Here is a 72,089-nt window from a genome sequence, read left to right on the forward strand (position 1 = left end):
TTGACAATCTTGACAGGATTATAAGTGCGAAAGTGAAGCTTTCCGCACCATGGTATAACGACTTCGTCTAATAATAATTCTTTTGTTGGTTTATAGATGGTTCGAAATTCATGTTTGAAATGATCTGTGATGGGTTTAATCTTGTCCAATCGATCTTGACATTTTTCGTTATCGTTGAAATTCCAGTATTTCCAAATTTGGCGAAATCTATTTCTTAGTATGACTCTTCCGAAAATTGGTGTGCAAATTAATGGACTTGTTGAGCAGTATTCATCTTTTTCTGACTTTTTTACTAATCCCATCAGAATTATTAAAGTGAGAAATTTTTTCATCTCCTCAGCGTCTGTATCCGTCCACTTCCTATCTTTACTTTATTCGATATGAATTTGTTGCCGTTCGTGATATAGATTCGTTTCAGTTACGAATAATTTCATTAAATCTTCACCAAAGAAAAGATCTACAACTGATTGTATGCTCCATTCATCAAGCGATATTTGCACTCCTGCTTGTTCCTTACAGTTTTGCATATTACCGGTGCCGTTTGTTCGGGTCCATTCCATTTCCTCTTCGTCGGAAGTACTACTATCCTCCTCATTGGAATCTATTACTGGCTTCATCAAATTTTTCAGTTTTCTGAAAAGAAGCCATTCTTGTACACCACTTGTAGAAAGGATAAGCAACTTGGAATCTTGTTTCTAATATTATATCTACTATTTTCTATTTTTTCTATTTTTTCTATTTTTTCTAATATTATATCTATTGGATTTTTTCCCAATCTATTTATCTATCAGATCTTCTGCTATTTTATTCCATCTTCCTATATCTCCTGGTTCAGTTGTTCGTCTTCGAATTCACATTTTATGTCAATCCTCGGTATAGGCTTCATGGCTTGATGTATAACTGAATATCTTGAATTATAACAGAACCAACAATTATTTGGTTTTTCTCTTTACGAAGATCCAAATTACAGCGGCTTGTTTGTCCAAATACACAGTATACAAATCAATACCTGATGACTTAATAGAGATCTTTCTCAAATTTTCAGATATTATTCATCCAGTGGCATTATTCGCCAGTGGTAATAGTCACGTATCAATTATTCAGAGGGATTCTTATTTCGAACGCGTAATCATAGTTCTTTTTGTTTGAGCCTCTATCTCATTATGTACACGGGTGCTCTTTTCGCTCGTCTATAGAATACTTATATGGCTGCTCATTATATTTTAAAAGAACTCATGTATTGAAAAAATGTTGGTTAAAAAACTCTCGCTCTTTATAAGTGAAGTGTTTATGAATCGGATATCTATAATATTTTGAAAGATCATGTCAGCCATGTGATGAATTTCTTGCGATAACACAAGCCTGATAACACATGTTTGCCTTGAATATAAACGTTGTGATACACATTGATTTTCTTTGACTGACTTAATTTTATTTGTTTGTCTATTTGTTCTGGTATTTTAAAACATTGTTACGTACGATGAACAATTATGTTTATAACTTATAAAAATATTTTATAATAAATGAATAATATTTTGTAAAACTGTAGAATATAAAATATATGTTAAGAATAATATATATGTATAATAATTAATGAATAAAGAATATATGTTATCATTACTTTTTGTTGAAAGATTTCGTTAAAATATTTCTGTCTAAACAAAGGAATAACAATGCGATTTTGTTTTCTTTAGTTTCTCATGAAAAGTTTGACGTTATATTTTCAGATACAATCTATCGACATTTTATATAATCAATTTGTAGATATATATGTAAAGAAAGTATACTTTCTCCAGGTAGATTTGTCACGCGTCTCATGGCCCGCCCTTCCTTTGTTTTTGTTATCTACAAATTCTTTTGTTACCTACAAATCGAGCCGTTAAGATTTGGGGAGAGAAACTGGCAGTAAGAAATAGAACGTAGACGAGAGAAGTAGTACGAGAGTAAAATATAAAATTTAACAGAGTGAACAATAAACGTGAATTGTCGTTTCTTTGTTCACAGAGAAACATATTTTCGTTTGTCACTTCACCCTAATTAAAACGAGTTAAAATAAAAAAATTAAGTTATTATATATATATTTATAGATATATATCAATTTTTATATATTTATAAACAAACATCAAAAAGAGAGAAAATCGCTGCTAAAAGAGATAAAAAGATGGATAACCATCATCTTGTCTATTACATCATCTATATTGTGAATATTAACTCACGTTTATCGATTGGTTCCAACTAACACAGTTTAACGATACAGAAACGCTTATCTATAGAAATAAACATCTGTTCCGGAATGCATTTTAACCACTTGCGCTGGAAAGACATGCCACGTACATCGAGATGTTTTTGTCTTCAAATTGTCAATGACGTGTCGATAGCAATTGTCACAGAAATAAAAAAGATGTGCGTGGCACGTCGAATGAAATCTTTGTTGCAGTATAATTTCAGAGGGGCGTGGAGTTATCGATATTATTTCTTATACAGATATAGTAGTTCAAAATTCTTTCAATTTTCAATACATTTTCTTCTGTTCGTATGGAAGCATACAAATAGCATATGAAATAAGTGCTTATTTTGCTTTATGCATTTTGATATTATAAATAAAAAAATCAAATGTTCAATCGTGTTCAAAAAGAAGCATAATCGAGACTTCTTTCCTTTCGAAAAACAATATCATCTTGGAGATTTTCTCAACTGTCTCACTTTTTACACTTTACTAATAATGAAGTTGTAAACAAAGATGATGATCGTTTATGTAAATTATGAAGTATAATCGACTATCTAAATAAAAAATTTAATAGTATTTACATTATGAATATGTATCATTGGATGAATTTCTAATGAAGTTCACAGGTCGCATGTTATATAAGCAGGACAATCTATCAAAAAGAGCGCGCTTTGGTGTGAACTTTTATAAACTACGTGAATCTAAATCGGGATATTAGATCAAATTTAAAATATACACGGATCAAAATACAGAACAAAATTCAAATACTAGTGCATCAAAAAATATTACAATATTTATGTGCAAACTAATAGCTAATTACAGACAACCATGTTTATATAAAAATTAATGCTATAGGAACAGTGAAATTCAGTAGAAAAAATATGTCGAAAGAACTCGCAGCAGCAATACTGAAACTATCTAAAGTTATTCCAAGATCATGTAATGGTATTTTAGCTGCAAAATGAAAAGACAAAAAAGACATATATTTACTGTCACAAAATACAAGAAAATAGAAATGATAGAAGTGGAAAAGAAGAGGTGGAAAAATAATAATAGCTACACTATAAAGCCCAATATCATTTGGCAGTATAATGATGACATGGATGGGGTAGACTTACAAGATAATTACTTATTTTCCGTTTCATTGATGAGAAAGTCAATAAAAAAATATTTTTTTATTTAATAGACATTGCACTTTTTAATGCTTACGTTTCATTTTTCAAGAAAATAGATATAGCGAAAAATAAAAAATAATCGTTTTAAAAATTTCGTGTAGATGTGGCAGAACAAATTTTACAAAGTATATATTGCTGATTATCAAAAACGTGGAAGAATGTCTGCTAGTGAAACACCACATCGTTTATAAGCAAAACAATGGGGATATTTTTCAAGAAATATTCTACCCACAAAAGCTAAAAAAAGTCCACAAAGAATGTGTAGAGTATGTGTAAAACATGAAAAAACGCAGTAACATTACATGGGAATGCAAAGAATGCCTTATAGCACTACATATATCAGACTATTTTGAAATACACTATATTGTATAAGATTATTAATAAAGAAAAATTAGTATTCATCTATGTAAAATTCTTTGAGTAAGACTTTATAGAGTCTTCTCGTTTTAAATAACGCCTTACGGAAAGTTACAGTGTATCGTTCTGGTACGCGTATCTATGAAATAATTACCAGCACAAGTGGCCACTCCTATATTCATACTGTATTCATAGCTCACATAGACTGAATCAAGAAAGAATAATTTATTGAAATCTATTGGTATGCAACTAATTGGTATGCAATTTGTGGCCGAGACTATTTTATAATATGACCTGATACGATATAAGACTTGATATTAAGTAATTATGAGATTATAAGTTTTTCGTAAATTTTTTGTAAGTAAAAGGATTCTTTTTTTGTCTTGGAATCTCTGCGTAGAAGAAAGACTCATGTCTCACTTAAAGATAATAATTACCTTCTAAAAAACATCCTTGTAGGCGAATACTTATTTATCGTTATTTTAAGGATAAATTAGGAACAGAGTTTCAAAAAATCAATTCTGGAAAGAAAGGACTTAATAATGATGCGTGGCCGAACACACTGTCTGTCATATAAAAGATGTTAGAGTATAGAAATTTTTGCGATGCAGACACAAGATAAGAAGTAAAACAATTAAGATAAGAACATTAAGAACAGATTAAATAAAAGAATATAAAATCTGAAAATAATTAAAAATAAGAAATTCTAGAATACATTATCACCAATGAATGTCGATTAAAAAAGAAACTGAAAGATAGCAACGAAATTTTTGCACAAATGAATTAATTACAACTAACATTTTATTCATATCAATCAGTAAGTTGAGCTTCTTTTATATACAGTTCCTGTTCCTGTGCCAGTATTTAGGAAGCTCTAAGACATAGTGTGAAGGAAACCAGAATCTGGCCGAAAATTAGTAATAATAGTAGAATATAATCTCCGGGATAGGATAGATGGAAGAATAGGAGGGGAAACTCATGTCAATCTTGAATTGGCATATTTTTGTCTTTTAATGTAATGGCTCCAGAATTTATATTATTATCGTGTGTGCGAATCAAGTTATTTCAGTAATGCCGGGCATTGTGAGTCGTAGGCTATATCTAATACCGCAATTAATATATTTAGGAAATTACTCTAAAAATTCCTTAGGAGGATTATTGGATTTTGAACCCATTAAAAAGGAAAATATGACCTTAAGCCAAGTTCACAACGCAATGAAGAAAAGAGGAAATTGGCATGATAACGCGTTTAATGCCTTTTCACTAATAATACTGTCTTTTTAAGCTATAAATATCACAAATGATGATTACACTAAACAGTCTCGATTCTATTCCTGATTATAAGTTGCACAATACCTATTGCAAGCAGATTCATATTACGAGGTAATAATTATATTTCAAAGGCTGCTGAAAGTGAAAGGAAAAAGGAAAGAAACCTGTTTCTCATGCTATCAAAATTGTCGATAGCAAAGCCGATTGCTGGAATGAATGATCCGTCACAGTTACTCCTCTTCAGTGACATTCGATGGAGAAAAATGGGACAAAAAAGGAACTTTTTTCGGACTCTTTCTTATGACAAACATAAAGGCGACAATCCTGATCAAATCGCTCGAATACATGAGAACAGTCTTTTAAACTATTATGATTTTAGTATGTAGGATTATAATAGCAACAATGTACAAAAAGGAAAATGTACATGGTGCATTGTTCAGGCAAAGACAACACGTTTAGGCAACACGTGCGAATAATGCTTTTCCTTAATTTCTTTTTTTTGATCAAAACATCTAAAGCTACTTTATGCCAAGAAGAACAGATTTCTGTAGATCTCCTAAACATAAAGATAAACCAAATGAGTTATCGAGCTTAGAAATAATAGAACAGCGATGTTGAATCAAAGATACGCGAGTTATTCGATGATCTGCAAGAAAAATTTAAATAATCTATGAATTTTCAAAAAGTTAAACTAGAATTTTGTAAATTATTAAATAAAATTGAGATTTCAACTTTTTACAAAATTCAAAAAGGAAATTTAAAATTATTTACTAAATTAGTACAATATTGTTTACTTATGAAACATTATTTAACCAAACATAATATATTAAATATTAAGGTATATTAAATATTAATGATCTTGAAGCATTTCTAACGAATAGCACTTTTAGAAGTTTGATTTAGAATTGAAGAGGCTACATGTGCCGCTGAGTAAGTCATACGTATATATAAAGCCGTTGATCGACTTTATATGAATATATATATATGAATATAATGATTCAAAACATCTTGTAAAGAATTCTTTGTGAAAAAAGGCAATCTTCAATTAGTAATGAAGTGGTTCGGTTTAAAGGAAAAATTCGGTTAAAAGCAATAATTTAGCTTTTATTTTTGAAATATTAATAAATCTACATATGTTACTTTGACTCTGGCTAAAATCACCACAATTCGTTCTTGAATCTTATCCTCATGGCAGTAATAGTGTTCCTGAAATTGAGCTAGCATCGTAAGGCTGGCAAGCCTATTTTTTATTGCGTCAAAAGATTTTCTTGTGATATCCATCAACGAACTGATGAAGTTCCTTTCTGTTTAAGTCCTCGAAGCAAATTGTTAAGCGAGGTCTGGAACACTGCAGTCCTGGATATGAATTGTCAATAATAATTCATCACACTTAAAAATCTTCACAATTTTTTATTGTTGTTGGCAGTGAAAACTTTGGCACGATCTCGACACGTTCCACTAATGGCTATGTGTCGTGCTCGTTAACTGGAATAGTCAAGGAACTCTACTGCTTTCTTCTCAAAAATATATTTGGAAGGATTTATAACGATTTCTTAGTTATTAAAATGATCGAAAAGAGTTCGTAGGTGTTTACTGTTAATTGAAACCACGAGAATATCACCTAAATACGCGTAGCAAAAACCTGTAATGCATTATCAGTAAACCTTTGAAATGTTCGCGCTGCATTGCGCAGTCTGAAAAGTATTCTCGTAAATTCGTACAGTCGAAAGGACATTGTGATCGCGATTTTGTAAATGTCTTTTGATCAAGATTTACAAAAAATTTCGGCAAAAACTTCATATAAAAGTTAATATAAATAACAAATATAATGTTAACAATGTAGCAGTCTATTTTGGTTATTTCGTATGTATTTTTCCATGCTGTAAATAATTGAAACATTTAAAAACAAATTAGGTGTATAGTAATATGTGATATTTGTAAAATAAAATGTCTTCATTTTAAATGTTTTTGGGTAAATATGCAAAGAAAATCAAGGTAACATAACAATCTTTAACATAATATATTTGTCTTTCTGAAAGAAAAGAAAATTATCTAAAATTTAGCAAAACAGCCATTTCCGATAAAAACTTCAAAATATTTATTTAGAAACAAGTGAGCAATTAGTTACAATTACAGAGAATTCTGTATGTAATTATTATCACAAAAGCATTGTCTTGCTATTATTTTTTACTTATGGAAATAAAATCAATGGCGATAACTACTATGATAATAGGTGTTGATGCACACGTGCGTCTCTTCATTGCTCACGGTACTTTCTCTTAAGGATTATATAACATCATTGGAAACAGTTATTCTTGGGAACTATTAACTAAACAAAACGCATAGATAAAAAACACATAACCACCTTTATCTGGACTTAGATATTCTTAGTAAAGTATCTGGGTTTTGATAATATGTCAACTTGGCCAATAAATAAAGTAGAAGTAAAACCTAGCTAAGTAAAAGTAGAAGCCTAGGCTCAATAAGCTAAGGGCTATCTGCGTCTAGCCTTGAAATATCCATTGGCACCCTATAATCTTCAAGAGCACTAGAACAAAGGGGCATACATGGAATGTTTAAACATTCCAACGAACTATTCCCGACTAATGGGTATTTATTCTTTCTCTTTCTATAGGTCAAACTCCGCCCTTTATCAATCTCATTTGAGTTTACGTGAATAGTTCAAAATAGATCAAAAGACAGTTAAATTAGATCTTTCAGACTCACGACATCTGAACAGTCAAATTACATCGTTCAGACTCACAACATCTAAGCTCTCAAGCAATCAGTTCAGCTAACTACACATCATACACGAGACACACAAACAATTGTAACTCATCCAATCAAATATAATGTGAAATTTACATATCGCAATTACTTCTCCATTTCTTACGGGATCCTTTAAAGAACGCGCGTTCTCCCATTAATTTACGGAAACGCGGCGAGCGGTATTTTGCTGACGGCCAACAACGGTATCCTAGTCTAGTACCGCCGCCCTTATTCATTGCGATCAGTGGGTCTATAGTTCGGACATCAAGGACGAGAAGGGGGCACATTTCTTCCGTGCGAATTGACTGTCATCGCTGATCCGGTGCGAAAAGCGTATTTTCAAAAACGCTCTCGTCAATAATCAACAATAGATATTTAAATAAGTTATCTGGGAAAAACTGTTAATTATATCAACCAACCTTGAACAAAAAAAGATTAATTATAAAATATAATAAAGAGATATATTATATGTTAGAGTTTGCTTGTCCTTAGTGCATTAATTTAACTTAAAAAATTTTTTAGACTAACTCTGTGAATCTTATAAAATGCTTTATTATATTAATTATACAACTGAATTTTCTTGAATGTGTTTGATTAAATCAAGCCTTTTAGTTATATTTCTAAATATTTGGAAATAGTTGACATAGCTTTAGGCTGCAAACGATATTTTTAAAAATGAGATTAAAATAAATGTTATAATTTTAAATAAAAACGAGCATCATTTCTAAATAATACTCATACTTTACAACGCTAAATTGATAAACTGCTTGTTACACAAGTACAAAATAAGTTGAATAACACGTGCAGCCTAGTATTGATATTATATAAATCGATATTATTTCATATATTAACAAACTATAACATAGCATTCCTGAGTTACAAACATTAGTAAAAGTAAGCGATAATATCAACTGATTTTCAATATTCTGAAGACATAAAAAAGAATATTTAAAATACATAGAGATATTAGTAAAATATCATATAGAATGTACAAAGGTGCAGCAATGCAAGAAAAGTTATAATGTTAAAAAATTTTCGATTTATGGAGACATGGTTTCGCAAAGAAGCGTAATAGTCAGAGAACAAAGGATAAAAGAGCGACGGAGTTACAGCTTCTCGTCCTATTGTGAATGCATTAAATATAACGCAAAAGCAGGATCTGTGAACATGGACCTGCCACTCTTGTGCTCCGGAATGAGAAGTTAGACTTCGTACTAAAAGGTACAACGTGGGAGCGGACCCAAACGTGATTTTGCGTAATCGGCAATAGTACTTATATCAAGCTTGCAAGTTTATACAGCAAAAGAAGTACCTGTCGAATCGGAACCTGTCACTGAATCTTCCGAAGGAATGGAGAGGAGTTTAAAGATGGTAGTTAATGTTACTAAAAAAGAAATTTTATTTCCAATTAGCTCTGTTTATTTAAAAAAATTTATTCAGGTGCTTTGATACTTGATTCAGTTTATCTTGTTTGAAATAAATGAAATTTAATAATTGACGATTATATAAAAAGTATTAACAATTGCATATTTGCATGATGGCTTCTAATTATTTTAACAAACAAGTAACTTTGTAACTTTATTTTGTTCTTATTTAATAAAATTTTTTTATCAACATGTTAATTAAATTTAAAAAATCAAGATCTATTTATTTAATGGTGAATAAAATGAAAAAGTAATTATAAAATTTTCTACAAGTGTATATTTTATTTTACTTTAAATTGTTATCCTTTAAAGGAATCTGAATTTTATATTGCGTACATAATTTGAACTTAATAAACTTACATAACAGACCGATAGTACCATAGGCATGATATTTAACAGCAAAGACAATAATATTATGAATCTTTTACTTTAAAACTACTTTTCTTCTAAAGTGGAGATATAGTATCTGAAAAAAGGGAATAAATATTAAATTTTTTTCCAAATATCTACTAGCAATATCATATAAAATATACCAATTAAAATTATATTATTCAATGAATAGTTATATATTTTTATAGAATATAATTCTAAAATAATAAAAAAGATTTAATAAAACATTGTAAAAGAAAAAGCAGGATATCAACATTTCATAAAGATTTTCTAAAGTAACAATTTATAAAATATATATCCTACATTTTGAAGTAAATTCTTATAGGCCAACGATTAGTTTTTCTATTAACAGTGAAAACATTACATAACTAATCAAAAGAGTCAACTCCTCCTTTATTTTCATTATTATAGTACTGTATAATAGTTTGTTTTCTATTCTCATTGATTATATTAAATTTTCAATCTGTATAAGATGTAAGGTCAAAAAATAATTTCTACCACCCTTATATATAGGATCACATTATTTAGAGCATGAATGGATTAAAATATTTTCAGTAATAGAGAACAAAAATTAATCCAAAAACTATTTACTGTGCACACGGGCTGTGGTATACAGTAAGATTTTACAAACTTCAACGTTACTCGATCACAACTCAGCAATTGATACAACGCAGACTGTCTGATAGTTGGCATATAAAGATACTATATTTCATAATAGATCAATACAGATAAATAGCGGCACAAGCCCTATTTACTAAAATTTATTTGTTTTAAATTTAATTTAAAGTTGTTCTGAGGTATCATACACACCAGGTGCATAACTAGGATTAATAATATAAATACTATTATTTTATATTATTTAAATGTTGATAATAAAACTAAAAATAATATCAATTTTATTTTACTTCAAACAAAATATTTATAATAATTGCACATGATCTTTTATTTAACATAGAACGATCCGTAAGTATTGTTTAATATTTTTTTGTATTTATAGTAGAAAAAATGTCAAAGCTTTTCTTTAATACATAAATTTTTATTAGTCCCGAAATTAAATAAAAGAAGAAATCATTCAAAAGAAAATAAAAAAAGAAGCTATAAAAAAGTCACTTTTTCATTTTGGTATGTATAATGTATATACATAGTTCTGAATTTTTTGATTATCTTAGTTGTGTATAGCAAGAATAAGAACAATATATAATTACAAAATTTATATGTATATAACCATATTTTTATTCTATAATAAGTTTTCTATGATCACATCTATAAAATATTCTTTTATTTACACAGAGCATTTACAAATTACATTTTAAGCAATCACTGAATTGGTCACTGATCATACTTAATCACAATTAAGTGATAAAATTTATAATTTAAATATATTGAAATGAGTATATTGAAACTTGTTAGCTTGCTGCTAACAAGTAACAAGAGCAAGCAACGTATGCTTGTATAACTAATAATTGCACATGATCTTTTATTTAACATAGAACGATCCGTAAGTATTGTTTAATATTTTTTTGTATTTATAGTAGAAAAAATGTCAAAGCTTTTCTTTAATACATAAATTTTTATTAGTCCCGAAATTAAATAAAAGAAGAAATCATTCAAAAGAAAATAAAAAAAGGTTTATTGTGAAAATTGGTTTATTGTAAAAATAAACCAATTTTCGTAATAAATTTATGTTATGAAATAATGTAGAAACTATTAAACTACGTTTATTATAAATCGGAAAAGACGAGAAAAACTTTAAAAAATACTATCAATTTATCGATCAATCGAGTAAATAAATAACAATTGATAATATTGCCATAAAAATGAACATCACATTAAAATTGGTGAAACCAATAATATTAAAATTAAAAAAAGAAATTAATTAAAATCTTTTTAAATTTAAGAATTATGGCACGTTCAAAGAATGCACCTGAAGAACAAGGCAGCGGATCCAATACAACAAAACACTAAAGAACCAAGGAACAGTCGGAATATCTCAATAACTTTCTTCTCAGTAACTGATATTTCCACAAATACATTATTTTAATTTCAATTCGCGAAGTATTCATCATTGCGTATCTATCTCACGAGGTCCACAGAATTCTTCAAAGAATTTGCGTTCTCCCATTTATTTACGGGAACGCAGCGAGAGGTATTTTGCCAAGGGCCTTCAATGGTTTCCAAACCTTGAACTGCCGCTTTTATTCATCGCGATCAGAGTGGGTCTACGACTCTGACAATTAGGAAAAAACGGAGGAAAGATTCTCTCTGCCAATCAACTAACATCGCTGGCTTGGTACGAGAAGCGCATCTGACCGCGCTCTTGTAGTTGCACCCTTACGATACAACAATTACTTTTATTATAGTTATTATCATTATCATTATTATTTACGCATCTATCTATTGGGTTGGCAACTAAGTGATTGCGGAAAGTGTAAAGTCCATCTATCGACAAAATCCGCAATCACTTAGTTGGCAACCCAATACTACGCATCATATCTATTACGCATCATTGTAAGATTGTAAATTTTGTTTAAAGACTTGACGAAAATAAAAACATTGATGAATCTCACGTCGAATGTGATGTAGAAATGATAATGGACAAAAAATCGGACCGATTAATTCTTGCGATACTGTGCTCACATGTATTACAAGCAAGAGATGATAGAGGTTAATCAGCTTTGTTTTTTATCACAATTACCACGTTTTTATCTTTTTGTTCCCTATTTCGTCGTACCACATTTATTTTATTCTTTTAGAGATGAAATATGATCAGTTAATTTTTTTTTATATTTTTATTGCGATCACATTCTTATTATCTTTTGTCCGTCTCCTACTGCTATCGTAAAATAATTTTTACTAAATAAGAAAGGAAAAACGTTGCTATTGATTAATTTCGTTTTACTTTTTTTTTTATTTCAACAGCAAAAGAATTCTTAACTCTCCTTAGCACGTTTTGGGTTCATTGTCGATCACAAATTTCTTTTAAGGAGCTCGTCTTAACCGCTGTAGAAGATGCATATTTTTGAAAATTCGCCAAATTGTTCAGCAACGCTAAAAGATCGTCAAGTTACATCTTTCATAACATGTACGGAATACCATTCGTGGATTATGGATGAGAGGAATACGAAGAAAGAGGAATCAAAGAGATGGTGGTTCTCGGATTTTTAAGAAACTATGCTCGTCACGTACAAGGGAAGCGAAGTAAAAAGAGACTTCTTGAGAGCAATCATTATCGGAGCATCAATTTAGAATACCCCAATTATCGAACGAAATTCGAGGACCTTATATCATGGTGGGGGAAGGGGTATGAAAGATGCGCAAAATAATTGTCTCCTGGAAGAAATAACATACAGTAACCAAAAGAAGAAAAGACTGCATTGCGTGTTCTATGAAAGTTGTCATATTCAGGCAATGGTGCTGCGAATGAAAACATAAAAAAATAAAATAAATGCGAACGAAAATAGACAGAAAGAAACCATTTTTTCGCAGCACCTTTCCCTTCATCCATGATCAGCAGCCGACTGCCGACAGGAAGAATGCGGAACCCCTTACAACAGGGATTTCACAAAAATGTAGAGAGTGCAGCTCTCGATCAATAATGACGAAAAATAGAAGCTGTATAAATCCAAAAGCGGTCCAGTTCTAGCTATTTATATATATATACATACATATATTTATATCTCGGCTACATATCTCTTTCATACATACATTGTTTATAAAACAGTGCATGTGCATCTGTACCATTGATACTTTGTACCGAGCAGTGCATTTAATAATATCGAATTGTATATGTAATATATTTATAAGGATCTATATCTGCGAAACACATGATTTCCAGAAGTGAAAATTTTTTATATTTCAGATTTACTATCTCATACCATAACATCAGTCAAATTTCGTCTCGATCAGTTACAAGTGCTTTTATGAAGTACAACCGAAATTTGTTAAAATATTTTCTTTGCGAAACCGTTACAGTTAACTACTATTGTATACTAATTTTAATTATTATTTATAATTTATTATTAAATTATTAATAAAAACTAGAGATTTAAATTATTAAACTTTAATTATAACTAATAAAAAAAACTAGTACATTAAATATTATTTTATAAATTTATTTTTATTAAAATTTTTTAATCTGTAGATCTGAAACAGCAATTAATACTAATTAGTTTAGTAATAGTGTACCATATTATTTCTATATATTTTTATTAACATAAAATTACAAGAGATAACAGTAAAATTTATAGCTTTGGTTAATAAGAGAAGAGCATATTCTGTTTTTTCGGATTCCTAAAAATTATTAATCGCTGTTTTGTACGACTATTCGCACGACCTTTTTTTTTATTTTTCTTTACACAAGTATCGATTGGATCCCATTTAAAATCATTCGCATTCTAATTGAGAAAGATAATTGTCAATCTTCTTATTAAAAAGATGAATATACTTGGTATTAATAAAGGATTGAATAAAATAATGCGTTTAAATAGTTTCAAACGACTTAAAAAGGAAAAAAAAAGACTAAAACTTTTCCCTCATTTGACCTAGAATCATAGGAAAGTGAATTACTGAAACGAGATTGATTGAATGAAATCACACGCTGATTGGCAAATAATGTCATGATGTCATAAAATACAACTGTAGCGACTCCTAATAAGCGCGCGTCTTTTTTAAACTAGTGTATAATACTAAGATAAAATAATATAATAATCAAAACGAAAAAATTTAATATTAACAGATTTGTTGACAGTAACGTAGTCTTACATCATTTTAATATCTATATTCATTTAAATAATCATTAATATTCATAAATAGTTTATCAATAAGCGAGATAAAATTTAATAAATATTCCATCAAATAAATAATCTTGTATTATTCTTTTTGTAAATTACAAGTTGCTTTCTTTTTTTCTCGTAAGAAGGTTTTACGTGTATTTATGTAAGTACACATAAGAAGTGGAAATGATGTTGAACAAAATATTTATATCAAAAAATATATTTTTTCTAATTTGTTAATTCTCAGAATCTGTTGCACACACATCTGTTGCAAACACAAGAAAAGAAGTCGATTTAAAAGTGTATTATTACGTAACGCTGTTACGTTCATCTCATTTATCTTTATGAGGTGATATATTTTCCATTTAGGTTTACAAGATAGGTTATATTTTAAGAAGAAAATAAAAGTAATATGTGCTTGGATTTATAAAGAAATGCTCAAATTGTGTACCTCAGAGATGAATCATTAGTCGGATAAATAAGAAATATTAATTTTTTTCTTCTAATTTAATTAATGAGTAATAAAATATGTTAAATATTTGTTAAAGACAGTATGAACAACAGAAACAATAACAAACACCTGTTCTTTTTAAACGAATCTAAAATTGTCTTTACAATAAGCAGAAACGATAAGTTAAATTGTTGAAAACTGTTACACTTATCTCTGATCTCTCCTTTTTATATAAATAACATATATTTTATAATTTATTATTCATAAATAAAATAATAATTTATGAATTATAAAGAATGCTATATCATCATCATGAAATATACGTTCATATATGTATACATATATTGACTTTTCCAGATGTTTAATATCAAATGTTTAATAACACTAATGGATTAATAATACATTGGTTACCAACACACATGGTTAATAACACTAATGGATTAGATTACATAAGAGACAATATTCATTATATGATTGATTCAATTCATACATTTAACATTATCTGTTTTTCTTACTGGTAAGTGGAATCAGTTATAATTGCAAGTCTAATCGTCTTTTTTTACTCTTCAAGGAAAGTAAATTTCTCGTTTAGAGAACTGGAAAATAATCATACTCAGGAGAATGATCGTCGTTTCAGTATATATTAGAAAGAAAGTGACAAAGCTAATGATGTTATCAATGCAATGACATGTGAAAGATTGCATGATAAATGAATTAATTGGTCTTGTGAAGATTATAAAAATGTAAATCTAGAAAATATCTTTTTCGAGAATTGTCGAGAAAATAGGAAGTAAATAATACATCGATGATTAGAACCATTTAGAAAACCTATAAAGTGATGTACTTTATATTATAAACAATATTGTACATATATATATATATATATATATATATATATATATATATATATATATATACACATATATATATATATATTACCGTAACTATGGCAATAAAGTAGTGTTGTTAATTTATCGATTAAATCTGCTAGCTTAAACGCCATCGTGGAAAAGATATATTTTGGAAAAAGGGTGTTTTATTACAAATTATACTGCAGGAAAATTTTCAAAGATGAAAAATTATTTGAAATTCAATGATAAAGTATTTAATTAACTATTAGTTAACTGCCATGGATTTTTACTTCAATTAGACAGAACATACTTTTTGGTTATTGTATGGATAAATCACATTACGAACCAAAATTTTAGGTCTGCCAATTAAGGATGAAAATAGGAGGACAATGCTTTGTCTATTTATGTTAATAGAAAGATTATTGTTGAAAGAAGAATAAATTTGAATGGTGGTCAACGTGCCCATATCTATCTTACTACGACAATCTATGCTGTTGTAGAGGCTGAATCACTTTCGGCGATATACACTCGAGAAGGTAAATGTATTATCGAGCAGTCCATATATAAATGAAAAATAAGACAATAATCTTAATGACCCATCTGTTGCAATTTCTAAAATGTGTCAAACTGATTCAAACCAAAGCTGATTTAATAATCTCAATGCTTTTGACGTTGATTTCACCTAGTTTATAATGGAAAAGAACGAAGAATCTTTTTACAAAAGGAAGATCGAAGAGTCAAGAGATTAATAACTATAATAACAATGGTAGGAAGCGTAAACCAAAGTATTGGATTCTTTGAGATTTTTATGTGGTGTTCGATTAAACGATTGGAAGGAATAAGTAAATAGATTTATTATAATACTGAAATATAAGTTTTCTAATTGACTAATTATTTATCTTGTTATTTCCGAAAGTTCGATTCTGGGTAACCGGTCACGTAAAACAACGTTTCAAGATTTACCGACGATTAAAGCATTAAACGCTGAGAAAATTCTCGTTAACGAATTCAACAATCAAGAATTCAACAAACAAAGAAAAGATCTTCATTCATCTACCTGCTTGATCTTTATTTGGACTTCACAAGTTTTCAACATTTACGTCGTATTAATCTGTTTAGTTTTAAACGCGATCATAATTACTTCATTCCTCATTTGAAAGGATATCATAGTTAATGATATTAGATTAATGACCGAGTAAATGACTATATTCGTGGACCTGATACGAAAGGATGTGAGCAGACGGTCAAGGTAGAAAATCTAATTTCGACCTCGGTTAAAAGAATTATTGAATAAATCTATTTAGAAGAAGATTCAATATTAACTACCACTATACTGAAAAATTGATAAAATTATAGTCTTATCGAAAAGATCTAAAGATGTGAAAGTAAAGATGGATACATAGATTTGAAAGAATATAACGTTCACGATCATTTCAACAGAGAAGATTGTTATCGTTGTAGATATTGATTGAGAGAAAAGTATGAAATAACAAGAAGAGGAAGGAGGGACTTGTAGATAAGATTAGCATATCGATATCATAATAATAATGTAACGTAATCATCAACGATTGCCATAGATCATATTGAATAATTTTCCTTAGAGACCAGTTGTCTCTATTAAGTGGACTAGACGTTCCACGCATTGTGTTGAAACATTGAAATAATTCATCATACTTGAAATTAACATAACATCTAAATTAACAATTTTCAGACATAACATTATTAACATGCTTTATAGAGGGTCAAAAATTGGATATTAATATTTTGTTGGATAATTATTGGATTGAATATTAAAGTTTTATTAAAAAAAATAAGTGCAATTGCACCTTCCAACTGCACTGATGCACAAAAAAGCATGGAAGTTTCACAGAATTATGTAGCGTTTAATATTAGTTAATTTTGTCGATCTCCAATACTTTTAAAGATATAGCTCGGCCCAGTTCCATGGGACACCCTATTTATTACTAAAACAATTTTCTAGTCTGATTCGATCATTTGTCTAGCTTGGATCGATACCTCGTCTCATCTACTAAAAATTTTCGTGGCTAACCGAATCGCTGAAGATAAGAGACATAGAGGTGCCGTATCGGTGGTGATTCTTAAGATCATTGACAACCCAGCAGATCTAATATCTCGCGGATTGTCTCCCATAGAGATTATTCCCCTGCATGACAGGCCTACAAGATCCCGAGAATTAGTGAACGAATTTATTGAAACGATTTATTGCGCGTAGAGGAAAGTCAATACATATGTATTTTGACAATTCGATGACCTTCGTTGGGGCTAATCGCAAGCTAAAGAGATTCTGAAAATCTATGAAAGCTTCTAAAAGAGAGAGTACAGTAAATCGTTATCTTAGCGAAGAAGGCATATATTGGCACTTCTTTACGCCGAGATCTCCACACGTACACGTATTTTTAGTCAAGGACATAAGAATAATGAGTCAAACTGGGCAATAAATAAGCAGTGAAAGTAGATTCCTAGAGGAGACGAATCACATACATCGACTCACAGCGCTATCTATTACAGTATCGTTACATTCGTGTCAGTTCGATCTTTTTCATCTTCTGTCTTCCTTAACACGTTGCCGCAAATGACGGCCATAACCGTCTTGTACATGACAACTACGCTCAATTTCACATGGCAATCATAAACAATTGAACAATAATGTGTTTCTGATCACGATCGTCAAATTGAAAGTGTGCAGCAACGTATTAATTGTCTATCGTCATTCGTTTCTCACTTTCTTTTCTCGGAGTTAGTTACACTTTTATCCGTTTGGGCTACTATATATATACATATATATATATATATATATATATATATATATATATATAATATCTTAATTTTTTTATTTTAACTCGTTTTAATTAGGATGAAGTGACAAACGGAAATATGTTTCTCTGTGAACAAAGAAACGACAATTCACATTTATTGTTCACTCTGTTAAATTTTATATTTTACTCTCGTACTGCTTCTCTCGTCTACGTTCTATTTCTTACCGCCAGTTTCTCTCCCCAAATCTTAACGGCTCGATTTGTAGGTAACAAAAGAATTTGTAGATAACAAAAACAAAGGAAGGGCGGGCCATGAGACGCTTGACAAATCTACCTGGAGAAAGTATACTTTCTTTACATATATATAGTATTTCGAAGCAGTTTCCTTGAATGTATAACTTACTATAATTTTATTTTGATACAATATCGTTTCTAACAATAAGTAGTTGATAAAATATCATATTGCAAGCTTTCCTTCATAGAAATTTTGATATGATGTACAAAGTTTTTTGATTATTTCAACTATGAATTCAATTATTAGGTTGGTACGAATGAAATGTCGGATTCTTAAGTGAATATATTAAAGAAAATCCTACATTTCATATGCACCAACCTAATAAATTATTTCGATTATATTATAAGTGATAGATTCGTGGACTATTGATCTAATAATATAATGATTATAAGTAATAGGGTAAAAGGCACTAATATTAGCCTTTGTTTGTATTTAAATCTGGTATGAAAATAGAAAATGATAATTTGGAATTTAAGGGATATCTTAAATACATTATAAGTTATATTTGTTATAGATGATGGTTCCACACTTACAAATGACAATATATATGTACATTTAAAATTATTTTTAATAAAATCGAAAAATTTCGATATATAAATACGGGATCTTGATAATGGTAAATATGTTAATATCAGTTAAGCTCAATAGCTGCGAAGTTATAGACAATTGTATTTTATTGTATATTTTATTTAAAATTAAAAGATTAAATCCTAAAAATCTTTTCTGCACTTATCTTTTCTATTTCATTCTATATATATGTTCTTCCTATATGTTTATTTTTATCGAATAGACATGCTGTTTCTATTAACAAAATTGCCGAATCTGTGATTTTACCTTATATAGTTGACGCCAATGTCAGATATACATATAAAACATATGCGCCACTGTAAAAGACGATAAAATAACCAATTAGGAAAAAATAAACAGTATCGATACCGTTAACCTCTCAGTAGATTATGAATTCAAATTTTTGTCTCTCATATTTATATCCTTCTTTGATGCATCTCGCAGTGATTTATGCTAAATACGACGCAGTATGATATATATGTATATAAATATATGTATAAAGAATAATAAATATAGTTGATACATATAATAACTAGTATATAAATATACAACAAAATAAAACAAGATTTTGTCGAATATTTCGTAAAAAATAATTAGTGTATATATACTTATATATTAAATATTTTTAATACAAATCAAACCATGTTTTTTGAGAAAGTTTTATTTTCCTCCTCTCTCTCTCTTTTTCTCTCTGTTTCTCTTTTTCTTTCTGATAACAACACGCGCGTACATGTATATCTATATATATATATATGCAATGCGCATTATTGAATATAGATATGGAAATTCGATAAATCGAGTCCAAATTTTTTCAACAAAATTTTATATCCTTCAAATTTTCTTGATAAAAGTTCATCTTAAATATCACGCAAACATACATGAAATATTTTTTAAGTAAGATTACTTTTGTTGAGGTAAATTGTTTTGGAATATGAGGAACAAGATTTTATTATTTTCAAAACATATACTGCATTAAAAATGCCAAGCAATAGTTAATATATTGTAGGTGGAAGCTTTCGAAGAGATGAGGTAAGTGAAAAACACGCGACATAAACTTGGTCGACATTTTCGATTGACTGTTTGAAAAAACCGAAAATAAATACAATCGATCGATCGATCGATCGATCCTGTTGTATAGAAGTAACATGTATGTAGTTTATGCATATAGTGCGTGATTAAAAAAGTAAGCGCTGTGACAATCGGACGAATCAACAGGAGATTTAGGCATTGGCAGTTAGTAATGAATACGAGTTATGAGCTGAAGGAGACTGTATAAATATCTATTATTAAAATGCAATAAAGATGCTCTACATTACAACTTCCATTAAAATTATAATAATAGATAACGCCAAATATTGTATAACCTAACGACGCGAATGACATGTAATGCACTAAATGTATCGGGGACGTCCATATACAATAAATGATATATAAATATTCGATATATAAATATACGATATATAAATATACAATATATAAATATAATAATCGTATATATAAATAAACGAAAACCATACTTTGGTAATATATAATATAATATAAAATTTGGTATAATATAATATAAAAACGGCATCGAGTCAAAAATAGTAGACAATATAAGAAGATAACTGTGTTTAATGTAATATAAAAGAAGTAATGCGTTAAGGAAAAGCAATGTAATAAAAAAATTAATTATTAATAGATAGATGCATGATAATAAACATTACGCTATTTTGGATGATAATTATTGCTAATGGATTATAAACAATAATATATGATTAATTAAATTTATTAATTATAGAAATATCATCAATCCATCTTAGAAAATGAGAAAATAATGGCGTATGATGAATAGCGTATGATCTAATCATTATCAAAGTAACTTCTTTTCTACAAGCTGCAATGTTGCTGATAAAACTCTTATATCTCTTCCTTGATTAGCACAGATCGACTGTAAACTGTTCTATTTCTACTTTTGTTATTTCAATGAGCAATAACCTTAGTACATTTTTTTGCCTTTTCTTTTCGTCGTCTTTTGATTTAAATAGATTTTATTTATTTTCTCTTTAAGATTGAATAATAAAGCCGAACGTTTTATGTAAAAAGACAAACGACTTTTGTCTGAAACATTTTTTCTAACTATCTTTTTTATCTTTTTTTATCTTCTCATTTTCTAAGATATTTCTTTCTTATAGATTTTATTAACGTTTAGATAAGCGATTATAAGTATATGTGTCATAGTAAATCCTTTCTTGAACATGTGATGGAAAAGTACGATTGATATTTCTACCGCAATTATGATTCATTAAATATTACTAAAGAATTGCAATACTCTTTTTTTCTTCTTCAATACCGCGGAAGAAACGTCATTCTCATCCATTTTCTTAAAATTTTCTAAATATTTCAGAGTTTATTTGTACGTGAAAACATTTCCTTCCCCCTATTATTTAAAGTAAAAGTAACAAAAATCTGTAATTTTATGATATTAATAGTGGAACAATATATGGATTAAAACCAGTTCTCTTTTTTTTCGTAAGTTAAAGATTTGCAATGCATGAGATTAAATTGATGACAGCTTGCATGTTATACAACAACTTTCACTTGGAACCAGTAAATGAATTTTCCAAAATTAAAATAATAGAAGATATTATTCTTCACTCGTCTAAATCAATTGAAACCAAGCTTATCTTTGTAAAATGACAGTAAATAAATATCTTTTCACATTTTATTTTGACAAAAAAAGAAACATTAACAGACGTCTAGATGATCAATTAAAATAATTTTCTGTTCAGTAAAAGAAACAAGACATATATTTTAATATATTTTATTTTGATACATTTAAAAACACGATTACTATGCCAGAATTACTGAATATAATAATACTAATTTTAATATTACTAATATACTTTTTCTACTAATTCTCGAAAATGATCGACCAATGGGCAGATTATGTTTATCTTTTTGTCTTTTCGTTTCGGCTTTTTGTATATAACTCTCTCTAATGTACGAGGCAATTATTATTTATAGATAGCCCAGTCGAATATTTCAGATTGTTATGACGCCGAAATATCTTGGTAGTTTTGAAGCTGAACGTCCTTGATTGTTCCCGATGTCGAACATTCTAAACATAGAAATTCTTAAAGTAGGGATCGCGAGCCACTAATGATTTGTGTTAAAAATTAAAATGTTGAAAGTTATTTACAGAGAAAAATTCATTAGAAGTGGATCGTGACCGTTTTTGAATCTGAATCTTGGCACATAAATATTTCGGAAGTCCTTTCGCGGACTGTTCGTTAGGTGGTCATTACTGTGACTCGCTAAAGTTGTGGAATGTATATGGGTTGTCTAGAGACAATATAAAAATCGTAAATAAAACAGATTAGAAATTTTGATGCTTTAAAATTATGCATTTTGCTACTGTGTATAAGTGAGTTATTTTCCATATTTCAATATCCTCCGATCAATACATGCTTAAGGAAAAAAAAGAAATAAAAATCAGAACTTGCAAATAGGTATGCAAAAGGATATATCATGTCCCTCTTCGTGTTAACCGAAGCTGTAGATTCTTTTCGTTATCTTTTGTATTTATGTAATAAATGAAAACCTATCGCAAAAAATTGTTATATGTATCTTATAATATTTATTGTGTGTGTGTGTGTGTGTGTGTGTATCCATCAATCATTTATAATGTTGTGGTGGTGAAAGAGTCCATAAAAATACGGCAGTAGCAGGCAGTGCAACGAAGAATGGAGACCGCTAGATTATGCGGAGTGTAAACACAGCCGACCGGTTGTCAGATTTTGATAAGAGAATGACATCGAACGTATTGTATTATAGCAATGTGTGCGATGGGTTGCATCCTGGGAAGATAAGATCGCGATCCGCATGACATTAATCTATCGACGATACGAATTTAGACGAGTACGAATACCCTTGTATTTTGATTGCCGATAAATATATTTCTGTAGTTTAAATGTCGAAAAGTAACTCATAAATGGCAAAAAAATATTTTTATTTTGATTACTCTGTCATCTATTTCATTCTTTTTCCAGTTTATTTATCTATCAGATCTCCCTCTCTTTCTATCCAGAATCTCCTATCGATTTGTTTCCCCATCCTGTCGTTCATCATTGAATTCACGTTCCTTAAGATCAATTCCTGGTAAAGGCTTCACGGTCTAACCAAAAACTATTTTAAATAACGCCACGAGGTATAACAATATTAGTGGAATTATAATCTATCTATAATGTTAGATTTCGTTAATGAAGCAATCGTCGCTTGTCTGAACACTTTGTTAGTTGCAGCGTGAGATCGTAGTGTATTCTAACATTTACTTAACAATTAGGACGCCGTTTATTTCATATTTTTATAATTGTATTCTCAGTTGTTGATAATGTCGTCTATTACCGATAACAAACTCCTAGAATGTTACCGGAATGCTATATATATGATAAAACTTACGAACAGATCTTGAATAGTAAGTTGATTTAAAATAATAAGTTGAATTCTCCAATTTCATAACGGAAGTATTAGATAAATGATTAACGCGAAAAAGTATAGATCTTTCTATAATGAACTTCAATGAGATAGCCACGCATATCCAACACTCGATCGTTGTGATGTTCAAGCTTCGAAAATTAATATTAAGTTTATTAAACTTTATTCAAAGTCGGTGAGTTTACAATTAGTTGAGTATTCTCTTACAACTATAATTGAACATTGTCTTTATTTTATTAATATAATTATTTTTTTCGTGAAATAAATAAAATAAATAAATAAAATAAATAAAATAACGTGTAATAAATGACATGTTTCTAACGTGCAATAAACGACACATTTTTATTTGAAATCCTCGAAGATGTTCAGGATTATTATGAAATTTAGTGATTTTTTTGAAAAACGCCAGGACAGTCGATTTTATTATCAAGGAAAAAAGGTTCTTATCATAAATTTATCTATGTGAGGTTAATCCCTTTAAAACTTTTAAATGGTAGTAGAGATATAAATGACATTATTGAAAGGTCTTTTAATTATCTTTATAATAGTTTCTATTTTTTTAATTTTGAATCAATAGTGTTCGAGAAAATGTGTTTTGAAGTTTCTTGTTGACAACAATTTTTATTTTATTAAATGTTCAAAATGTTTACTGTCAACATCCATGTAATGATAAAGTCTTTCTTAAGTATTACATTATATTAATCGAATTTTTGCAGTAATTCATTTTTAATATAACATAAGAATTTGAATTATAAGTCGAATTCTTTTCACAACTCATATTTTCTCACTCAAAATACTTTTATTATATATTTATATATTTAAATTTATAGTTATTTATATATTCACTCGAGGAAAACGATGGTCCAACCGCGTGTGTCTGATTAGCGAATGATTCGCGGCATTAGATATACTTTTATTTCATGGATAAGAAAGTCGGAGTTAAATATTGCTTCTATATTATATATAAGATTGGATTAATAACTGCAATAATTATTTACAAATATATGGTATCAAGTCGAATTATCATATTATATATATTATATATGGTATAAATCGAATTATTATTATTATATATAAGTATGTTATCAAAAACTGTTACATAGAATTATTAACATTAGAACTAGTTAACATTAAGAAGGTATATCTCATAGAAGTCGATGATTATAAAAGTGATTTAAATGAAGAAAAATTTAGTTTAAAAATTAAAAATTAGTTTATAATTAAGTAAATTTTATAATTAAGAGAAAGATAGAGATGGAGACAGAAAGAGAGTCTCTTTCCTACTTCAATCCCGTTCGAATTCTCTGTCTGATCATTCTATCAACTCTAATATTTTAAATCTTCTGGGCACTCTCGCAACGAAAATAAATGTCTGCTCCTAATGGATAACGTGATGATCGTGCAAGATTCAAACATTCAATGTTCTATCAAAGTTTAAAACTATTTTATTTATCAGCAAAAACTTTTGCACTTTGCACGCTTTAATTTTGCCAATGAAGCTCTTATGCCATTTCCTTGAATAGCTTAAATCGACCATGTTATTTCTACTTTTGTATATTTTAAAGAGCGATTATTTAATAATAACTTCTTTTTCTCAGATTATCTATAATTATTTCAGCAAATATTAATTTTTACCAGTAATTTTACCAGATGTCTCTCAAATCATTATTGAGATATTACTTTCTCTTATCAATCTATCATATATCAATTTCGAAACTAAATATAATATATAACAAAGCAAATCAAAGAATTGATTCGCTTAACGCTTTTTGTCGACTCAGTCCAATTTTAAAATTTAATTCACGTTTCCGCAATTTTTTTTCATTCTATAACTCTTCGTTACTATACCGTTTAACTTAAAACACACAAGTATATGCTCTAATACTCAGTGGGGAATCAAAAACTTTGATATTACAAATACACGGGTTCATACGTTCACTTCGTAATTATTATCATTACCATTAAGTAATCGAAACTTGAGGTATTACACCACTTTAGATATTCGCTAATGATCGTATCTTATCTAACGTTAATTTCGAATCATGTTCATAGAATCGGTGTCTATCATAAATCTTATAATTCGAATCAATTCAATCGTATCGTTAAAAACTTAGTAACGGAACAAATAATGGAATGGGGTAAAGAACGAGAAAGAGAGAGAGAGAGAGAGGGAGGGAGAGAGGGTGAGAGAGAGAGAGAGAGAGTGCAAAAATTCATAATTACATTATCCCAAGATAAGTTTTCACGAGTAATAGGCACTACGCTCACAGTCAAAGAACCTGTGAAAGAAAACAACATTGATATCAATCATTGATACATAATTGGAACTATTTTGATTTATGGTATAAAGTAATCTACTTAACCGAAGGTTACCAAAAAATTCTTTAGTACAGGTTAATGGTTAAATAGAGATCTACTTTACTGACTGTTGATAAAATAAGTATCTAATTAATCATTAGTCAGTAGCAAAAGGTTCTGTTTATGACCATCGTTCAAAAGAAAATTTCTTGGTTGTTAATACTTTATCACCAATTGATAATGAACAACTGTTTCATCATTACTCTATTATAAAAAAAAAAAGAAATCTACTTTATCGAGAATCGGTAAACAAGAATCTTCATTAGTGATTCCTGGTATAATGGGTAGCAGTTATACAAATTGTCGCTAAACGGCAGGCATTTAATTAGAGATGGCCAGTGATGACGGTCGATTTCCGCGAAATATCACTCAACGCATAATCGTAAATTAATGAAAGAACACAATTCCTTGGAAGGATTTTGTAGAGGTCATAAGACCGATGCGCGCTAAAATTCACTTCATGATTTTAATTTGTAACAATGTATTTCATGAAATTTAACAATATTGATATGAAAAGTTTGTGATATACGTGTTTCATTCTTGTGCTGGCTGCCTCCGAGTGAGGTATGAACAGCGTTGCTACTAACTCTTGATTGTCTTAATACATTGCAAGCGAGTTAAATATCAGCCACCTAAAGCCTGAATGCCGGCCTCACTTGCTTGTCTCTAAAAAATTCAAGTGAGAAAGCGCAGGGAAAGGAAAGTAATGATGCTTATTGATTGTAAGCATGTTAGGATAGTTCGTATATACATGTATATATAAAAATATTGTATTAGTGGAATCTGGAATCAGCCTATGAAAATATAATTTCATAATTTGTTTTTCTATTCTTCTGATAAATTGTAGAATTATCTTATGCTTCAGTTCGCTTATTAACGCAAATTCAATCAAATGAATGGAAAAAGCGTTGCATTCTGTTTATTGAATGAACTTCAACGCGACGATAATATTGTATCATTGATCATACAAAATGCGCAAAAAAGAAGGTTCAATTTGAATGAAAACATTAAAAAAGTTATATAGACATTGAAGATGACTGAAATATGTGAGATAATGCAAAATGAACGATTATCAGTACAACTTGAACGAAAAATCAATAATTTATGTGATGCGGCAAAGTATCAATCGTTACATTCTTTCACTGGTTAACTTTATGTTCAGTATGGAAGAAGAAAAACTATAAAGGATGCATTTTCGAATTTTTGTTCATTAATATAAAAATTTTAATTAAAATATATAAAAATATATAAGAATTTATAAATTAATAATAAAAGTTATCATGCAGAGACCTATCAATTAATTATTAATTATATTAAATCATATCAAATAATGAGGTCTTGGTGAATGGTTTCGCTCTTATAGACTTTGTGCATATTTATTTTAACTACATATTATCTATTATTACGCACAAAATTCGTTATTATTAATAGAAATATAAAATATAAAAAGTATTCAATAGAAGAATAAAAATTTTTAAATATATGAATATGCATATAAAACTGAAAACTTTGTTATAACGTAGCTATGTCTAGTATTACTATCTACGATTCTAGTTCTATAGTTTAGAAGTATTTTTTTATTACGACCAGTTTTAAACTGATAGACGCTGCGTGCAATTAAGCCATAGCAACTAATAAGAAACTTGAGGTGATTTTCAAATCAAACGATGGACAAGTCTTCCAGAATGTTTTAATGGCAGTTTCATATAATTAATACGGGTAAAAGAATTAATAAAAATATATGATTTGTTTTTTAAATTCTTTATTCAAATTTTTCCATTTATTAATGTTATATTTGTTAACAATGCGCTCTGATTAATAAAAGAAGCTATCGAATAAAGCAATCGGAAGAAGAAATCACTTATGTCAAAAACGAGAAAGAATGACAAGGAGAAAGGGAGAATGCTTGATGATAGGAAAAGGAGATAGTGAAAGAAGGAGAGAGAAAGAGAGTGAAAACGAAGATGTGCGTATCCAAGTATGTGAATTCCATTTGTTAGATAATCGACTGGAATTTTTGAGGATTTGGATGTACGTATTATGAGTGTAACATGTAACTCTATTTGTTACTTTTGCTCGTTTCGTTTTATCGATTTTCTTTTATCATAAATATTCCTCCAAGGAAAAAGGAAAATTTTTGAAAATTAAAAAGTTTTAATTGTATTCCTTATCGCTATTGTATTGTATTTTAATAAAGTCAACATTTTATTTTTCTAATATTTTAACAATTAACAATTTTGATTTAAAACCAGTAAATGGTTTATTTCGCAATATGTTGTGAAACTACGCACTGTTTATGCCGCAATGCTGTCGTTATTGCATTTTTTGAAATAGTAATAGAGTTGATTTTATATCGTTCCTGCGAACAAGCTCTATGATCTCAGAGATTGATGACATCAGAGATCAGTAAGTAAGATCAGAATGATTTGATTAGTACAATCGAAGAATTTATAGTTCACTGAAGTATAATAAATACAATAAATATTTCACGAAAAGATATAAATTTATATATGTTTAACGTGTAAATAAAAATACATTTTCTTAATAAACATTTATATAACAGTTTAAGAAAAGTCCTTAAAGTAATATGACGTAACAGTATATATGATATTAGCATTGTGGTTATTACTTTTTTGTATTTTTGTGAATAATTCTTTACAACGAATATACTTGAGGAAAAAGACATCGTATATGAATACTACTGTTTCTCTACGCTGTATATAATATAAAATTATAATAATGGAAATTGTTAATAATAATATTACTCTATTCATTTCCAAAATTCTTTTTACGATAAAAATAATGGTATTCGAACTTACTCGCTATTGTAGATATATAGTATTAGCTTTACTCATATCGAACTGTGCGTACATAAATATAATGATGCTATAATTTAGATACATTAGCTAATATAAATAATACTGTTATTTATATCTAAAAAATATTGCATACAAGTGACATTGTTTATTAACTATTTAGTTCATCTCGTTCCAGTTCGATGAAAATTAAGTTACGGAAAATAATCTATGTAATAATATTTAGATCAATCAAAAAGTAAGATCGAATATTCATGATACTCATAAAATTCAAAGTTCCTACTTTAAAGTAGATTGATTGATGAACAATCTTGTAGATAAGGCAAAAAAATTTTAATTTATTTGAAGAAATAAGTAAAACTAGCTGCATGGATGAATGAATTAATTTTAATTAAAGACGTAATGTATAGAATTTTCATCCGATACGCAACAGGATTAGTTGCAAGAAAATATTGACAGTGATGTGAAATTTACGCACCATAAACGATAAATGACCTTTGGTAGTTATAAAATTTTAGTAATTTCCAACAAATTTATTACTATTTGACTGATGAGATCACAGAGAGCATATTTAATGCATCAGTGTATTTTTGTCAATCTATGTTAATCATTACCCGACCTATATTTTTCTACATATATTTTTATTATTTTTAATAACAGCATTTATTAGAAATATATATACATGTATATATATATATATATATATATATATATATATATATATATATATATATATGATATATATACATATATATATACATATATATATACATACACATATTATATATAATGTGTGTGTGCTATAAATAATATATACCGAAGAACTTTCAATTCGACATCGCTTTGAACAATCGATTTAGAAATGAATTTATCGAAATCAAGAATTGAACACAGTTAGAATCACGTAAATTGACGGAAGTTAAGAAAAACTACATTTTCAAAAATATATCTGTCTAAAGAAACCTTTGTCATTTATTATTGTAAATATTTACATTTTACTATTCAAAATAAAACGATAATCATGTTATTACCTATCCATAAAAAAGAAATCTCATTTTTTATTTATTCATTACTTCTAACACCAACTAAAGAGATCGTTAAGAAGAAAACTGATGAATTAATAAAATGCTTCTGTAAGAATCATTTCGAATTATTTTTCTTACATCAGTTATTTATATCGATTCGACGTATTATACGTTGTAATTCAACAGAATTATGCAATAATAAATCTTTGTCTACTTACTATTATAATAATATTGTTAACTTACGCATTCTTTTCCTTTCTCTCAAAAATCGGTGTGAAGACGATTTGCACAAGAAAACTATTACAAATCATGAACATCCAGGACGTCTAATTTATCTCATTTTAATAATTCTATCGACGCGTTATACATTATATATTATATTTACTAATCATTAAAATAAAATACTTTTAATAACAGAAAAAGATCATACATAAGGACACAAAAACAAGAAGAAACACAAAATGATAAAAATGGAAAGATATAGGTCATCCTATGTAACCTACACACATATACAGAGTGTCCAAACGAAAAGTGTCCACTAGGATTATTATAAAATCTAATAACCTTTTCAAAAAACATCAGATCTGGTCAATATTGTCTTCGATAGGTCCTTATCATAAATCCATTTTTCTTTAGTCTAACTCCCCAAGGGAATGACAATCACCTCAAAAATCTTAAATGGAAAAAAGGATCGAGAAGAAAATCATTTGAAATCAGAGTCGTATCATTTTCTTCATTTTAAGTTGATAGATATTGAAGAAATGCGATTTTATACTTCTGGTTGATAACAAATTTTATTTTATTAAATGTTAAAAAGGCTCAAATGTAATTAATAAAACTAGTTCTTATTTTGTTCCTAACGACTGGACAAATCATACACCTTAAATTGAACCTTCAGCTGACTCTAATTCATACTTCCTTCAAACATTCGAGAATACAATCCGGCAATCATCTATTCGCTTACTTCTTTTAATTAAAACAAAATAATTGTCGATGAATTTGCTGATGAAAATTTTCTCAGCGTTTAATGCTACAGACATTAAAACAATGGCTTACGTATTCAGTGATCGAACTTTTATTCATAACATGATAAATAATTAATTAGTGAAAAACCTGACAATAAATTTAATCACTTTTTCGTTCCAATCGTTCAATTTATCGCCAAATAAAAATCTCAAATAAGCCAATGCTTTGATTTACGCATCCTACTATCGTTATTATAGACATTATAGATATCTCTTGAACCTTCGATGATGCTTTAGCACGTGGACTTTTTGTTCTTTTCCATAAAAAGCTTAGAAACTGAAAATACAGAAATTTTAACTGATGGATCCCTAAGATGATTATTTTGTTTTTCAGACATCCACATATTTGCACTGCTCGACGATACATTTACTTACCGATGCGTCTACTGCTAAAATGATCCATTGAATAGATAAACGTACGTGTGAGGATAGATTGCCATAGCAAGATTGATACAAGAACGTGGTCCACATCTTATCCTTCTTTCATCAACGATCATTCTACCACCATGAAACAAACCAATTTTCACATTCAATTAGCAAAAAATATGTTCCGTATGATAGATGAAACAAAATTCCATGACAATTAACCATGAGCTTTCTTACCATTGGTTTCCACACAATCTTCAGTGACATTCTCTTTAAGCATCATTTGTAATAAACTGATTTTCTCCTCTTCTATGATTGTTATAAGGCTAAGCAAATTCGATAAATAAATTTACTCTGTCATCTCTATGTTCTTCAATATCCTTTCAGATGATTCCGATGATCTCTTGGATAGTTCTCTTGCTTTTCTCAATCTTTGCGTACATAATGAATCTTTCGATAGAGAATATAATGAATTTTTCGACGAGAAACCATCGACTAACTGACGAATACATATTATCGAATGATATCCCTGAACCCTAAGATATTTTTCTTTTCTATTTTCATACGAATAATAACCGTTCTTATTCAATGAAAATCCAGTAATCATGGAGGATTGAACAGTTTGTTGAGGCATGATCTTATCGTGGCGATATTCTTGTTGAGGATCTAATAATTACCAGCGAGAACAGAATCGAGATGAAAATACAGACTCTTGGTATATACCAACCTATTACACAATGGAATATTTCTTTGTTGCGTTCATTTCCTTAACATAATAATAATCCAGTGCATAATGATACATTTCTGGATCGACGTCATCATTTTTTATTCTTAAATGAAATAATAGATTGCTGAGCATCAATGGTTGGCCAATTCTGAAACGTTGTACATTATATTAATCATACATTGGTATAATTTGAAAATAAAGAAAAAATACATTTTTAATGCAAATATTTCACTTAATAATAATAACAAAGTCATTATTATCTCATATTTTTTTATCAGGAATGAAAGAAAAAACTTGCGGTTTACAAAAACATAATAATTCTGTTAATAACAGAATTATTTATTTGATGGAATATTTATTAAATTCTATTTTGCTTAGTGATAAACTATGTTAGAATATTATCAATTAACAGGATACTTCTTTTAAAACATTTTGTCAATTCTCTGATTGACGATTGTGACTCAGATCCGTTATTATTCTTTCTAGAAATCTTCTGGCCTTCCCACATTTTAACAATATGGTCTTCCAGACTTTATTTTGATCCTCTTTCAATGATAAATATAGTACATTCCCTTGTAAAACACTGCTTCATATCAAGTAAAAACGTCTTATTAAATGTCGGTCTGAAATAAAATGTATTTTGGATATAATAACTAATAAAAATAATTGTTAACAGTAAGTAATACTATTAATAAAACCAATTAATTAAAACGAATAATATAATAGAAAGGTTCCAGTATCAGCTTCTTCAAGTTATTATGCTTTACTTTAAAAATAATTTGATCCGCTTTATTTCTTGATGCGTTAAAATCTTTCGATTAAACTCATATTTAGAGGTTAGTTTTTAATTTCTACAAACGAATATCATTTAATAAACTTTCAACGTGTTAATTTTGGTTTCAAGGCCAAAAGTTTACTGAAAGATTCATTAAATGAATGGTATAAATAATGCATAATATGACATATAAGAAGCAATTAGTACCTTAACTAAAGACTTTGTAAGAATACGCCATTCAACAAATATAAAAAGAAATACTAAGCTTAAAAACCTATCTCATCCTTCTCAAGAGCGTGCGTGATTGCGGCGACAGGTATGGACAAAATATCAACTATAAGTGAAAGTGGCGATGACTGTCCCCACTATGCACCATTATCCAATAATTGTATAAGCTTGCATTAGTCATAACATATCAATGGATTTCGTTTGAGTAGAGTAGGTAATGTTAGTTAAAAATGTGTCCTCACATTTTTTAGTCTCTCATATGTAGATCTTTTTTACATGGTCGTAGAGGTCTCGCAGTGATCCGAATTAGATACGATGTTGATACACATTTGTTTCAAAATTGCATAAAGAATAATAAATATAATTGATACATATAATAACTAGTATATAAATATACGATAAAAAATAAGATTTTGTGGAATATTTTGGCAAAAATAATTAGTGAAGACTTATATATTATATTATTTTAATATACATTAAAACATGAATTCATTTTCGCACTACTTATGAGCGTTATCTTTTCACGTGGTTTCCCTTTCACGGTTATTCCACTATATACTATTTCAACTGTTACTTCTACTGCTGCTACTTCTACTACTGATTATATAATAATAATAAAAATATTACATACATTATTTTATATTATAATAGTAAAAGCACTGATAACATGTTGCTATTTGAAAATACTTGATTGAACGTCCCAAGCATGTTGTGCTCTTAAAATATATGTCGTATTACGAATCGGAAGATAACAAACTTTACGGGAATAAACGATTTCGGATGGAGAATACACATAATAAATATAAATATATTCTTTTATTTTTTTTTCTTTTTATTATTATATTTTTATATTATGTATTATTATTATAATAATAGTATTAGTAATAGTAATGATACAAAGACAGAGAAATCCATAAAAAATAGCTCTTAGAGATAAACCCCGTAGATAATGTGGAAACGAACTCGTACTTTGATCTTTTATTTATCACTAATTATTATTGTTATTATTGTTATTATTGTTATTATTGTTATTATTGTTATTATTGTTATTATTGTTATTATTATAATTGTTATTATTGTTATTATTGTTATTATTATTATTATTATTATTATTATTATTATTATTATTATTATTGTTATTGTTATTATTATTATTATTATTATTATTATTATTATTATTATTGTTATTATTATTGTTATTATTATTATTATTATTATTATTATTATTATTATTATTATTATTATTATTATTATTATTATTGGAAAATCAATTAACAAATGTATATATTTTATATGGGGGAAATAAATATAAGATATTGGATAGTAACATCCTATTAAAGTATCAAATAAAAAAAATCAAAGAATAAATTAGTCGATTATTTTCTTTCACATCGATACAACAAAAATAGAAAAAGAAACAACAGAATCATTCAGCCTCAGAGAATCTACGATTCCAGAATTACTAATCTAGATGTTTGTCAACATACTACATATTGCTTATAAAAACTCTACGTTTTTAGTTTATAAAATATAAAAGGAACTACAAAATTTTCTAAAATTTAAGAATATCTTAAAAATTCAGATCCATTGACATGAACGATTGGACACGCATTTTCTTATTTTTGCTCTAAAATCACTTGTTCAAAGTTCATGAAAATGTCCGTTGTTTCTCCGTGGAAGCATCGTAAAACGCATCTCTTAGCGTTCAGAAAATCTTAGTATTATCAGTTTACGCAACAAATAAGCGAGCAATCGTTTACTAAACCGAAACAAATAATTCTAGTGTAGATATGAAAATCAGTAGTGCAGACACGAACTTTTTCTCTTTCGCCGCAGATTTCACAGGGACGAGAGTGCACAAAATTTTTTCTTTGCAAGAAATGTCAAAAACAGCAATTGAACAATGAGAACAAGCATATTTCTTAATCAAAGCCCTATTTTGGAAATGAAGATTTAATCTAGGATCCCACTGTTTGAAATTTTTGAAAAAGCTTTATATTTCTGCATAAACTATTCTTGAAAAAAGATCATTTTTTTCAAAGAAAATTTCAAGCTTTTTCAAAAATTCGGAAAAGTGAGTTCTATTTTAAATCTTCTCCTTTAAAATGAAATCTTGTTTATCAAAATCGTTCAAGAAATACGTCTGTTCTTATTGTTGGCGTAAACCATTATAAAACTAGGGATAATGAACATCCTTACAGAAACGAAATAATTAATTATTTAACCCTCTATGGGCCCGTGTAACTTTCAGGTCACATTTTAATTTATTGAAATTTTACCATATAATTATAGCTTTTTTCATGAGATGGCGTATAAATCTTAATTCTATAACGCTGTCAAGACAACCAATATAATATTTATGATCGTTGCTAAGCTTATCAACCTGAAATAATAAAGTAAATGCTGTGTAAACTGTTCACAGTAAATATAAACAAAACCATTTGATCGAATTGATATTATTTGTGCTTTTGTCAGTGATTACGAAACTAAGAATAGTGCACATAATAGCTCTGGGTTCGTATATCAATAACAACCTATTTGTTTGCATTTCAATTTTCAATTTGTTACTGTTTTTTATGATACAGTTTTGTAACTTTGAGGTCACAGTGGGCTATTATGGCAGATTTATTAGATTCCGAGTCCGATGAGGATGTAATAATATTTCCTCGACGACGAATAAATGTTATTAATAGTGATGAAGAATTTAGTACTCAATCCTCGTCAGATGAGGAAGATGCAGGACCACAAAAAATTGTTTGGCAATCACTATCCCAGACGAATAATAATAGTTGAACTGAATTAGAAAAATTAGGCATTCAGAGTGTTACTACTGTGCGGTCAAACCGACTAAAAAACTGTGAGTTTTCGTCCGATAAAGTCATTAAAATTAAGGGTCGAGGAAGTTATGAGATACTTTCTACATCTATTGACAGGGTCACCATAAATGCGGTAAAATGGTACGACAATAAGGCCGTTCATTTGATGAGCACGTTTTACGATGTTGAACCAGTAGACATAGTGAAAAGGTGGGATAAAAAAATAAACAGAATGATCGATGTACAACGACCAAATATAGTGAAAACATACAACCAACACATAGGTGGAGTAGATTTGATTTGATTCGTTGATAGCGTTGTATTGAATAAAAATTCGATCAAAAAAGTGGTATCACCGCATTATGTTTCACCTCTTAGATTTGACGGTGATCAATGCTTGGCTCTTATATAAGCGAGATTGTTCATCGCATTCTGTAAGTCCTGGCCGTCAGTATAGTTTTGTATATTGAAATTTAAAACTGACATTGTATCTTGTTTATGTCAGGAACACAAAGGAACCCAGAAGAAAAGGGGGCGTCCTACTTTAAATGAGGTACATAAACAATTGCAAAATAAAAGAAAAAAGAGACCAAATACAACGTTACCTGTAGAAGACGTGCAAAAAGATGAAGTGGCACATTGGTCAATTTTTTCGGATAACATAGGACGTTGCAAAAAGCCCGGATGTAAAGGAGTTCCGAAAATTAAATGTTCCAAATGTAATGTTCAAAATTTATGTTTAACGCCAAGTGCAAACTGTTTTGTGGAATTCCACGCTTAAGTTTTCAAACACAGAAGTGCGAACATTATAGACCGTTGTGACCTGAAAGTCACATAATAAATATACTGCAATAAAATTGTTTAAACGGAAATTTTTTTTTCATTTGCATATATAGGTTTATAATTGCTGATTTTTCGTTCCCCCAATTTTTTTGGATTTAAAACAAAAATTCGGCCCATAGAGGGTTAAATAAGAAGTTTATACAGTATTTATGGGTTGTCATCTGTCTTCTAAGGGAACGGTCTAAGAGAACGTGACTCACTAACCTTCCGAAATATATGAAGAGAGTTAATTTGTTAAGTTGTTAATTGTAGATAAGTTGTTCCTGTTTAAGTTCTTTTTCGTGTAAACGTTTACTTTCCTAACAAATAAGATATGTAATTATAAGTTCGTGTAGAAATATATATTAAAGAAAATGGAAAATTTATTATATAAATTATTCGTCAATCCAATGAAGAACTCAAAGATGCTTCTATGCAACAATGTTCTGCTATCACAATTCATTTTTTATAAGTAATGCTATAAAAAATCATTCTCGATCACTTCTGCACAAGAAATCTTTTCAGTAACAAAAAAAAATTTGCTGACGTAAATTCTAGTCGAGTGAACAAAGTCCTTATACAGTAATATTTCAATAATCCAGGTTTTCCTCTTCCATCCTCACTTTCTATTAAAACACAATAATAGTAGGAGTTATATGGTGTAAACAGAGTGTCTATAAATCACAAAAATTATTACTACAGTCATTAGACTACTTCTATTTTAATTAAACTGTTTCTATAGCTTTCAATTAATTCGATTCATCATGGAATTCACTGCAATATTAACTATTATTACAACAATACTAATTAGATCATTCTATAGAATAGTAGTATATTTTTTAAATAAATTATATGTGCATAATACGACTAAAGACCTTGAAAAGATAAGTCAAGGGAACCAAAAAAATTTTTAATTGAAACCTCTATTTTATTATATACATATGTAGTTGAAATCACAATATTTCCATAGTACTATAATAAAATATTTTTTTATTAATCATTTTGCCATTTATAAGATTTGATTTTTACAGTAACATTTGCATTAATATTACAAGCGGTGTTCGAATATAGAAGTTGTACGGTCGATTATTCTACATAACGCCCCATCAACTTTGATTTGGGCAAGAGAGTAGGAAATACCTTTTATTCACCTACAAGAATATGAGATATTAAATGTGGAATTTCGTATATGACATTGACCGGTCTTTTCGAACACGCTTTTAATATACCGATATTTTCTTATATAAGATAATCTTCTTGACTCTTTCAGAATTTTATCCACTTATTTTGTAAGAGACATTTATTTTTGTCATCGTTGGCTTCTCCTAGCATTTATCTTTTGCATAATTTATTTTGCACACATCTCTCTCTCTCCTTCTCTCTCTTTTTCTAAGTTTTTCATTCTTCCCCCATATACCGCTATACTTTTTTTCACTCTTCTACGTGTTCTTATCTACGTGTTCATGCATGTGTACATCAATCAATAGACGTTACTATGATTCGTTTGCATTGATTTTGATAATAAAATTTACGGCTGATTCCGATTCTATGAACGTAATACGAAATTTACGTTAGATAAAATACGATCGTTAGTGAATATCCAAAGTGAACTAATATCTAAGTTTCGGTTACTTTATAGTAAAAAACGCAATTATGAAGCGAATATATGAATATTTGCGAATTTTCCATTATCAATATTTAGAGTACTCAATTGAGTATCAAAGATGTATATTTACGCGTCCTTGCTTCAATTGTACCATTATGAAAAAATATAGACTGGAAAAAAAATTACGAAAGCGTAAACAATATTTCATAGTTGTGTCAAAGTGACGAAAAGGATTACGCTGAATAATCCTGCGATTTGCATGATTTTCATATATTTCAATCCGGTATTGGTTTCAATTGATGACGCACTTATTGAATTCTTTCATTAAATCTTCTAATAGAATCATTTATTAGATCAAAAGTATTTAATAAACACGCATATCCAATAAAAAAATCTAGATGATGACCGATGCGTTAAGCTTGTGCCAAATGTTTAATGTAAAATATTATTTTCAGTGTAATGGTCAGTTTGAAGGAATGTCTGTTTCGGCAAATAAAAATATTTAATCTACTGCTATAAGTGTGAGAGAGAAATAGAATGAGGGAGATATGAAATAAGAGGAAGAAAAAGCAATGATACCATGATAATTAAATATGTAATCACTGACGATTGTAACAGATCATATCGAATAGTTTCTCTTTTCATGGATTTTGTTTATTGCATCATAGCTTTCACACAAATGACTGCTGTAATCAATCTATCAGAAGCTTAATATGCGACTATTTCATTCAGAATTTACCGACCCGTTCAGTTCAAAGAATTATATGATTTAATTGTTAACAAAATTTAACCATTATCTAATAACGAATGTTTAGCGTTCTATTCTTTTTTTTATTAGGATGATCGAAATACTGAGATAGCATATGTGGAGTTATTTTAGAAAACATAAAAATCATGTTGACCAATTTATCTGATTTTAATGATGTTATACATACGTTATATATTTTAATGAATTGTATGTAGAATGCAACATAAAACGATAATCATTTCCTATAATTCTTTGAACTGGACGGGCCGGTAAATCCTAAATGAAATAGTCGCATATTAAGCTTCTGATAGATTGATTACAGCAGCCATTTGCGACAATCAATTGTTGAAACAGAAGATTGATTATATAAGTCATTTTTAAGGCTTCCTCCGACTTCTGCCCGAAAAGTGTTGTGGCAACCTGAAATACCTGGATTTAATCACGATCCGATCAAATCATTACCGTGTGAATTTGTCTGTTTTTGTTCGATTCTGTTCGTTAATTAGACTATTTGTAATTATATTTTTCCATACTAAAAGTATTTTATCGACATAAATTTTGGTGAATATTATAATATAATATAAATGAATATTATAATTATAACAGCATCTAAAATGTGGTTAGATCCAAAAAGAAGATACAGTGATCATATTGCCTATATGTCTCAATAAAAAAATTTATGTATTCGACCTGATTTAACAGAGAGAGAGAGAGAGAGAGAGAGAGAGAGAGAGAGAGAGAGAGAGAGAGAGAGAAAGAGAGAGAGAGAGAGAAATAATGCAAAAATTCATAATTATTTTAACTCAAGATAAGTTTCCACGAGTAATAGGCACTATTCTCATTGCCAGAGTCCCTGACAAGGAAAATAACTACATATCAATCATTGATACATAATTGTAATTATTTTGATATGCTGGTCATATGTACATCTTTTTTCTTGTTATTTTTATTTCATCAATCTCTCTTTCCCTCTCTCTCACTCTCTCCCTCTCTCACTCTTTCTCTCGCTCTCTCTCTTTCTCTCGCTCTCTCAGTTTCACTCTCTCTATCATTCCCACCATCTCACTCAATTGCTTCATCATCACCTAAGTCTTCGTCTTTCTCCCTCTTTATCCCGCTCAATTCCATTCTTCGATTGAGTAATTAGAGTTATATAACGTTCCGTATATTTTTACTGAAAGACTTCATTAATTCATCAGATTTCTTCTTATCGATTTTTTTAACCGGCGATTAAAAAGTAAGGTATGTAAACATGACTACTTTTTTATAAACGGATTCAGTTGTATCGTTCACAACAAAAATGAAATAACCTTGTAGAACGTATACTTCTTAAAAAAAATTTTACGAAGATATTTTAATATAAATTTACCAACAATAACATCAAATGTAATATTATAAGGTTATTCGATTTCCGCCCGAAGAGTGGATTAGAATATATAATCCATGGTAAACGCGGTATCTATAATTTATGACATATAATTTATATAATATACAATTATATAATATACAAATATAAGAAAATTTATGGCATATAATTTGTATAATATATAAATATAAATATAAGAAATAAATGTAAACTAGTCCATTGCAATATACATAAATTGAGAATTGTTCACCGTTAAACTGTACGGCGTTACTGAACGTGTTATTAAAAAATAATTTTTTAAAGGTACGTTGCATTTCTCCTACCGTGACCAGTGATGACGGGCAATTTGCACAGAAGATATTTTCCTAATTCTACATGTAATTATTATATATAGTTTTTCATATATATTGTTATTATTTCCAAAATCAGTGTTATAACTATGTATATAAGAAATATATATATGAATGAAAATAGGAAATAATTGCTTTTTTCATAATGAACATTATAATTACTGTTTATTACACCAATATTAGAAATTAAAGTAGAAATATACATTCAAATGTCAAGCTAACAGAAAAGATGATTTTCATAACATAATCGTATAATTTATGACATATTCTCCATTCTAATGAAGAATTAATTAACAATCGGTTTATAAAACTATGTTCAGTTATAGCATTTTTTGTGAAAGTAAGAGAAGGCGGCAAGAAAGAGATAATTCATTTTTGGATCCCCTCCTATTTCCTTCTCGCCTAATCGAATAAGAATTTTCTTATGTAAGCTCTGATCACGTGAGCATAGTGCGTATTATATAAATATTCCTCGTTGTCATCTTCCGTCCTCACTTTCTATTAAGACACGAGGATAGTAATAGTTGTACTATGTAAGCGGAGTGTTTATAAATCACAAAAATTATTACTACAATCATTAGACTACTTCTATTTTAATTAAACTATTTCTATAGCTTTCAATAGCTGCAAATCATAAAATTCACTGTAATATTAATTATTATTACAATAATACTAGTTGAATTATTCTACAAAATATTACAATACATTTTAAATAAATTACACCAATATAATACAATCAAGAGTATCCTGGTTCCGAAAGCATACCCAATAATTGGAAGTGCTCATTTGTTTGTTGGCGATAACGAAGGTATATTTGTAATTGATATATTTTATATTTAAACGCTTTACCCAGTTTTCATTTATAATTTTTTTTTTTAGATATAGCCCAACATTTCATAAATATTGGTTAAAATTATCAATCATTGTGGCGTATATGGCTAGGCACGAAATTACTTGTAATCGTACATAATCCTGAATATATCAAGGTAAGACTTATTAATTGTATTTGAATCATCCGTAGTAAATTTATATTTTTTTCTTTACTTTTCTAGAAGGTATTAAATAACCCAAATATTAATGAGAAGAGCGAGGAGTATAAATATATGAAATCGATTATCGCCAATGGATTGTTTTCTGCTTCAGGTGAAGTATACATATTTTACATTGTTTAATATTGTGTAATTATTTATATTACAAATTATATATAGATACATATATATACTCATTCGAATATTAACTTATGCAAAATTAAAGGAAAAAATATTTTTTCTTCTGGATAGATATATACAAATTAATGTATTATAACAAGTGTAGCGAATCTTCTCTCGCACTTCCTCTCGTTTTCTTTTTAAAAAGAAAAATAAATAAAAAATATAAATTAAGTCTTGCTTTCCTTACGATTTGCAGCAAAATTGTGGAATCATCATAGAAAAATATTAAATGAAGTCTTTCTTAAAAAATATCTAATGTCCCATATGGATGTATTCGTTAATCATTTTGTCGCTTTAATGGAAAAATTGGAAACTTTAGTTGGACAAGAAATAGAAATTTGCCATTACGCCTTTCGTTGTACATTGGACATAATATATGGTAATATTTCGAAATTTCTAAACGTTTATAAAATTTATATTCATTTCTATGAATTTATAATATTTTTGTTACAGTGCTTATTCAAAGATTGTCTGCATCAATCTTCACTAAATTCGCAGACCGATGAGAATTCCAAACTAGATAAATCGATTCATTGGTAATATTACTGAATTTTATATTATATCAAATACTTTATTTTTCATTTATAATTCATGTTTTGTTTCCTTCCTCAGTTTGATGGATATAGCTGTGCGAAGGATATTCAAAACATGGTTACATCCGAATATAATTTTTTGTAATACTGCTATGGGGAGGAAATTTCAAATATGTTCATCCTACCTGAATAACGTTACAAGGAATATTTAAAAGATTCATTTCGTTAATCCATCTTATTTTTTTTTAACAATTTAATATTTAAGTATTATATTGTCTTTATAAATATATATCATTTTTTGTTTGGAAAGAGAATCAAAGATAAAAAGTAATCTATGTTAAGAAGCGTAATTAAACAAGATTTGATTAGGTCTTACTTTGATATATTCCAGATTATGTACGATTACAAGTAATTTCGTGTCTAGCCATATACGCCACAATGATTGAACATTTCAACCAATATTTATGAAATGTTGGTTTATATCTAAAAAAGAAATTATAAATGAAAACTGGGTAAAGCGTTTAAATATAAAATATATCAATTACAAATATATCTTCGTTATCGCCAACAAACAAATGAGCATTTCCAATTATTGGGTATGAATTCGGAACCGGGATACTCTTGATCGTATTATATTGTAGTAAATGTAATTTATTTAAAATGTATTGTTATATTTTGTAGGATAAGTCAACTAGTATTATTGTAATAATAATTAATATTACAGTGAATTTTATTACAGTGATTTCCAGCTATTGAAAGCTATAGAAATAGTTTAATTAAAATAGTTTAATTAAAATAGAAGTGATTGTAGTAATAATTTTTGTGATTTACAAACACTACGCTTACACAGTACAACTCTTACTATCCTCGTATCTTAATAGAAAGTGAGAACGGAAGATGACAACGAGGAATAATTATATAATACGCAGTACGGACTATGCTCATGTGATCAGAGCTTACATAAGAAAATTCTTATTCGATTAGGCGAGAAGGAAATAGGAGGGGATCCAAAAATGAATTATCTCTTCCTTATCGCCTCCTCTTACTTCCACAAAAAATGCTATAACTGAACATAGTTTTATAAACCGATTGTTAATTAATTCTTCATTAGAATGGAGAATATGTCATAAATTATACGATTATGTTATGAAAATCATCTTTTCTGTTAGCTTGACATTTGAATGTATATTTCTACTTCAATTTCTAATTTTGGTGTAATAAACAGTAATTATAATGTTCATTATGAAAAAAGCAATTATTTCCTATTTTCATTCATATATATATTTCTTATATACATAGTTATAACACTGATTTTGGAAATAATAACAATATATATGAAAAACTATATATAATAATTACATGTAGAATTAGGAAAATATCTTCTGTGCAAATTGCCCGTCATCACTGGTCATGGTAGGAGAAATGCAACGTACCTTAAAAAAATTATTTTTTAATTACACGTTCAATGCAGTACAGTTTAACGGTCAACAATTCTCAATTTATTTATATCGCAATGGACCACACAAACTTTTATCTGTTCATTCGCTCGGCACTCGATGGTCGATATTGCCGAAGTAAAACAACTTTCTCGCACTCATGTCTAGTTTTTTATATATTATGTAATCGTGTTTTTCTCTCTTTCACTCGTTCATTATAAGTTTCTATCATACACATGTACATTTTTTCAAAGTACGGAACAACGAACTTCGTTTAATCCAAGACCGCTTGGAAGTCACACGTGAACTAATACTCATTCTGATCGCTATCATAGTTTATATTTATTTCTTATATTTATATTTATATATTATACAAATTATATGGTATAAATTGTAGAAGCCGCATGTACCATCGATTTTATATTCTAAAGTCAATAAATCGCAATGCTAAAAATGAAGATAATAATTTCCACTCTGTTAATAAGTTATATCATTAAAATAAATCAGTTAGTAATAGTTGAAAAAATTCTGATAAAAATGAATGTTATATTAAAACTGGCTAGATCTGTAAGATCAAAATTTAGAAGAAGAATGAAATTGTATAATGTATATAAATGTAATAAATATATAATTAACATATTATGTTTTTATACGTAATAAATTCCGTACGTGATGGCAGATCTATAGCAGATATAAATTATTAATCGTACAATCTAGGAACTGTAAAAAAAACTGTCTCATGCTATTTTATATAAAAAATTCATGCAATTTTATATAATAAGTAATCAAAGGATAAAGACCATTTTTTAAAAATTATACGGCCCACAAGATTAATTCATGTTCGTTATGACCGATACAATAGAATTCGTCTGTAAAAACAAATTACATCTTGTTTATATATTTTACCTTTTAGCAACCAATTAGAGAAATCGTTAAGAAGAAACCTACTGAATTAATGAAGTATTTCTATAAGAAAGTACGCAACATCATATAAATCTAATTGCTCAATCAAAGAATGGAAAAGAGTAAGAGCAAGAGGAAAAAAGAGGAAGATAGTGATGATGATAAAGTGATAGAGGAAGATGGAGAGAGGGAGTACGATGTGAAGCAGGAAAAAGAGACAAAAGGTGGGATATTTATATACGATTTTCAGATCACAATTCACATCATATAGTTTTCTCATGATCATCGGTTATGTGTTGTATCTATTACATTTTAAGCCTTAGTAGAACTAAATAAAAATAAATGGTTACTTGTTATTCTTATACTTGTTATTTTATGCATTCTCTTTTTCTCTCTTTCACACACACTTTCTAAGAAAAACCTGTAGAGGAGATCATACGAAAATGCAGTTCGACCGTATTTTTATCTACAAAGTTGAGCGAAACGAAAAATATTGAGCCGAAATGTTAACATTCGATCCAGATGGATTTCAAATCGTCGAAGATAATTATAATATTATTAATATTCCATAATGATGGAATTTCTTAGCATTCAATCAAGGAGAAAGAAATTACACAAATAATTGCACATTTTTACAAATTATTGAAATTACATCTCAAAAAGTTATAGAACAGAATGTATTTAATTCTGATTCTACTTTATAGATCAAATATTGACATCGCTGGAAATGAAAGCACTAATTGTTACTTCGCAAAGAAGATTTATCGATCTAAAATAGATCGACCAGTAGCAATCGAAAAAATTGGAATAGAAACAAATGTTAGCTTGAAACCAGCAAAACCTGTAAAATTAATATTCGAAAAAAGACACTAATTAAGATTATTTTACATTTTTTGGGAACCATAAACAACCATATACTTTGTATATAATAGACAACCCATATTGTCTATTGTATACACTATAATGTATATGCTGCATTTACATACTGTATTATATTTTATTCACAAATAAAAAGCTTTTTAAAAAATTTGAAAAAGCAAGTTCCTAGATTAAACTTTTTTCCTTGAAGTGAAATTTTCTTCATCAAAATCAAAATCAATCAAAAATTATGCCTGTTCTTAATTAATGTTTCTTAATCAATGTAATTTCTTCATCCAAAGCGGCAAAATTGAAGTTCGTCCGAACTTGAGGACTGATATAATCTTTATGCATATTTTAAGGGCTCAAAAACTTTTCAATTGCTATATTCACTGCCAAGACTGTTTCAAGCGAATGCTATGCTGAGATTAAGTAAACTGAGCTAAGATTTGGCTAAAAATGTAGGCCGAGTCTAGTCCACAAAAATATTATATTTCCGAGAGAAATATCTTATCGCACATCGTAAATAAGCAGATCAAGTTACAAAAAACCGTAGCAGCGTCGCTCGAGTTAATACTTCAAATCAGCCGGCGCCATATCGGTGCCACTCAAGTGCAAAGGGTTAAAAATAGCGGTTCCAGGCTCGGAATTTTTCAGTCGTTCCCCTGACAAATTAATTTTTTTTTTGTGCTTTCAAAAACTACTGAGATAACACGATGTCTTTAATGGATCCTGGAGAGTACGTGAGGAAGATGCGTGATAAATGACATTTTGTGAATTTAAATTTATAACGATATATCAAAAGTATTGAGATACAAAGTTTTCGGTATTCGTGTTTCATTACTATGTATTGTTAATTGTTAATAGGCTTGACTAATGTTGTCTTACTATTTTTAGCTTCAAATGTAGAGGTTGATTACTATAATAGTTTCTCTCGGATTATCTGCAAAGACGAAAATAAATTTAGAAAAGGGAAAGGGAAAGAATGTGTATGGGAAGGGAAAAAATGTGTATGAAAATGGAAGGAATGATGCATATTGTTCGTTCAAAATGGATCAATAATCTCATGTTGGGTCTTTTGTTCTGGTGACCATATACATTTATGAGTGATAGATTGAAAAAAGATCGTTTCATTCGCGTGCAGTATTGATCGTATGTAAATATTCGGACATGGAACAGATACCGTACTGTTATATCAAAATGGATCGTAAATCATTGCATAAAATTTTTTTTTAATTGTTTTCATTTATTTTTTTTATTTATTTTTGAAGTAAGATAAATAAGTTGTTGAGGTAGACTATTTATTTCGAAGTATGAAAAACAAGATTTTCCTATTTTCAAACAATAGACAATTCTTCTCGATTATCATTTTACTCTATTCTAAGTTACTATCGAATCATTTCTTATTGTTAAGAATGTCTTTCTCTTTCTCTCTCTTTCTTTCTCCCTCGCCATCTAATTCTTATTGATATAGGTAGAATACACACGCGCGTACGCATGTAGGCATGCAATATTTGTAAGTACGATGGACCAAGTCAAATTCCATTCAACAAAATTTTATAACTCTTGCAAAATTTATTATAATAGCAACCGATTTTTCTCCTGAATTTTATTCATTTACTTTTTTTTGGATATGACCTACAACAATCTTAAGTCATCAGTTTCTGGAACTGTGTCCAGGATATTTATTTCTTTTCTTAATTAGATTTTTTTTTGTAAGACAATGAAAAATAAATGGATGTTCGAATTGAAGAGCCATTACTTAATACAAATATTCTTGTGATACACTCTAGACGAATGCAAAAGCATTGAATAACGCGCATCATTTAATGTGCTTACGTATGGACGCTGTAAATAGAGAAGGTACCGAAATGGCTAGTTATCTCATAAAATATTGATATAGTGAAAAAATGTTTTTACATTATAAAAAACCTGTTAACTATAAAATGTCATATAAACATTTAGTTTAATTGATGAAGGAACATGAATAAGTATACAATTAAAACTGAATGAAAAAACTGACTAGAAGAATTCATCCAAAAATGAGAATAATTATTTATAACTATAATGGGAAAGTAGAATAATTATTTTATTACGATAAATGTTGCCTTTTTGTTGTTAGTAGAACTTTCGTTTGCTTGCGATCATCGAGATAATCGCTGATTATCGGACGATTTCAAATCAATATTAGTTAATATTATTTTCAAACTGATAGCCAATAAACATAAAAATAAATTTCTTTCTTTTTGAAAAATTCTAAAGTAGTTATCATCACTAAAAATTTTAGTGATTACAGATATATAATCTCATTCGATAACATTGATATACTCGATATAGTTCAAAGTAGAGAGGGTATGAATAATTAATTATTAATGTTCCTTAATGAACTATTTAATCAATAATCGCTTCTAGTGTTACTTGGCATTAATAACATGTGCATATTATGAATTTATTTGTTATAATTATTAAAAACGAATATTCTTTTTTCCAATTTTAATTTTATCGGTTTCGTTAGTTTTAACAAAAGATACGTTTTTATTTCAATTTCATTAATTGCTATTAGCATATCTATTTTAATTATCAATGTTTTTATAAGTGGTTATTGCTGTCATCTCTAACATAGTGAATTATTGACTTAAAGAAATAAAATCAATTATAAATGCATTTTGTTCAATAACTTTATGGAATATAATTTCAATAATCTATAGAAGTATGTAATTACCTACGCAATTTCTTCGACCGTAACTAAATGGAAAGAAATATGTGGGACTATTCTTTCCCGATAGGGACCTATCGAGATCAAATACTAATGACTGTGGCCAATATTTTTCGCTTCTATGGAATTTATAAATGAGAAATACCGCTGTATTATCTTTTGGTATAGACCAATTTTCTGTCTCTTAATATAATTAATGAATAAATATTATTTCTATATAATATATTATTATATTGTATTAAGAGTAAAACATATAAAAACTATTATTTCATATGTTGATTGTATATGTTGTATTTTATATTACTTCATACCTTGCGTTATTTTCCGAACGATGGCGGGGCCTACGGGAAAAAGATGTAACGTTTCCTTGATCATGCGTTCCAAAAGATTCATATTTTTAATATCATCATATGTTATTGAAACATATTTTAGATCGCTCGGGTTGTAAATTTGGTTCAGCTCGTATACTTTGGTTCTCCTCGTATACTTTGTCGATGATCGAAATTAATCATTGTTGTGATCAAAGATGCGAAAAATATGATGCGAAGTTAATCTGAAAATAATTTTCATTATATAAGTAATGACAAATTATTCAAAAAGTGTACGTACTTATTAGTAAGTAATATGTACGTAATATATACTAAATAGTACGTAATATGTACGTACTTAAATATTAGGGAATTAGCAAGCATTAAAAGTACAAACTAATGACATTTTAGCTAGCTGATATTTTACTTCCCTGAAATGAAATAGACACTTTCCACCAATTTTATTCAACAAACAAAATTTTATTGCAACTAAATAATAAATGCGACTTACAGTATTGATTTTATCCCAAATATCCTATTCCGAATATTTTCCTCCTTCATGAGATGATTCGAATAAAAAATTCAGAAGAAAATTGTCTTTCGTTCTTGAAAAACAAACAAGTATATATGCTCCAATATTAATCACAATAAATTTAACAAATTTTAATAAATTAAAAAAGATAAAAACAATCATGTAGTAGACGTACGTAGATAATTATTTTTATCTGAATTTTCCTGTTTCATTTCCTGGTTAATTATACTTCTTAACATAGATTTTTTTTTTCCTTAATTATCTTTACAAATAAAAAATAATATATATATAAATAATATTAAAATTTCGAATTGTTAAAAAGAAATAAGATAAATTAATAAAATGTATGTCTTAAATATACATTGCGTGTAACTTTATTCAGGTAGGATAAACATTTTTGACATTTCTTTCCGATAGAAGTATTATAAAAATTATGTTTGGCTGTAACCATATTTTAGATATCCTTTACGTAGCTATATCCACCAAGCTGAAGAAGTAAACAAAACAAGAATTATAAATAAAAAATTAAATATTTCAAATAGTATGATATTTAGTAATATTACCAATCAATAGATTCAGCAAATTTGCGAGTCTCATTGTTCAACGAATTCAGAAATCATAACATCTTTCAATAAGAAATGTAACAACAATATTATAAATTCATATAAAAGAATATATATTTTATAAACATTAAAAAATTTTTAAATTTTATCATATATTATGTCCAATGAACTTGGAGTTCATTGTAGATGTTTAAGAGATGTAATGGAAAATATCTAATATTTCTCCACCTAATGTTTCCAATTTTTTCGTTAAAGCGTCAGAATGATTGACAAGTACATCTATCAAAATAATAAACATAAAAATAAATTTCTTTCTTTTTGAAAAATTCTAAAGTAGTTATCATCACTAAAAATTTTAGTGATTACAGATATATAATCTCATTCGATAACATTGATAAGAAAACGACTTTACATTTGTAAGAAAGAATTCATTTAATAATTTTCGATGAAAATTCCACATTGATACTGCAAATCAAAAGGAAAGTAACACTTTAATTTACATATTTTACTTATTTTGTTCATCTATATATATATATATATATATATATATATAATAAAAGAAAAAAAAAATTTGGAAACATTTACATAATGCATTTATTTAAATGTGCATATAAAGAAGAACAAATATTTTACCATTCAATTTTACGAAATTTAATATAGAAGAAAACTATATCTCATAGCACATATTATATATATCTGCAAAAAATGCAATCAATTATGAAATAAATTTTTCTTTATCCCATTTATATAATACATTAATATACAATGCATGCAAAAACGTGTCAGTATTATTTCACTGATGGATTCAATATGATTTTATTTCCGAAATATAGTCGTTATTTTATCATATCAATGATTATGTTAACCTGCAATCACTTAAAAACAGTTAGTTTAAAACACATTAATAGATAATACTAAGATATTCCGGTAACATATTATGAAAGTTTGCCAACAAATTTGCATATTTCCAGGCAACTTTGAATTAATCAAGAACGATCAAGTATCTTTAGCATGCAGACGGGTATCAGTCCAGAACCGGCATTAATAGTGTCCTTCTGCCTCAGCATGTAAACTACGTAAAAGTATCCAATGTATTTACGTCGTAGCAATGATAATGGTTGCATACTTATGTTCATACAGATTCAATTTGTATTGAAGTTAATATCGAATACAACGAATTCTATACGAAGAAGATAATTTTCGGCAAAAATAAATATTTATAAACTATATAAGAGAAATAACTACCCATCAGGATCATTACTAATTTGATATAATTAATAATCAATTGATAAAATATTTTATCACTATATTCTTAGAAATTATTATACTTATAGATTAAGTAACAACTTAAAAAAGCAGTTTTATAACTTTTTCTTTCCATACTCTTATTAATGTTTTTTAATATTTTGTTATGCCAATGACATCTGTATAAGATAGTACTATTATTACACAGCATAATCAGAACATGTACTTTATCATTTATCGAACCGCTGACAAAACGTAACGTTTCATACTTTATGTATACAAAAAACGGTTTTTTTTCACATTGACATGATTAATATACATAATTAACGTCACTAGTCCGTTGAATTTCTTTTATAAACATTATGCTACATCATTTTATTCTTTTGATCAAATTCGCATTAATAAGCTTTCCGTAGTATGTGGATTACAAATGATGCATATCGTTAAAGTGTTGTACCCTTACATTTTCTTCAATATTGTCAAGAAAATTTAATAATAATCACCTATATAGACCCATATAATTAATAATTACCTCTATAATAATAATGATATATAATAATAATGCCATATTTCTTTAAAATTCGAATATCTGCACTAAAAAATATTTTGTTGTTTTTGGACAATTTTCACAAAAGGTTCAAACGAATGCCATTCAGTATCCTCAAGCTGTAAATCTCTAAGGAAAATTTTTAATTAAAAAAATTATTCGAGTCTATTCAATTGCAGGTTTATCATTAAAATGGTGTTCTTGTTATTGCTTGGTTTTACGATTATCAAAGTATTAATTTTCCGACTACGCGAGCAACTACAAAATTTATATCGGAATATTCGAATAATTGTTTAATCACCGACCAATACTGAGATATCTGATGTTTTAACAGAGTTATTAGCACTATCTTGCGACTTAAATTTTTATAAAATGTATGAAAATATATTTTTCGAAACTCTTGACTAAAATAATCGTTTATGACGAATATCTGAGAAAACTCTAGTACAATAATACAATTCAAAATGTTACTTGTGATGGATTTGATGATCCTCTTTACAAAGACCTCAATTTCAAGTCAGAAAGTGTTAAACAAAAAATTAAAAAAAACTGTAGAAAAAATATTGTCTGATATCGTAAATGATGAAATTCTCTATAACATAAAGAAAACTGCTTTAGATATCGTTTTTAAAAAAAAATAATACATACAGAAGAACATTCAATTTCGATTTGAATTTAATTGTGAAATCAAAAATTGGACACAATTTAAATCACGCAAATTGACGGAAATTAAGAAAGAATACATTTTCTAAAATATCTATCTTAGTAAAAATATATCTAGAGGGAGACAGGAACTGTGAAAGAAAAGGAGTTATGTATATATATATATAAATTATCATATCTATTTCTACATATTACACGAGGAGACAACAGGATTAAATAATAATAAATCTTTTCCTGTTCACTGTTTTAATAATATTGTTAACTTACGCGTTTTTTCTCTTTCTCTCAAAAATCGGAGTGATGATCAATCGCACATGTAAAGTTTTATTATAAATTGTAAGCATCCATGGTAGCTAATTTATATTATTTTATTAATTCTATCGACACATACATTATATATTTAGGTCAATACTCATCAATATTTATTTCGATAAAATACTTTTAATAATAGAAATAAATCAAATACAAGGGTACGAATGCAAGAATAAAAACAAAATAATAAAATTGGAAAGATATCGGTCATACTATGTAACATACATACGTATACAGAGTGTCTAAACGAAAAATGTTCACTAGATTTATTACGAAATCTAATGACACTTTTAAAAAATGCCAGATCAAGATAATTTTTGTCTTCGAGGAGAACACGTCTTAAATAGATTCATCTACTTTGAGTTAACTGCCATAGTTACCGAAGAAATGCGCTTTTAAGTTTCTAGTTGAAAACAACTTTTATTTTATTAAATAGTCAAAATGTTCAAATAGCTCTTCTGCAGTAGTAAAGTTTTTGCTCAGTGTTACATCGAAAATTTTTTTGCAACTCATCAGGTATAATTTGACGGTATGCTTCGACTTCGAAAGATTGTGTTGGGTACATATATTCTGGACTTTAAACATATATTCTATTAAACATATATTCTGGATTTTAAATATTCGCATAGAAAAAAATCCAAGGTTGTAAACGATTGGAAAAATACTGTTTTAGAAATTGCCGTACTAGAGTATGCAACACATGAATCTTTTCGTTCTTCAATTTATTTTTTCCTTTTCGTTACACTAAAAATTTCTTTTTTGTATCATTACATGCATACTTCATAAATATGTATTTATCCATATATGTAACATATGTGTGAAAAGATGCTCTTAAAAATCATAAAAAATTTTGGTTGCAAGATCCAGTGGTTTACTATATAAATTTTTTTTCTTTGTCTTCTTCCGTTATTTACATTATTTTGTTCCATAAAAAATTGTTTCCTGTATTCTTTTGTATACTTCAAAAATATGTGTGTATGTGTTTATGTCTATAAGCGATAATAATTAAAATGCTCATCTTTGTGACATTTAGGGGAATTAAGCTATTAACTGTTCATCATAATATTGTATTACAAAAGTATGGAGTAATGCCTAATATCAGGCGTGAAAACCAATATTTGTTTAAAGAATTATAGGTAATCTGCAGAAAAGAAATTATTATTTATTAATAATCTAATATAAAAACTGATTATATGTAACATTTTCACAAATCGTTAAAAATCATATGAACAACATAATATAATATAAATTTTTTTCAAATAGATTTTTTCAAATGTTAATTATACATGTCAAAAAATATGAGTTATAGTCTATATATATATATGAGTACATATATAATGTATACATAAAATATATGAAAATATAACTTATTGAAAAAGAATAAAACATTACTCTAAACTTGGAAGAATGAACAAAATGATAGATTTAAAATAGTATGCAAATTTTTTCTTAATTATAATTTTCGTCATCGTGAAGGTGGCTGATCGTAAAATAACTCTGAAAAAAGAAAAACATTAGATAATAAATAGAAACTTTTTTCAGAAAAAATCAGAAACATATCTTATTCTTCATGCTATTTCCGAGAGTATAGTTGCCATTGTAGGACTAGTTAACTGTACCATATAATAAAACTAGTTCTTATTTTGTTCCTAACGACTGCACGTATCATACACAGTAAATGGATTGAACCTTCAACTGACCCTTTAATTCATTTCTTCTTTAGACAATTGAAAACACAATTCAGCAATCATCCATTCGCTTATTTCTTTTATTTTATTTCCCATAAACTTTGTCAAAATAAACGATCGGCATATCCTTAGAATCGGCATATTCAAGCTACAGTGAGGCCTATGGATCAGAAAAACTGTTTTTTAAGAAATAATATCGGCCTTTTTAAAAAAATCATGCAGAAATATCAGCCTAATATTCCTACCAAATTCCTCCTCTTGAATTCCCTTTTCCAAGATAGATAAACAAAAAATCATCAAAGTAGATTTTCCGCAATCAGTAAGACCAAGGATAACAATCGTGTCGTTCATTTCGTCGTTGTTTTATTGGTGCTTTTAACGTGACATTCAAATTGACTCCTATTTATTCAATTCCTATTGACCAATCTATTTTAATTATAGTCGTTTTTACCAGCATAGAAATTATTATTATCATCTCTAGCATAGTGAATTCTTGACCTAAAAAATAAAATCAATTGGAAATGCATTTTGTTCTATAACTTTATGGAACGCTACTTCAATAATATATAAGAATATATAATTATCTATGCAATTTCTTCTTTCGTAGCTAAATGATAAAAATTTTGTGGAACTACCCATATCTGATAGAAACTTATCCAGATCGCTAATAGTAATGGTGAGGAAATAGAATTTCCTTTTACTATAGTCCAATTTTTTGTCACTTGATTTAATTAGTAAATAAATATTACTATTAAATAGTATAATAATATTATTAATGATAAGAAAATATAAAAATTATCATTTTATATGGTGAGATATCTTTTATATCTTACGTTATTTTCCGAGCGATGACTGGAGCTGCAGGAAAAAGACATAATATTTTTTAAATTATCTGTTATTAGAACATGTCCTCAAGTCGTAAATTTAATACAATTCCTCGTATACTTTTTTTGTGATGAAAAAGATGATAAATAGTTAAAATGAAAGTAATTTTCAACGTCAATGACAAATAAGTAAATATATACTTTCGATATCAAAGAATATAGCAAGCATTAAAAGTACAAAGCAAATTTTAGAAGATGAAATGTCCCTTCCCTGAAAAGAAATAGATACTTTTTTTTGATTTTATTCTATAAATTTTATTTTAATTAAATAATAAATATGCCTTATATCAATAGCGATAGTATTGATTTCATCTCAAATACTTTGTTCCGAATGTTTTCCTCCTTCATACAATCATTCCAATAAAAAGTCTGGAAATACCTTTGGCTTTTGTTCTTCAACCTTAAAAAATGATCTATTATTAATATAAAAAAAGATTAAAAATAAAATTTTGCTATATGTATATTGATTATTCTTTATCTGAATTTTTCTTCGGTGATTCTTGACTAATTCTATTTCTCAACATTGATTCCTTTTTTCTCGATTATATATACGAAAAGAAAATAATATATATTATATACATTTATAACTCCTTCCTAAAATAAACTGTTCTTCATTTGGTTCTTTATTAAAACGATAAAGTTTTTATACAATATATTTTTCATTTGTTTCTTACATTTTAATATATATTTCTACTTCAATTTATAATTACATATATCGTTTATTATGAACGTAACAATTTGCTATATTTATTCATGACAAATATTATGTAATAAACGCGTATATTAAAAATAATTGTTAGACTTTATATTCATAATAATAATATTATTATAAATATGAAAAATAATAACAGTATGTATAAAAAAGATTGCTCATTTAATATAACAAATACACGTGTACATTGATAATATACCTAAATTATCTTCTCGGTGATATCATGTACCATAGTTATATTAATGATACATTTGTTGGATATAATAACTGAAATAACATGCTTTATACATTAACAAGACAAGTTTATTCATTAGTTATAATTTCGTTAGTTTCATATCCCTGTCAATATTTTCTTACAATTAATCTTATTATATGCCAGGCGTAAATCTTTTACATTACTATGTTAATTAAAATTAGTTACAATTTTAGCATCATCCTGGTAAAATTTATATCATCACTAAATTATGATCAACACTAATTACAACAATGTTTTATCATTGTATGTATAGAATAATAAAAATTCTATTGTGGTCCCCAGAACAAGACAAACAAAACTTGTGTGCCAGTGAACATGTTAACTATTGCATTATTGTATTCATGTAAATATACTATCATATGAGCAGAACTAGTGCCTTTGAATACCCTTTTATGTTTCTATACGCCTTTATATGCCTTATATAGGATTTTGAAAACGTATAATGTAATACTATAGCGTCAATAGGTATTATTAAAAATTTTCATGGTCATAATTCTACATATATAGCTTAGATAAATAATACTATTTATACTTACCATTATAATATTATTATTTTTCTATATGTTAAAAACAATTATTTACGAAAATGGAAATAAACAAATTATTATAATTATCTTCAATAGAAAAATAGTGTAAAATACTACTTCAATTCATAGATAAATTGCTTTTAATACCAATATCGACTAGTGAACCTACTTATTCGCCATTAGCAATCGAAAATACTTCGGATCTTACAGATTTTGGTATCATTAAAAAAATAAAGAGAACATACTTGAAATTATTATCAAATTCACAGTTGAGCTCTGATCATACTCCCGTATTGTGAGAATACAGGCGAAATCCATTACAAATAGAATATCCGGCTATCTTGTGCAATAATATCACTGACTAAAACAGGTTCAGAATTTAAATCAATAGAAACCTAAATTATAATATCTCACTAAACAAAATCTGTGCATATTGGAAACGTAGTAAACTACCTAACACAAATAAACCAAGAAGCAGCTTGGATATCTATTCCTATTCGAACTACATATTACACAAAGATAACGAATAAAAGCGAAGCAAACTCAAAATTTGCAAAATATCTTTACCAAACTTTTCAAACAAACGTAACGACATGTATAACAATAATCACAACAACATTAACAAAGGACGCAACCTGTTACGGAGGAGAATATATCACAATACACAGCACTACAAAGAAAAAGAAATAAGAAGATTGATAACAACAATTAAAACTAATTAATCCTCGAGATTCGACCTAATCAGTAGCAAAGTAATCAAAGAACTTACAGATAAAGCCATCACAATGATTACACTCATATTTAACGCCATCATTAGAATGCAGAATTGTCTCAGCTCATGGAAATTGACCGAAATCATAATGTTGCCTAAACTAAATAGAAACATACATCATCCCTTTTCATACAAACCGATCTCTTATAAATATTATTTAAGTTACACGAAAAAGAAATTAACTAAAATCAAGGAAATAATGAACAGCAAACAGTTAACATCAAACAACCAATTTGGTTCAAAGAAAAGCACGCTACAATTGAACAAGCACTTAGAATAATTAATAAGATTAAGGCTTCTCTTGAAACCAATAAATACTTTACATGTCATTTTCTAAACATTGAGAATGGATCCGGCAAGGTCTGGCATGAAGGCTTCTTATCAACTATAAAATAACATTTCCCAGATGTAATTTACGAAGCAAATGGAACTTGTTACATAAACGTCAAAAATTCCTACTTAGTTGTACAAACTAAGTACAACTAAGTGTCAAAACTATAAATGAAAGAGTGAGAGAGAGAGAGAGAGAGAGAGTAAGCTAGAAAGTAAATGAAATTCATCAGTGTTATAGACCTACTGGTCGCCATGAAAAATGGCAACTCAAGCCTCGGAATTTTTTGGTTGTTCTCCTAAAAATTAATTTTTTATTTGGCCGTGTTTGGCCGAAAACTACAAGGACAACACACAAATAAATTCTTTAATGAATTTTGGAGAACTCGTGAGGAAGATGCGCGATAAAAGGCACTTTATGCATTTAAATTTGTAACGATGTATTTAAAGTATTGAAATACTAAGGTTTCATTACTGTGTATCGTTAATTGTACTTCCGAGTGAGATATGACTAATATTGCTAATAACACTCTGTTTTATTATTTTTAGTTTCAAACGTAGAGATGGATTGCTATGATGGTTTCTCTTGGACTATCCGCGAAGACGATATTAAATATAGGAAAAGGAAAGGGAATGATAAAAATTCAAATAAGAATGTGCATGGAAAGCGAAGAAATGATGCTTATTGTTCGTTCAAAATGGATAAATAATCTTATGTTGGGTTCTTTGTTTTGGTAATCGTATATACTTATGAACGACGGTTGATAACGTAAAGATTAATGAAATGAATTTTGTTGAGATAGAATATTTGTTTGGGAGTTGATATAAGAATAGCGGCAAATATAAGGGATGAAGAGTATAAGAAAGCAATATACGATGATACAGAATAGAATTGGCTGCAGTTCAAAACAGAAAGAAATGCAGTGATTAAGTTAATTAGGGAAAAGAATAAGAAATATTACGAAAGTATGATAGATAATAATAGAGAAAACCTTACGAAAATGTGAAGAGCTCTGGAAGAAATAATTAGTGGAAAATCAAGGGATATGAAAGATATAGACAGTACAGATTTCGAGATTTTAGGCAAGAATAAAAGATATAACATAGCTGATAAATTTAATATATACTATATGTTACGTCGCACGACAAAAACCTGTAAAAAATAAAATTAAATTTAAAACATTATTTAGCTTTAAGTGAGACACGGGGATCGTACCTTTATAATCTCATTTATTCCGACATTGCAAAACATATGTTAAGGACGAAGGGCATACTTTCTAGTAAGTACAATAATTCATAGGCTAGACTTATTATATGTACACGAAATATTGTAACTAATGTAAACATAAGGGACAGTTTTACCTGAGTATTGAACGCACAGAGCATATAAATTTTACAGGAAAAACATAAATTCTAAAAACACACGTGCACTTAATACGTAGGTACATGGGACGATCCGGTTTCAAACAATTACGCACGTAGGAAGTGAAACAATACCCGAGAATTTTCTAGACTCTCTGTATAAATGCTGAAGTATTTAAGTTAATGTAAAACACATGGTCTAGAAAATTCAAGGAAAACATCCAGTCTCAGAAATCTCCGTCGTCCTCCCCACCCGACCGTCCATACTTGCGGCTCACCAAGGCCCCATCCGTCGACCCACTTACTTGACTGAATCGATCCCACCACCTCCGATTGGGACAGCAGTGCACCAATGAGAAGCGAGCAGCGAGCGCCGCCGAATGCTGACTGGCTGGACAGATAAGCGACTGCACAACGATCCTCCATGATTATTGCTCTGGACCTTCCGACGAGTATATATCTCCAACGAGAATCGAGATGAATCACGCGCATCTATTAAATTTATAGTTTACATCTGCACACATAAATGTACATTTAGCTATTCTTAAATAAAAGTTTTGTTTTTAAAACGTCTCAAGTCAGTAACCCCGGTTGTGTTTCCTCGCGCATATCTCCTTGCGGCTTTTGGCTCCTTTCCTCGCGCATATCTCCTTGCGGCTTGCGGCTCCTTTCCTCGCGCATATTTCTAAATCGGGAGTTAATATTCGCGATGCAGTCGACTAATTCAAATACGACAGTGCAATTTGTTTATCCTCCACCGCGCAGGCAAAAATCCTATTAACCTACTTACCCACCCTCATTGCTTTCGGTGAGTATCTTCCGCACGGGCAACTTTGTTGTTTCGGTGAAGACGAAACGCACGGGCATTTTCCCCAAGCAAATTGCTGTTTCGGTGAGGAATCCCCGCACGAACGACGATTTATTCTCTTTCCTCCTTTTCTATTACCAATTAACCGCTCTTTTTGAGCGTCTTCCTACCTTTATGCCTAAAGTACGTCGTGGTGGCAGGCAGTACCAATTACGTCGCTTATTAAAGGAATTCTATCACGAAACGAAAAATTACAATGACGCACTGGGTGTCAAGCCCGTGGAAGAGAAGAAAGAGAACCTTCCACCGTACCGCCTGATCTCCTTGCAGCTATCCAGAAGGTGAATCCCCTCGCTGGACCTTCCAGTCTTGGATCCTAGGACTCCGAGATATTTAGAGATAAAGCTTCAGCATCGTCTAGAATCACTCTCTCAAGAGGTAAGAGAGCGTTTGCAACGTCGCTTCGACACTCTGTTTGGTGCCGATCCCAAACCAAAAGAACTGCCCAGGCAGGTAACGACTGAAAAGGCACGAGATCTCGCGAAAGCCGGAGCTCCTTAAGAAATTAGTTTGTTAAGGCCCGTGCCTGCTGAGACGTAACATATGTATGTAAAAAGTATTAGTAATATAGTAAAATCTGTAAATAATGACAAGTCGAATGGCACAAATAGAAGAATTATGCATATTACTGAAAGTATAAGGATTAATATAGAGGACTTTGTAATGATTAATATAAAAGATTTAGAAGAAATTGTTACGAGACTGTTGAAAAAGAAAAAAACTTAAGAGGGAATAATTACTTAATTACTTATAAATGTTCGTATTTTATGCTTTCCTCTTTCATCCTCTCTTTCTGTTAGAATAGAAGTATAGTAGGAGTGCTAAACTATCAGATTATATGTAAATCTCAACAATTATTTTTACGATTATAAGATTATTTTTATTTTATTTAAGTAGTTTCCATATATTTCAATTGATTCAATTAATCATGAATTTCACTGTAATATTAATTATTATTATAACAATTTTATCTGGACTTTTCTATGGAATAGTACAACACTTTTTAAATAAATTACACGTGATTAATAAGATCAAAGAAATCTCTGATCCAACAGCATTTCCAATTATTGGAAATGCTCATTTGTTTATTCGCGATACAACAGATAAATTTATATCATCAATTTTTTATATTTAAGTATTTTATCCTATATTTATTTATAATCCCTATTCTAGCTGTATTTAACCAAATACTAAATCTTGGTAAGAATAAACAATTATTGTGGCGTGTATGGATAGGCACCAAATTACTTGTAATCGTAGACAATCCCGAATATATCATGGTAAGATCTGTTAGCGTTATATTAATAATTTTTAATAATTTTATAATATTTTTATTTTGTATTCTTATTTTTTTTTCGAAATAGTGTACTCAATAGTCCAAATATTACTGTGAAATACATATCTTCTACATTGTTTAATATTACATAAATAATTATATTAAATATGTATTATAAAATATATTCTTTTTTGTAACATTAAATCTTATAAAATTGAACAAGAAAATATTTTTGCTTCTTTATATACACATACAAATGAATTTATTATATATGAATATGTACAAGATCTTCTCTTTTTTACTTTTTTCTTATATACATGTACGTATAAACAAACAAATTAAATAAAATATGTAAATTAAAGTAATATATAAAATATGTAAATTAAAGCATACTTTCTTTCTTTTTGATGTGATTTTATGTTAGTATGAAATCCACATCGAAAAGCTTTAAATGAAATGTTCCTTATAAAAAATGTAAAGTCACATATGGATATATTCGTTTAACATTTTGTCATAATAATGGAAAAATTTGAAACTTTAAGTGGAGAAGAATTAGACGCTTTCCATTACGTCTTTCGCTGTACATTGGATGTAATATATGGTATTTTAATTTAGAAACATTTAAACGTTTATAAAATTTATGTACATTTGTTTGAATTTATTATAATTTTACTAAACTTTTTATTGAAAGATGTCACGCTGGATATGCGAATAAATTCGCTGACAAATCCGGATTGTAAATAAGTTAAATCAATAGAATGGTAATAATAATGATACTTTTATTTTTGTAATGCATTATATATTCTTACAACATTTTTCGTTTGTTCTTTTAGTGCAATGGACATAGCAACACAAAGGGTCTTTAAAGTATGGTTACATCCGAACATAATTTTTTATAATATTACTAGAAAAAAAAAATTTCAGGCGTGTTTAACTTACCTGGATACAACCGACTTAATAGTAAGATATCATTAAACCAAATATTTTTTAAATTGCATTACTTCTTTTCAAAATTAAAAAAATTTAATATAATATTTTCTATACATATTGTTATTTTTCGTTCCTAAAAATAATCTAAGAAAAAAGGGAATCTCTATTAAGAAGTAATATTAATCGGGAATTGACAGCCGAAAATTTAGGCAAAAATAACCAACATACCTTTAATAAAATTTAATTTTCAATCTTTTCATTTATTAATGATAGATTTTTGTTCATTTTTCAAGGAAAATAGCCGAAGACAGTTCTAGATTTTTTATTCAAGTCATCGCACGAAGGAGAAATATATTCGGAGCAAGATTTTCGCGATGAAATCAATACAATAGTTATACCTGTAAGTCGTATTTATTATTTAGTTGCAATGAAATTTTTTTTATTAATGACAATTAAGGAAAACTGTATATTATTTTCAGAGAAACGAAATTTAAGCCACAACCATTAGCTTTGTACTTTTAATGCTTGCTACATTTCCGAATATTCAAGTACGTATATAATACATTTTCTTAATAATTTATCATTATGTATTCGACGAAAATTATATTCATATAAACTTCTTATCATGTCTTCCATCGATCACAAAGGACAAAGTATATGGGGAACTAAATCAAACGTTTCGTTGACATATAGTGATATTAAAAGTATTTTGGAATTAAAATATATAATGATATTAAAAATGATTAGAAAAAAAAACTTTTGGAACGCATGATCAAGGAAACGTTACGTTCCTGCAGTTCTAGTCATCGCACGGAAAGTGACGCAAGATTTACAAGGTACCCTTGCATACAAAATAATTTGTTATATATCTTTTCATTGTTTTATGTTTTATATTTCATTAATAATATTATGAATATATTATATAGTAGTAAAATTTATTTATTAATTATATTAAGTTACTAAAAATTGGACTATACCGAAAGGATGTTCAGCAGTATTTTTCATCTATAAACTACATACAAGCGCAAAATATTGGCCACGACCATTCGTATTCGATCCCGATAGGTTCCTACCAGAAAAGAATTGTTCTAAGTACTTCTTTCCATTTAGTTACTTAATCTAATAACCGATTCTAATAGGATATTTAATAACAAAATTCAATAATTGCATCATCATTTTAAATAAATTCTGATATGAAACATATGAAAATCATGCAAATAGAAATATAGTTCTGCGTAATCCTTTTCAATACTAATATAAAATATTGTTTACGATTTCGCAATTTCTTTTCCAGTCTGTATTTTTTCATAACATTTCAGTTGTAGCATGTACGCGTAAATATACATCTCTAATACTAAATGGAGTACTATAAAAATTGATAGCTTGCACCCATAAATTCACTTCGTAATAGCATTCTTTACCATAGAGCAATTGAAACTTTGGTATTAATTCACTTTGGATATTCGTTAAAGATCATAATTAATCTATCGTAAATTTTTAATCACGTTCGTAAATTTTACGGTACATTAATATAAAAAAGTTTCATTGCCTGTCATCGATACAATAAAAGTCTATCCTATCAACGGTTGTTGAAAATATTAAATTTGTAAAAGTATAATCAATTCTTTGAATTGAAATTTTGGTAATATATTTGTCGAATATATGCCTGTCGATACACAAACAGAAATTATCTGTCTGCGGTCGATAAAATTTTCAGTGATGTTATTTAATTTACAGTTTTCTTAAAGAATTAAAATTATTTCGACATTCATTGGCAATCAGTAAGGAAGAATAGTTTTCTAATAGCGATCTAAAATCGATGGTTAACAATCTCGTTTATCTCAGTAAAAGTGTAATCTGAGATTACAATTTTCTTATTATCTCGATTATTTGTAATTAAAATGGAAACGTAGCATTCATCGTTATGGAATAATTACTTTCCATTTTCTCAAATATTACAGATATTTAATGCAATGTTTTGTAGAAATTTTCACGACAATTTTTTCATTCCGTTTTAATTATTCTTTTATCCATGTTCCTTTCTTCAAATAATTCAATGTTTACATGGCAATTTGACTCCCCTAATCATTAACAGTTTTTTGATGATGTAAAGAAATTTTTCAATGTATCAAGATTCAATGAAGAAATTAGACATTTCAATACTTCCTTCACTTACAACGCAGATAAATAAGCTCATACAATAATACCTTCCTCAATGCTTTTTCATCCAGAATGTATTATAAAAAAATTTCTAATACTATGCTAACAACATTCCAATTTGATCGTCCGATTATTCTTCATCGTTTCGCAAGACAAATCGGATTTTTAGAAAAAAAAATTTGAAGAACGGTTAATATAACAATCCTGGCCACAGGAATTCGAAAAATTGCCTCTATTGATTATGTAATGCACCCGTTATGGTCATATAGAAAAAAAAGAAGACCACGGACATGCAAAATAAAAGCAAGAAAATAAATTTTGTAAAAGTTGCGAAATATTGTCGAAAGAAATCTGACTCGTCGCTCGTATTTATGAATATTTAATAATGCGCGCCTGTTTGCATTCTCTTCATATGGTTAATGTGAAATGTAGAAGGAGAAAGTGAACGAGGCAACCTTGACCACAAGAAATGATTCGATACTATCTAAAAATAGAATAAATCGATAACTAAGAAGAAATGAATATCATTCAAGAAATAATAAAGTCTTATTCCCACATATCTATTATAATTATCTCAACAAAATTTATCTCATTTAATAATAATTAAAAAAATAGTTTATGAAAGTTTCCATCTGATTTGAATAAACGAAGTTCAATTTTAAAAGTTGAGATTGATGGTCCATTTCTATATAGCAGTACGGTGATTATTCAATTTCGTGTCGCTTACATACAATCGAATTTAACCATTTCGAACATTCTATTCTGATAGACAACGATCAAACAGGATCTTTCGTTTCCTGTCCGTGCAAATTGTTATCATCTTCACGGATAGTTCAAGAAAAACTGTTATTTTACACAGTCAATTTTCACATTTAAGCCTAAAAATAATAAGATAATCGAGTTTTACTAGGATAATTACCGATACACAATTACAAAACGTGAATGTAGCAATTTTTTATCATTATACTTTAATTACATCCTTACAGATTTAATTTGCCTTAATATTTTTTATCTTCCTCACGAGTTTTCAAATAGATTGTTAAATAGATCATAATTATTTAAATATGTCAAATAGATCATTATCATTTTCGATATCAGAAAACTTCTGATCATCTTACGAACACACTTCGTCAATATTATTTATTTTGTCTAATAATTTGATATTCTTCGAATGTTTTGGCATTTTTGGGATGAATATACGAATGATAAAGTAAAAACTAAAATATGAAAGTGTAGATGAAACGAGGCAAAAAAATGGGTACATAAATAAACAAAAGTTCAAATGTAAATCCTACTACATAATATTGTTGGTTCTGTTAATATTATAGTATATTAATATTATATTAATAATAATAGTATATTAATAGAATAATAATTGAAAATAATAATAGATCGACAAATACTATGTCGAATCATCACCTTTTGATGCTCTATGTTAGAATCATAAAATCATAATGTCATACAAATGTATCCTCTCCAATCTAATGTTTCTTAATAATATAGAAGACAAAGGCAAATGACTTTTAAAATAGTTCCAGAAATTTTAGATATATTTATATATAATATATATATATATATATATATATATATATATATATATTTATATTTATATTTTAATAGGCGTATATAATTGACCGATGTATTAGGAAGATTTTAATTCATGTTAAAATTCATATTTTTGTACAAACGTACATTTTTTTTGTACTTTACCACTTATAGCATCCATACGTAAGCACATGCAATGATGCATTACACAATACTTTTGCATTCATCTAGAATGTATCACAAGATTATTCGTATTATTACAATAATGGCCCTCAAATTCGAACATTCATTTATCTTTCATCGTCTTACTATTCGTGTCGACAAGATTCTTTGAAAAAGAAAAAAATTTTGACCACAGTTCCAGTAACTAACCGCTTAAGACATCCGTCATATCTAAAAAAAAAAAGTAGAGGAACAATACCCAGCAAAAAAGTTGATTATTATTGCAATAAATTTTGATTGTGTTTCACAATTTTATTGAATGGATTCCGACTCGGTTCGTCATATTTACAATTACTGCGTGCCTGCATGCATACGCGCGTGTATATACTGTCTGTATCAATAAAAGTTAGATGGCAAGGGGGAATGATAGAGGAAGAGAGAGACATTCTTGACAACACGAACCATCGTAGTAATCAACCTTTACATTTGAAGCTAAAAACAGTAAGTCAACCGAAATCTTTGCATCTCAATACTTCAGATATATCGTTATAAATTTAAATTTACATGGTGCCTTGTATCACGCATCTTCCTCATAAATTCTCCAGGATCCATCAAAGACATTGCATTATCCCAATAGTTTCGAAAACTGAAAAATTCCAAGTTGCTATTTTTCATGGCGACCAGTGGGTTTATAACATTGATGATGATGTCCCTAATGCAATTCGACCGTTATCACGAGCTGCGGTACGAGAAATGCAACGTAACACGCTCCCGTAATTAGGAACGTAAGACGCAACAAGTTTTCACTTGACATAAATCAAATACTTTCAGTATGATACGACGTAATACGTGTCCCTTTTCGTTTTTGCTTCAATAAATGGCTTCGTAAACAATATACTAGTAATTGTTGTATTTATATTTTACGTAGTAACGGCCTAGTAACGGTCATGTCTATTTCAATACTTTATTTCACTCGTACTCATTACAACCGGCTTTCTTAACGATTTAGGTCATCATGAGAACAGGCATAATTTTTGAACAATTTTGATGATCATGTTCTCATTTTAAAAACGGATCTACTGCATATCATTTTAGAATTTTTGAAAGAGCTTTTCATTTATCTATAAATTATCCTCGAATAAAAATAGCATACTTTACACGATTTTTTTCGAAGATAATTTTTCGAAAATTCAATACATTAGATTAAATCTTCGTCCTTAAAATGACACGTTTTTTCAATTGTTCAAGAATTACTTCTGTCTTCATTGACGGCGTAAATGCTGTTTTCGACATTTATCGAAAAAAAGATTTATTACTGTGATTTATGTTTGTAATTCCTCATTATTTTTATAGATTAAAAAGATAGAGATTTTGTAAGCAATGTGTAGTATATTTGCAAGCATTTAGATTAGTATTTCAAGAAAATCTTATGTTCGTGTCTAACGAAACTAATGAAGTAAATTAGTTCATTCTAACGGGGAAATTCACTTTATATTATTTCAATTACTACTACTATTACTATAATAATAATATATAAAAGAATATAATAAATAGAAGAATATACCTACATTAAATACATCATGACACATATAATGACGGTAATTTACGATAACAACAGAAATAGAAATGTGTCATTTTACGTGGTCATTTTATGCACTAACATCAAATCGTATCTTCAATAATTTCGACACATGACCGCCCATCGATAGATATGTTTAACCCTTTTCGAATATTTAAAAGAAATAATAATTAATGAACATATATATTATATAGTTGTATAAGGATCAAAATACGAGTTCATTTCCATATTATATACGAGGTTTTATATTTAATAATACAATCATAAAATATACTCTAATTATTTTTAACAAAAGACTCTATAAAATCTTGCTTTTATCACAAATTTATATACTAATTATTATATGCAGTAATTATATTCAATATTCTCCGCATTTGTTGTGAAATAAATCCGTACCGATATCCTATCTAGCACAGATTACTGGGAGACGCATTCTAGCATCATAATCCTATATATGAGAGATTGAAAAGTGAGTTCACAGTCTACTAAACTACTTATTCTAACTTACACGAAACCGATTGTTATGTCGCGTGAAATAAATACAACTTACAAAAGTTGTTACATTACCGATACGATAGGCATATGTTGGAGACACTGTTCCCTGTAGTTTATATTTTACCTATACCTGCCGCTCCACTCTTTGAGCAAAAAGTGATAAACAGCCTAGTAGGAAAAAGAGAGATATGCGTATGTATTACGAATATTGCGTTTCGAATTTTGTAATCCTTAGCAATCTCAGAAGTTTTTACCAGAACATTACATTACTATACTGAAGAATAGAACTTCTCTCCCTGTTTCAGTTTTCGTTTCACTCTAATCTCTACTTAATCAACTTGCACTAAAGTGCCCTAAGAAGTTTCATTTCAAAAAGTAAAATTAATTTTCACATGATATTAATTTTAATATCATGTGAAATAATGTTATGAATAATGTTAGTAATAAATATTAATAGATATAGAATAGTATATAATATAAATGCATATAAAGTAATAGAGCGAAGGATTAAGAAGTACTGTAATATTTCCTTTGTAACATATCGTAATATATGTACGAGACAATGAATTATAATGAATTTAAATCATTGTATTCGGATACAATCATAAAATATACTTTACATTTTTGTTTATTACCATATTGGTCGATCGCTTGGACAACAATGATTAATATGACCAATCAAAATTGCCGTTACGTAAAGAAAAGAAACATGGCATACTAGTCGCTTCTAATAGCGTGGCCAATCAGAATTAGCAACAATTAAAGAAAAGAATCATACCACTGCGAACCGGAACTAGCGAGGCTGCAAGAAGTGAATTCTTTCATCTTCTCCCTCGTGTTCTCGAATAAGATAGTTGTTTTCATCAAGTATTCTACAAGAAATTAAATAAGATTAAAGAAGATCTATAGAGGAACGTCGAGTACGTTTTACATTATACCCATCATTATCATTTTATTAGAATTTTGCGAATCAATTTAAGTTTCAAGGTGTATCAAGTATTTGTTAAGAGTTACATAGGTTATTAAAAATATATTATTTCATATAATGTTGCATTAAACATGTAATAATTTGTTGATGTTATATAATATGAGAAATTAAGATTTTATTAAATTAAATAAAATACAGATATCTTTTATGTCTGGTTTATTTTACACGTGTAATTTTATCAATTTTCTTTATTGCCTATGAGATATGTTCGGTAATCTAATATTTCTATCTGCTAGTGCCTCAAAAGTAACAAATTAGTAAGATTATGTATCATTGATATTATACAGTATTTAATAACTCAAATTATCAGAAATAACATAAGATAATATATTTTTATCATTATCAGGATGTTGATGCCAAAAAAGAATCGTGTGGCCATATACGAATACCTTTTTAAAGAAGGTGTAATGGTAGCGAAAAATGACCACCATGCTTCAAAGCATCAAGAGTTAGAAACAATTCTAAATTTAGAAGTTATTAAAGCAATGCAGATAATTATATCTTAATATTTAATATTAAAATAAATTATCATTGTGTGTGTTCTTTCATTCTTATAACAATTCTTTCATGATTCTCCAGTCCCTCAAATCCAGAAGTTATGTCAAAGAGTAAATTGCTTAGCGACATTTTTATTAGTATTTGACCAACGAGGGAATTGAATGTTTACGTGGATTCTTGCATCTACTATCAGAGACTGTTCCATCTACGTTCAAGAAACAAGTTAGGTCAGAAACTTCAAAATCCAGGCCTGCCGCAGGTTCAAGAAGCGAGGCTTCAAGACAGACAGAAGACCGTGCTGGTTACAGACGAGGGCCAGGTCTTACTGGACCTGGCGATAAAAAAGCCGATGTAGGTGCAGGTACAGGTGACTTAGAGTTCCGTGGAAAAGCTCCATAAATAATTTTTGAAAAATAAAATAATCAAAATCAGACTATTTTTAATTCTTTATATTTTTAATTTCTACTTCTTTACTACTTGTTATTTATATACCATTGTTAATATATAATATGAAAACTATATCATCCAAAATATACATATGAAATATTCGAGAATAATTTGAATAACTCCTTTAAATTGATAACACTCTCCTCATTCCATAGATAGAAATCATTGTTAGAATTCATTTTTGTAAGATAAGGAAGAATGATAAAGTGTACTTATCTGTTTTTCACATTTGGTAATTATATTAAAGTTATTTTTTAAATAGCTAACGTGTGTAAAAAACTGTACAATTTTATAACAGTATAATACATTTGCTGTCAAGAGAAAAACTAGTCAACAGTATTAAAAAAGATAGTAAGATTTAGTAGATAATCCTGAAACGTTCAAATAAAAATCATTCAATGATTCTGACATTGATATAGGAGAGAGAGAGAAAGAGTTTGAAGGCAGAAAAGTAGATAGTTTATTTATAAAAAATATCTATTTTCATCTTAAAAATAATTTGGCACATCTTATAGTTTTAACTATAACTTTATCTTATAGATTAAAAGATTTAAATAACTATGCCGTCAGAGAATATATTATTAGTTTTATTTTTAATTTATAATATATATATATATATATATATATATATATATATATATATATATTTATATATATATATATATATATATATTATTAATAATATATTATTAATCCTATTAAAGATATTTCCTAAAGGTTTCTTATGTGATATTCTTTGTTGACATTTAATAGACGCTATTACAAAACTAAAATTATCCAAAAATATTTCATATATTTCAATATATCAGGTCGAAAATAGAAGTAATAAAGCTTTTACCAAATGAACATTCCAATCTTCATGATCTTTATCATTTTGTCTTGATGGCACTTTATACATAGTTAACCTTTTTTCATATAGAATAGCAGAAACGATATATCTTGATATTTTGATTTTTTGTGCAAGTCACACTTGTTTGTCCATTTTTCATTTCTTTTTGCTTTTTGAAAACATATTTTGTAATAAGGATCAAGTTTTTTAACAGTCATTTAATAAAATAAATAAAGAATAATAATTAATATAATTGTGTTTGCAGATTTTTTTGACTATTGGTGATTTCCTCTTTTCTATAACATTCGGTTTTAGATTTGGAGTTAGCATTATACACATCATTATGAAAGAAGTATGACAAAAAAAATTTCATCTGTACAAAAGAATTCTATTAAATCTATAGAAATGCTAACAAAGTCATAATAACAACATGTATTCTATATAATTTTCTTAAATCCAGAATGCAGTTACTATTTAAGAGAAAATAAGAATATTTTTTCACATAATATAAGAAACATTTCAAAATAAGGAAGCAGGTTGCTGTTTTAAATGTTAAAGATAATCATAAGTTATTAATGTTTTTTGATTCGTTTCCAAGAACATAATAATAACATTAACAAAAATGTTAATAAATAAATGAATCTATTTAAATAAAAATACATGCCTTGCTTTTTGCGATTTATTTTGACGCTACGTTCTCTTTTTGATTATTATTATATTTTCAATCACTTAGATCATTAAAGAATTTATACTTCGTATATCATACGAAGCTCCATGGGCTAAAATGATCGCTCCATTAGATATATGTAAAACAGAGATACATAAATGGTGCTAAGTGGCGGCAATTCTGAAATAAAAAATTACAATTTCCATTAAGGTATATTCTTTTACAAATTCAATCAATTTTTCATTACCCAATGTTTATTATTATAATAATAATATATTTATACTACTATTGAACTACTATTAACATTGCCTACACGAATAAAAACAGACAAGTACAGAAATCTTTGAGCATAGACAAAATATTTTTTGCAAGAATATAGTTAGTTCTTTATTTTTGCATAAAACAATAAGATTTTAAATCCAAGAATGAGCGTGACTGTATCTTTTTTCGTTTACA

At 28.3% G+C, this 72,089-nt stretch overlaps 5 long non-coding RNA genes across 10 annotated transcripts; 4 read left to right on the forward strand and 1 right to left on the reverse strand.

Annotated features, from left to right (window-relative positions):
• The first annotated feature begins 12,077 nt into the window (after positions 1-12,077).
• Positions 12,078-13,667, forward strand: LOC124430234. Its single transcript, XR_006943704.1, has 2 exons — positions 12,078-12,278; positions 12,534-13,667. It is a non-coding gene; the product is annotated as an uncharacterized LOC124430234 (long non-coding RNA).
• An 877-nt stretch (positions 13,668-14,544) lies between these two features.
• LOC124430235 lies at positions 14,545-18,463 on the forward strand. Of its 4 annotated transcripts, none has more exons than XR_006943708.1 (5): positions 14,545-14,904; positions 15,195-15,580; positions 16,046-16,224; positions 16,375-16,530; positions 16,605-18,463. It is a non-coding gene; the product is annotated as an uncharacterized LOC124430235 (long non-coding RNA). The 4 variants fall into 4 exon arrangements; XR_006943707.1 differs by having other exon boundaries at positions 14,546-14,735; XR_006943705.1 differs by having other exon boundaries at positions 14,555-15,580.
• Positions 18,464-30,777: 12,314 nt separating this feature from the next.
• LOC124430230 lies at positions 30,778-33,260 on the reverse strand. Of its 3 annotated transcripts, none has more exons than XR_006943690.1 (6): positions 33,103-33,260; positions 32,538-32,743; positions 32,121-32,268; positions 31,631-31,843; positions 31,403-31,525; positions 30,778-31,304 (listed from the first exon to the last, which is right to left on the reverse strand). It is a non-coding gene; the product is annotated as an uncharacterized LOC124430230 (long non-coding RNA). The 3 variants fall into 3 exon arrangements; XR_006943691.1 differs by having other exon boundaries at positions 31,631-32,059; XR_006943689.1 differs by having other exon boundaries at positions 31,631-32,268.
• An 8,028-nt stretch (positions 33,261-41,288) lies between these two features.
• LOC124430231 lies at positions 41,289-45,633 on the forward strand. The gene is made up of 7 exons (XR_006943692.1): positions 41,289-41,639; positions 41,711-41,817; positions 41,884-41,974; positions 42,239-42,421; positions 42,496-42,578; positions 42,655-45,138; positions 45,619-45,633. It is a non-coding gene; the product is annotated as an uncharacterized LOC124430231 (long non-coding RNA).
• Positions 45,634-69,000: 23,367 nt separating this feature from the next.
• Positions 69,001-69,742, forward strand: LOC124429984. The gene is made up of 2 exons (XR_006943618.1): positions 69,001-69,124; positions 69,539-69,742. It is a non-coding gene; the product is annotated as an uncharacterized LOC124429984 (long non-coding RNA).
• Positions 69,743-72,089: the final 2,347 nt, after the last annotated feature.

This window comes from Vespa crabro, chromosome 17 (assembly GCF_910589235.1).
Source record: "Vespa crabro chromosome 17, iyVesCrab1.2, whole genome shotgun sequence".
Taxonomy (NCBI): Eukaryota; Metazoa; Arthropoda; class Insecta; order Hymenoptera; family Vespidae; genus Vespa; species Vespa crabro.